The sequence below is a fragment of the Vombatus ursinus genome, unplaced genomic scaffold (assembly GCF_900497805.2).
Source record: "Vombatus ursinus unplaced genomic scaffold, bare-nosed wombat genome assembly UNPS02014812.1, whole genome shotgun sequence".
In the NCBI taxonomy this organism is placed as follows: Eukaryota; Metazoa; Chordata; class Mammalia; order Diprotodontia; family Vombatidae; genus Vombatus; species Vombatus ursinus.
The window spans coordinates 12,590,629-12,662,717 of record NW_020954590.1 but is presented as its reverse complement, the minus strand read 5'-3'; the positions used below and the strand labels follow the sequence as shown (position 1 = coordinate 12,662,717).

The window sequence follows — 72,089 nt, the reverse complement described above, 5'->3', positions numbered from 1 at the left end:
TGGTGGAGTTGTGAACTGATCAAACCTTTCTGGAGAACAATTTTGAACTATGCCCAAAAGGCTATAAAACTATGCATACCCTTTGACCGAGCAATACCATTTCTAGGTCTGTATCCCAAAGAGATCATAAAAATGGGAAAATGATCCATATGTACATACATATTTATAGCAGCTCTTTTTGTGGTGTCCAAGAATTAGAAATTGAGGGGATGCCCATCAATTGGGGAATGGTTGAACAAGTTGTGGTATATGAATGTAATGGAATACTATTGTTCCATGAGAAATGATGGGCAGGCAGACATCATAAAAACCTGGAAAGACTTACATGAACTGGTGCCAAGTGAAGTGAGCAGAACCAGGAGAACATTGTACACAGTAACAACCACATTGTGCCATGACTGACTTTGATAGACTTGGCTCTTCTCAGCAATGCAAGGATCTAAGACAACTCCAAAAGACTCATGAAGGAAAATGCTAACCACATCCAGAAAAGGAATTAAGGAGTCTGAATGCAGATCGAAGCGTACTTTTTGCTCTCTCTCTCTTTTTGTTTCTTCCTTCTTGTGGTTTCTTCTCTTGGTTCTATTTCTTCTTTATAACATGACTAATGTGAAAATATGCTTAATATGAATGTATATATATAGCCTATATCAGATTGCAAGTCAACTTGGGGAGGGGGTAGGGGAGAGAGGGAAAGAAAATTTAGAACTCAAAATCTCATGGAAGTGAATGTTGAAAACTAAAAATAAATATATATATTTTTCAATCCTTTTTGAGTGCTCCTAGGAATTCTCTTTGGACCTAAGATCAATTCACATTTTTCTTTGAGGCTTTCAAGGTAGCATTTTTTCCCCCACTTTGTTGTCTTCTGAGTTTGTGTTTTGATCTTTCCTGTTTCTATAGTAACTTTCTATGGTCAGGCTCTTTTTGTTGGTTGCTCATTTTCCCAGCCTATTTCTTGATTTTTAACTTATTGGGTGAGAGAGGGCACTGTTCCAAACTATAGGTTTTTTTGTACAGCTATTTTCAGAGCTAGTTCTGGGGCATCTGTAAGTTCTCAGTTCTTCCAAAGTGGTATGCTCTAAGGAAAGGTGTGTTTACTACTCTGCTGTGCTCTGGTATGTGAGTGACCACAACTACTCTTTTCCACCCTAGAACTGTGACCAGGGTCCCTGCTCCCCTGTGGCCGCAAGCTCTGATGTGCTAGTGCTGCTCCTCACCCTGGGACTATGACCTAGGACTGTGACCTGAATCCATGTATAGGCAATGCAACAGCATGCAGTGCCAGCAAAGGGACCCCTGTAATCTCCTTATGACCAGTTGTCTGACCTCCTTACCAGCTGTGGACTGAGAGCTTCAGAAGCCTTCAGTTTCCCCCAACATAACCTGCTGAATAGTCTCACCCCATCCTTCTGTGTGTCCTGACACTCCAGAATTCATTTTTAAGGAGTTATTTAAAGTTGTTTGGAGGAGAATGTGGAAGAGCTCAGGTGAGTCCCTGCCTTTTCTCTGTCATCTTGACTCTGCCCCAGGGGCCACATATCTCAACCCCTTCTTTTTCAAAGAAGGCAAGGGAAGTGATTGGCCAAAGGTCACACAATAACAAAAGGAAGAAATGGGATTCAAACACAGGTCTTTAAACACTCAATCTAGTGTTCTTTCTGTAACAATACCTTGCCTCTCTAGCAATTAAATTTTTGGCTTGGATCTGAGACCGAGAAGAATGAATTTCAGGGAGAATCACAGAAACAATCACAATATTCATATTATACTCAAAATGTTCTCTAATATATCAATTGCATTTGAACAAATTCACATGTTAAAAATGAGCCTTCTAGCAGAATTGACTATATTAAGGAGATGTTCTTTTCATTATGGGGAGTTTGGGTCAGTAAAAGCAATTTCTTGGAAGCAATCCAGGTCACTCTCTTCTTTCTACTCAACTTTAGGCTCATCTCACTGCTTATCTTTACTGTCTGTCCCACATAGACTTACTATTGCATAAGTTTCATAGGGTATCCATCCAAATGCATATTGATATCTGGACAACAGACATTTTTATTCACTTGGTATTTTTGATGTGGAAATTCTGTTGAGTGATTTCAGATCTCTTCCAGAGCTCTCTGCAATATTCTAAAGCTCAATGTCTGGGGCTGGACTTGTTGTCAACAAGCCTGTAAGATAACCTTTTGTTCTACTGAATCAAATGCTTTTTCATAATCCACAAATAAGCGTTATGGGTTCTTACATTCTCCACAGCTTTCACTTGATTGTGAAATGTTAAAGATACAGTCCATTATTGAATATTGCTCATCAACGTCTTTTGGTTCTCTCCTTATACTTTCACTAAAGATGCCATAGATTGGTGTACAGTTGATTCTCATAAAGAGTTTGTATAGATGGGAGAGAAGGGATATAGGTTGGTAGCTGTGGATGTTTTCTTGATGACTTTTCAATAGTAACAAAGTTCCAGATGTTTTCTATGTCTTTGGTATCTTCTGCCCTTCTATTTACCTTGTATATTGGTCCTTTGATACCCTTGTAGTTCTACTGTTTCCAGCACAGATCTACTCTATATAAAATTATTCCAATCTTCGTTTACTTTAGTGCCAATTCTACCTCCTTTATAAGCACATCAGGGACCATGATGTCAGAGTCCAAGTATGGTAGTTCTACCATCCTTCATGGAGAAATCAGTTTGGGAAAATAATTTTTGCAAATCTTTTCCATTTTTCTTTAGTTTCTTGAATGCCCTAAGGATGATATTATTTGAATATATCACCATGCTTTCTTCAAACTGCTTCAACCCCTTTTTGCTTCTCTCTTTCTTCATTTTTGCTTGTAAGATTTTAGAAATAAATGTACTCTAACTGATTTTGCCTTTGACAGCCATCTCTCTTGCTTTGACGAGTTGTCAGATATTTTCTCACTAAGGTGCTTTTCTGGGCTCTTTTGGCCTTTTTGTTGTGGCAATTAGCTTACATTGGTTAATCTTTTGGATGGAATTATTATAGTCAGTGTTGATGTCCTTTCTATTCTCTTTTCAACTGTATGCCAGCTTTTCTCATTATTATTCTTTCTTGCTTTTCCTTTCCTTTTTTTCTTTCTTTCCCTTCTCCTTTTTCTTTTCCTTTACTACTTTCCTTTCCTACTACTAATCTAGCACTACCCATCTCTCATATGTTTCCCTGAACAGTGTAAGACTAGAAGCAAATGGAGGTGAAAGGACATTACTATGAAAGAGGGTCGCTTATTTCAGTATGATCTGCATTCTGACTCATGATAAACATGCCTGATGATAATCATCTTAATCAGCTTCCAAAATGAATTATCTTTGATAACATTAATAGTTTCATTACCATCAGAGCACTCCTGTAGGGAGTCCTGGGTGAGGAGTGTCTCATCTCTTTCATTATTTTGGAGCTCCCATTTTTACTTGGGATGGTTTGGATCATTTCCTTTTCAGGCAAAGCTCACTTGGGGCAGAGGATCCCAGAACTAGGATTCAAAACTTTTAAATTCACCTTCTGAATCTTTATTTTTTTTGTGGGGGAAGGAGTAAGAGTGAGGTTGGGGAATAGAAAAAATGCATATGGGAGAAGAAGGTAATAACTGTGAGTTCAAGTGGGACAAATAGAAAATGTTAATGACAATCTTGTACCTTTTTTTTCTCCAATTACATCCACTGCACAATTCTGTCTTATGATAATTCACATGTATAGAGAGCTTTACACATATGTAGTAAGTCTCATCAATATGTCTTCAGCATGCCTCAACCTCTTCCTCCCTCCTCTTTTTAATTTCTTTATATGTGTTGTCTTTCCTCATTAGACTCTAAGCTCCTTGAGGGCAGAAGTGTTTCTTTAGCCTTTTAGCACAGCGCCTGACACATAGTAGGTGCTTAATAAATGTTTATTGATTGATTCTGGCCTTAGACAAGTCTGTGCCACTAGGAAAGCTTACCTTTTTTGCTTTCTCCCCCTGCTTTTGATTCAGTTCAAACTAATAAGGATTAATTGTCAATTATAGGCCATGTAACTGGGGAAATGAAAACAATAATATTTTTATATAATACTTTAAAAGAATCTAGGTGAATTAATGGTTAGAGTGCTGAACCAGGAGTTAGGAAGACCTGAATTCAAATCTAGCCTCAGATACTTATTAGCTATATAACCATGGCCAAGTCACTTATCTTCCCTTCAGCCTCAGTTTCTCCATCTGTAAAATGGGAGTAATAATAGCACCTATCTCCCAGGGTTGTTGTGAAGATCAAATGAGATATTTATAAAGTGTTTTGCAAACCTTAGGGCTCCGAATAATGCTAGCTATAATAATAACTATTATTATTATTACAAAGTGACTTCACAACTCTATGAAATAGGGTAGACAAGTATTATTATCCCCATTTTATAGATAAAGAAGCTGAGACTTAGAGGGGCCAAGTGACATGCTTGAATGGTCACAGAACTTGTGTCTTCTGACTCTACTTTCAGGCCTCTTTCTGTACATTACTGGGCTTCCTCCACTCTCCCTGAGTTGCTAGGGCCTGTGTCCCAGTCATTGCTATAGAAACTTTCTCTCTAGTAGTTTTCAGTTGCTCTCACTTGGATTGATAGGACCTAATGAACTGCTCAGGGAAGTTAGGTGATGCAGTGGATAGAGTGCCAGGTCTGGAGTCAGGAAGACTTCAAATCTAGCCTCAGACACTTAAGTGTGACCCTGGGCAAGTTACTTAAGCTTGTTTGCCTCAGTTTCCTCATCTGCAAAATGAGCTGAAGAAGAAAATGGCAAACCACTCCAATATCTTTGCCAAGAAAACCCCAAATGGAATCGCAAAGAGTTGGACACAGTTGAATAACAACAACAAAAACCCACCCTAGAATAATATCTGATAATAGTCAAAAATATTGCCCAACTCTAGAGTGTTTGCATTTCATTAAGAGATAAGGGATTGAAAAGTCTTTAGAAGCCAAAGGAATGAATGTAGAATGTAGAATGCAGTGGAATTGCAGGCACTCTGACAGATGCATGGGGGAGATAGGATTGTGTGGGACTTTCCCAGAAGCCCTCATGTCATAAAGCATGGGTAATCACTCGTTCCACTTGTGCATAAAACAATTTATCTCTGTTCTAATCCTTAATGGAAACCTACAGGAATCTCAAACAGGGGCTAAGGGAAGGCACAAGAAGCTCTTTTAGTTCCAGAAGGGAAAAGATGGGGCCTTTCTGGTAAGGATAAAAGACTATCATCTAAAGACATCTCTAAGTACTAAACAATTTTTCTAGGATCCACCCAGCAAGTAAATTTGCCTCCATGCTGGGGTGGGGAGGGCCTTCCAGGTCCTCTTGCAACAATAAGCATTTAGGGAATAATTATGAACTGGTTTCTAAAGAGATCAAAAGTTCTCCCCTTACTTGTGCCAGCATAAATCCCATAAACTAGGTTGATGCTTACCAAGTTTTCATTTTATCAAGGGGAATAAGGTGACATCAATGAAAGCCCAGTGAATAGGGTGAATAACTATATAGTTCATTTGGATAGGAAAGTTGACAGCTTGTGCTGTTGGTTACAAGGGGCAGCATTTTTACTTCTATTCACTTGAACTCCTCCTCACCAAAACTGAGACCAATGTAGAGAGAATTTGGAGGAGTTGTGTGGTTTATGCGGAGGGGCGGAGCTATTTCCTCACTCATAGTAGATGGGGAAAGGAGGTATCTGGGCTCGATGCATGTATTGATTTACAAATGATGTTCACTCTCAACTCTTGACAATTCCCTGGCCCTTCACAAGTGAGATATATTGGTTTTGCAACAAAAGCCTGCAAGAGTCCTGTTTACAGGGGCCCTCAGAATAGGGAAAAACCACCTATACCTACCTCCTCCCTCCAGCATACCAACCTGATCTAATGTTTCCCTGTGACTCTCAAGATGAGGGCACACTCTTTTCTTCTGGTTTCTTTTTTCCCAGAATCCTCCAAAACCAAGTTTAAAAAGATGTTGCCACAATTCCAAAGGACTCATGCTGAAAAATGCTATCCACCTCCAGAGAGAAAACTGATGGACTCTAATTGCAAATTGAAGTATAAATTTTAAACTTTCTTTATTTTTCTTGCCTTTTTTGTACCATGGCTAATACAGAAATATGTTTTGCATGATTTCACATGTATAATTGATATCCTCATGCTTGTCTTTTCAATAGGCGGGAAATGGAATGGAAGGGAGGAAAATAATTTGGAACTCAGCATTTTTAAAAAAAATGTTAAAAACAATAAATCAGTTAAAAATAAAATAATAGAAAAATTTTGCCAAAATGGCAAATTGTAGCAGAATCCATTCTCAATTTTTGGAGTTTGATTTTTCCATGGAAATATTATCTCAGTAGGAGCAAAACCCACTATATCTCAGGTACTATTTTATTTATTTAGTTAGTTAGTTTTTGGTGAAGCAATTGGGGTTAAGTGACTTGCCCAGAGTCACACAGCTAGTGAGTGTTTTGTGTCTGAGGTCATATTTGAACTCAGGTGTTCCTGACTCCAGGGCCAGTGCTCTATCCACTGCGCCACCTAGCTGCCCCTCAGGTACTGTTTTAAACAAAAATGAAAAACAAAATAGTCCCTGTCCTCAATGAGTTTACATTTTACTGGAGGAAACAACACGTAAATATATTAGTATATACAAAATAAGCCATGCCTGATAATCTCCTACAGAATCAGTTTCCAGAAATTATTCTTGCTCTTCATACGTTCCTTCATTTTGACTCCTCAGTTTTATAAAAAGTCCAAGGTTTGTTTGGTTTATCTTTTCCTAAATTCTTTGGTGCCAGTTAATAAGTTGGGAATGGGAGTTGGGACAGGATAGAGGTGCATTTTTCTGAGTGTGAGTCATTTGTAAGGGGGTGGGGAAACTGTCTGCACTTGAAAGTGCTCTTGAATGAGGAGAAAGAGGACATTGCTCTTTCATTACATTGTGCCAGAAGACTTCTCAGAGATGGAATTTAGGGACTCCAGCAGCTACCTGGCCTGCCCATTTATCTTTCCTTTCCTAGGATGAGTTTGCATACATGTGGCTGAGGTTGCCCTTTATCTGTCCCATTAACAATACAAGTAAATTTTTATTTTTATTTTTTTAATTTCCTGTGATAACATTTAAATTAAGCTAAAATCAGTTCTTTCAAAAAAAAATTTAATTAATTAATTTATTTTTAGTTTTCAACATTCACTTCCACAAGCTTTTGAGTTTTAAATTTTCTCTCCCTCCCTCTCTACTTCCCTCCCCAAGATGGAGAACAGTCTGATGTAGGCTCTACATATACATCCCTGTTAAACATATTTTCACATTAGTCATGTTGTAAAGAAGAATTAGAATGAATAGGAGGAACCATGAGAAAGAAGAAACAAAATAAAACAGAAGAAAAAAAAGAGCAAATAGTATGCTTCGATCTGTATTGAGGCTCCACAGTTCTTTCTCTGAATGTGGACAGCATTTTCCATCATGAGACTCTTGGAGATGGCTTAGGTCCTTGCATTGCTGAGAAGAGCTAAGTCTATTAAAGTCAATCATCTCACAATGTGGCTGTTACTATGTACATTGTTCTGGTTCTGCTCACTTCACTCAGCATCAGTCCATACAAGTCTTTCCAGGTTTTTCTGAAGTCTGCTTTCTCATCATTTCTTATAGTACCATAGTATTCCATTACATTCATATACTGCAACTTGTTCAACCATTCTGCAATTGATGGGCATCTCCTCAATTTCCAATTCTTTGCCACCACAGGAAGAGCTGCTATTGAAATTAGTTCTACTCTGTACCATTAAAGTGACTGCTATTGTTCCTGCTATATTCCAGGACCTGAGTTTGACCCTGAGGACATAATAAAAGAAACAAAATCATTTTTGCCCTCAGGGAGAGTTACTATCTATCAAAGGGAAACAACATGTATATAAATAAGTAATTAATAGGTGGAGTAGTGGATGGCCCTGGAATCCAGAATCCTGAGATTGAATTTGAACCCAGACACTTACTAGCTGTGTGATCCTGGTTAAGTCACTTAACCCTGTTTGCTTCAGTTTCCTTATCTGTAAAATAAGCTGGAGAAGGCAATAGCAAACCACTCTAGTATCTTTGCCAAGGAAACCTCAAATGTAGTCACAAAGAGTTAGACATGAATGAAATGACTGAATAACAACAACAATATTATAATATAACATAACATAGTGTAACATAATGTAATGTAATATAATAATATTACTATATATAATATAGTTCTTATATATATTTATACATAACACATCTAAAGTAAATAATTGCTATATATGTATGCATATATATGCATACACATACGCATGCATATAGAATACAACATATATATATAATACAACATATATGCGCATGTATATATGTGTGATGTATGTGTATATACCTACCTACATATATACAACTATATGTATATATAACCAGTTTTACACATACGTGTGTGTGTATAAAACCAGTACTGGCCCAGGGAGCTGGGATATTACATATTCTTCCTCTCCACTAAGGGGTTCCTCTGGATCCACATTTACACAATGGTTTGAGACATGAGGGAGCCTGATTATCTGAAAAAGGATCAAGATCTTTTTCTTAAACTCTTTGGCTTTTTATAGCCCTACCCTAGCTCCCCAAGAGAAATAACTTATAAGTTAAGTTTTGACTCATGCCTAGGGTTTTCCCAAAAGGGAGAGTAGAAAGATATTCAACGTATAATGTAAATCAATAATTAGAAAATTGTTTATTTCCTCCACACAAAATAAATGCTTAATACATACAAGAGCTTCAAGTGTGCATTAAAGAAAACTTAAACAAGTAGGCAGTTACATAACTACTGATACACCCTCTTGGGAGATTGCTATTTGAAATATCAAAGCATGATGCAGTTTGTGGGACTGAATGTTCCATTTTATCTTGCCACTGCACTATCCAAAAATCTCTTTGTAGGCTTGGACTTCTGAAAGAGGAGTTAGGTTCCTTCTCCTGTCAGTGGCCATTCTTTCTGATGCAAAAACTCCCTCTTTTGCTAGTAAGCTCCAGTCAAAGGACTCAGAATCTCTTAACTTGATGAAATCACAAGACTCAAAATTTCTGTTTAGTCACCTATATTCAGGAAAAAATAAAGTAGAAGTGGCAGCCAAAGGCCCAAAATCTAGGCTCAGGCTTACCTGTGCCAACACTTGGGCCCCCTTATCATAAGTATCTTTCCCGTCTCAGTCCTAGGTCCTCTTCTCCTCTCCCTCTATACTATTTTACTCAGTAATCTCATTAGCTCCTAAGGGATCAATTATCTGTACACTAATGATTTCAGATTACTTTATTCAACCCTAACCTCTTTCCCGATTAATCTCCCATCACCATCACTGCCTACTGGACATCTCAAACTCGATGTTCCATAGACACAATCATAATTGCATTTATATGGCACTTACTGTGTACCAGACCCTGTGCTAAATGTCATCCTCATTTTACCTCACAACAACCCCCAGAGGTAGGTGCTATTATTAACCCCATTTTACAGTTGAGGGAAATGAGAAAAATAGAGGTTAAATGACTTGCCTACAGTCACACAGTAAGTGTCTGAAGTCAAATTTGAATTTAGATCTTCCTGACTCCTGGCCCAGCACTCTAACATGCCACCAAACTGCATCATTCAATATGTCTGAAACAAAATTCATTATCTTTCTCCCCAAACCCTTCCCTCTTCCTAACTTTTCTATCATCATTATAAAAAGAAAGAGGTGGGTGCTAAAGCACTGACATTCTCCTATCTACCCAGGCTTGTCAAATCCTCACTTCCCCTCACCCCACATATTCAATCTTTTGCCAAGTCTTGTAGTGTCTTCTACCTTTCCAACAGCTCTCTTCTCTGCCCTCTTTCTCTGTCCTGACTCTACCGCCACCCTGGTGCAGGGCCTCATTTCCTCACACATAGACTACTCTTATGGCCTGATGGTTGGTCTCTCCCTCAAGTTTCTCCCCTTTCCAATCCACTCTTCTCAGCTGTCAAATTAATCTTCCTAAATCTCACGTGTGGCCATGTCACCTCCCTATTTAATCAACTCTCTCGATTCCCTGTTATTTCTAGGATCAAATATAAAATCCTCTCTTTGGCTTTTATAACCCAGCCCTTTTTCGCCTTCCCACTGTTCTTATGCCTTTCTCCTCTCCACATACTCTGTGACGCAGGTATGCTGGCCTCCTTGCTCTCCTTCACACAAGACGCTGACTCCCAGCATTTTCACTACCTGGAACCCATGCCTTGAATTCTCTCTCTTCTCACCTCTGCCACCTGGCTTCCCTGATTTCCTTCAAGTCTCAGCTAAAATCCCACTTAATGCTAGCCTAGGTCTTCAAGTGTGGCCCTTTGACCGAATCCAAACTTCATAGAGCAAATCCTTTTATTAAGAAACTAGCAGTCAGTGTCTTCTCTCTGAAATCTCCAATTTATCCTGTATATATCGTGTTTGCATGTTGTCTGCCCTGTAGACTGTGAACTCTTAATATTTTTTAAAAATATTCCTTAGTGAGTAGCACAATGCCTGGCACAGAGTAGTCCCTTAATATATGAATATTGGCTTGACTGGTGCTTTAGCTGCCATGTGCACACAATTTGCCTTTTCCACTGGTGTGGGAGAAGGGCACCAGCCCAGTCTCTAGCCTCCTACAAAGAGGCTGGAGGGTCCTGCTACGCTCAGCAGAGGGGAGAAGAGTCCCACTTCATTTAAAAGATCTCTAAGTCATAGGCTCTTCCGGTTTAGTGGCTAAAAAGGGGATTGCTTTGTCATCTCAAAGCTCAATGTGCTTGTTGAGTCACAAATGTCCCTAAAGTTTCTAGGGTAGCACCTTCCTAGGTCCCCTCTTTCCTCGGCTTCCTGGGTTGGACCCTATAGATCCATTTCCATAATAATCTAACCCCAGCTGCATATACAAGAAACTTTTAGTATTCAAGATGCTAACCTAATTCAAGAAACAAGTCAAAGAAATTAAAATACTCTCACCACCCTCATTCCTGCCCCTCATTCCACCCCGCCCCAAAAGCAAGGTGGGTAGGGAGACCCCACCATTTATAATTGCCCTTCTCACCTTTCTACTTTGGAGTTGTCCAAACTGATGGCCAATTAAACTTTCACTTACTTGCCCACTCTGGTTTATTACTGTTAACCAGGTGTTTTCAATTAAAATACAACTACAGCTGGAAGGGGTGATTGGGCTCAGAGAAAAGAAATGCCCATAAGAAAAATGTGAAACAGAAGGAACAACTTGACTAGAATTGTTCATGAATTATTATGGGGCAGAAATATCAGCTTCTTTGTCTGCTTTTCCCTACCTGCCTTCCTCTTTCTGTCCCTTGTAAATACTCAGTGATCTCTAAATTCTGAGTTTTTGGTGTTTCTGTCTCCCTCCTCTGCTAAATTATAAGCTCCTTAAGGTCAGTGACCTTAGAGACCATCAAGTCTGACTCCCATATATTATTGTTGAGGAAACTGAGGCAAGTTAAGTGACTTGCCCAGGATTACATGGCTGGTAAGTGTTTGAGACAGCATTTATATAAAACTTTCAGGTCTGCAAATTGTTTTACAAATATCTCATGTGAGCTCCAAATCAAACCTGGAAAGTAGGTGCTACAATTATCCTTATATTACAGATGAGGAAACTGAAGCAAAAAGAGGTTAATTGACTTTTCCAGAATTATACAAGCTAGTAAGTGTCTGAGATAGGATTTGAACTCAGGTCTAGCCTGATTCCAGGTCTGGTGCCTTATTCCTTGAGCCACCTAGCTGCCTCTGTTGCTTCTTTGTGGTAGGTACCTCCATTCTCTAATATCTAGCAAATAGTAAGTGCTCAATAAATGTCTATTGAGTGGGTACTGATGAATGAAGGAAGCTCTTTGAATAAAACTTGTATTGACTGATGTTCTGGAAAACAACAGCTGCAAAACAGGTGAACTATAGATTCAGGGGTAATCAACCTCAGACCACCTCAAGGGAATGAGGTTTTATTCTCTAGAATCAGATCTGTTGGTGACTTGCAACTCTGCCTCCTAGGGAGGCTGTTTTCTCCAACACACCTGCAAGCAACTCCCTGGGCAAAGAAGAGAAGAGTTGGAAAGAAAAGCTACATTAAAGGGAAATAAATACTGGTTTTCAAAGACTTTGTTGTGGTTGGGTTAATCTCATAATTTGTTGTTGTTGTTCAGTTGTTTTCAGTTGCATCCAACTCTTTGTGACTCCATTTGGGGTTTTCTTGGAAAAGATACTGGAGTGGTTTGCCATATCCTTCTCCAGATCATTTTCTAGATGAAGAAACTGAGGCAAACAAGGTTAAGTGACTTGGCCCAGCATCACACAGCTAGTGTCTGAGGTCAAATTTGAACTCAAGTCTTCCTGACTCCAGGCCCAGTGCTGTATCCGCTGAGTCACCTAGCTGTCCCTTAATCTCATAATAGAGGAGTTTAATTCTAATCTTACTGTATTCAGCTGTAATAGTAATTATTTACTTGACTTACTTACCATAATTAAATCAGGTCTCAGGACTTCCTGGCTCCTCTGTGACAAAGAAATACAGTCTTTAGATTATGTCCAGTTGCTAATGTTCTCAATGAAGAAAAGCTACAAAACTGTGTTATGCTGGGAGAAAAAGAAAGAGGTGGGTGCTAAAGGTAATGTGAATATTGAGAGACAAAAAAGCTCCCCAAACTCTAACTTATAGATATAAGAGAGTAGAGCAGGACTGGCTGAATGATGAAATTAAACTGTTCTTGTCAGAAGTTGTAAGTAAAAAATTTTAAAATTAGAGTTATATTTTAAAAAAAGAAATATACAGTATTTATACAGCCAAAGGAGTGTTTTCTTCATGATGGTCACCTTGGGAGTTCATATGCTTATTCTTGTGATGCATCCCTCACTTAAAAATGTTTTGGATTACCTCTTTTAGATTTGCTTTTACAGCCACACAAGAAAACCAGACAATTTTTTTAAAATTAAGAACAGTGTTACCTGTCATACCCCCCAAGATGGGGAATGGGGGAAGAACATTTGATAGTTATGAAGTCTGACTTGGGATCATAAATGTAGCATTGGAAGGGACCTTAGAGGTCATCTAGTACTCTTTCATCAATTTGAGAGTTCTCTCCAATGATGAAGAGCATAATTCATCCTACATGACTTTTGTCTGTGTCCAACCAAAAGTTCTCCACTTGGCATCCACCCAACGTGGAAGCTTGGTCAGACATCAAAGGCACCAAGGTCATCCACTGCATCCCAGGTCATCACCAGTCATCTTGACTTTTCTTTTGCCACTGGACTTCTCCGACTCTGGAAGAAAGAATGAGGCTGATGACTTTGCTCAACTCTGCCTCACTTAAATTCAATTCATGTAAAAGTCAAGACATTACCATCATCCACTCTTCCATCCCAACAACATGATGTCATTGATCTTCTTTGAAAATGAAGGAGGGGGGGCAGCTAGGTGGCATAGTGGATAGAGCACCAGGCCTGGAGTCAGGAGGACCTGAGTTCAAATCCCGTCTCAGACACATAACACTTACTAGCTGTGTGACTCTGGGCAAGTCACTTAACCCCAATTGCCTCACCAAAAAAAATAAAATGAAGGAGGAATAACAACAACCTATGTGAATCCTTTCTGAGACCTGAGAAAGTCCTTTGTCCACAATGAAAGAGTCTAAGGGGCTTGTGTGATGTCAGGGGCCAGGTGAGATGATTCCAACTGTTGGCTAACAGTCTTCTTATTCTTTTTTTTGGAGGCAATCAGGGTTAGGTGACTTGCCCAAGGTCACATAGCTAATAAGTGTCTGAGGCCTGATTTGAACTCAGGTCCTCCTGACTCCAGGGCCTGTGCTCTATCCACTAACAGTTTTCATTCTACAGAGCAAAAAATATGCCCAGCTACAAAGCTGTTTCCTTAATTTCCTCATTTCTATCTGCTCCACCTGTCACCATAGCTCTGAGGCCTCTGTAAGGGCTTGCTAGGTTTGCAGCCTAGTTAGTGGTTCTGTCATTGCTGTCTGTAGCTGTACGTATAGGGAAGTCAGATAATATTATCACATGCCTGTGCAATGGGGCTATTAGCCAGTGATCGTATTAGGTAATCACCAGGGTTTGGGTGGGGCTGGGGGGAGAGTAAGAACAATCTGAAGAAAGGGGCTGGGGGTTTGAATCAAGACACACTTAAACGTAAACCAAAATCTAGGCTGGGTTAGTAATATGGGTTTCTCTGGAGAACCAAAGTCCAAGGGCAAGTAGAAAGCTGGGTTAAGGAACAGCATTTTAAGTAGGGAAATTCAGTGCCAGGCCAGTTGGCAAGATACAAAATGGGTGAAGTGACTGTTTTTCTGATGCAACCAGCTTTGCCAAAGCTTCTGCCGTCTTTGGTGATGGCTTAGATCTGTTCTTCTGTGTGCTGATGCACTGATGCAGTCACAGACCTAATCTGCCGTTCTGCCTCCTGACTCAGCCACACTAATAAGGCTGTGGGTGTGGATACTATTCAGTTCATCCTTCTGTCTTGTTCACTAGAGATAGCTCCGAATATTTTTTGTCTGTTTCTTTTTTTTCTTAAAAAATTTCCCTTATGAACATTCTTAATATAAAGAATAGATGGAGTTACCATACATAAGATATGCATAACAAGTAGCTCCTGAATGGGGATGTCTCCCACATGTAGGATTTAGAGGTTGCTCTGGTGGGCAGCATAAATAGGTAGATAAATGGGAAGCATAGGTTTGGCTCACCTTTGCCTCAAGGGATCATTTTTACTAGGTCTAGGGGTATATTTATGTTTATATTATTGATTTCTCTGTGCTCATGGCCTCTCTTGTTTATGGAAAGATAAACTTAGATGCTTAGATGTACTATCTCAATGTGCCTGCATTGTCACTGTGAATTCTGAATGGATTCACTGTCTCCTCTTCCTCTTTCCTCAGACTGCGACATTCCTGAAGCTTTTCAAACCTTTCCCCACATCTCCATCTATGTCAGCATTAATCATGTAAACATGTAACCTAGATTTCCAGCTAACCCTGGAGCATTTTGCACAAGACTCTCCTAATTGGTGGCATAAATGGTGATTCCACACTGTTACTGTATAAGGAGCAGAGTTGGAGTGAGAACTTTGAAGAGTACAGACATTCTTTATTCCTTCTTCAAGAGAGACATACATGATTCCAGACTCCCTTCAGGACCAACTCCAGAGAGGAGAAAGGGAAAGACTCTTTGGCAGACAGGTAGTGGAAGACACCCCCTCAGCATGTTCCCAATGTCTCCCTTACCTCTCTAGAGACTTCATGTAAATTTCCCCTTGGGTAATAACAAGATCTCTCTCTCTGTAGAACAAGAGCTTATCTTTCTCTAATCTAAAAAACTGGTTCTTTCTTCTATATTTCCTAATATTTTAATCTGTAAAACATCCCTGATTTCTGTTTGCTACCTGCTTGAATAAATGGAGTTACTCACTATTCACTACTTGTAATGGTCTTTTGTGTAACTAGCACAACTAGTGGGAAGGGGCCAAAATGGAACAGCTATAAACTTGGAATGCTCTCTCCCTTTAAGAGATAATGACCAGGAAAGCAGCTTGAGGGGCAGCTAGTTGGTACAATGGACAGAGCATGGCCTTGGAGTCAGGAGGACCTAAGTTCAAATCCAGCCTTAGACACTTACTAACTGTGTGACTTTGGACAAGTCACTTAACCCCAACTGCCTCAAAAAAAAAATGAAGTTAGGAAAGCAGCTTGAGCCTAAAAATAGTTCCCAAAATAGATATAATTCTAGTTTGATATCCCTTTCTTTCAGAGGAGAACAGAGTACTAACCTTATGGTTTTTTATCCCTATCTCCTCAATTCCCCCTTGGATAGAGTTGGGCAAGATTCAAGAAATATTTATTCTTGAGGCACCTGCCTATATATTTAGACATTCCATGTAGAAATACACATCTTACATAGGCAACACACATTACCTAAAGATTAGCAGACACCATGTTTTCTTTTTTATCTAGATATAGGAGTAAAATAATGGCAATGAACAGATAGTTAGGAATGGGGGAAATAGTTTGCTTGGATAGGAAGCAGTCAGTGAATTGATCTATGGCCCAAGTCAGCTTCTCCCTCTGAGCTAAACCCTCTCCCAAAAAGAGGCAAAATTGTCCAGCTTAATGAAAATGTGAGATTTGAACCAGGTCCTTTTTAACAGGTGAGGTTGGGGGGGTAGGTGGGGTGGGGTGTGAAGAAATGCATAACTCTCTCCAGCTGTACTGTAGTTTCACCAACGTACACTCATCAGTTCTTAGTCAAGAGGGGAAAGAACTTGCTCCCCGGTATCTAATTCCCATTATCTGCTTATTGGGTCTTGAAGTAAGGAGGAGAAAATCTGATACCTGAATTTGGTGCCCAGATTGACCCTACCTTCCTTAAACCCCACGTGGTGGTTAAAAGCAAGACAGACTGCTTATTCTGGTTTCTGGCTTGTCTTGTAGAATTCCTCCAAAAATACAAGCTCAGAAATGCAAGTTCAAAAATATTACCAATGGTGCTTGCTTGAGTCTTTTGTTTCTACAGCAGTACTTACAACTGGTACCATATCGGGGGGAAAAAACCCAAAAATTAAATAAAGAAAATAAAGAATAAAACTGTATGTAGAATCACCAACTCTGAACTTTTTAACCTGCTAAATTGAAAATTTATACACGTACTAACTTGGAGAAAATATCTCATTTATTTTGTGTTCCTTTCTGATCTCTTTTCCATCTCCGTATTTATCAGATTTTGTTATTATTTTACTTAATTTTAGTTATTGTCTATGTTCTGATTCTACTTCCTTTGCTCTGCATCAGATAATAGAATAATCAATTTAGAACTAGAATTCCTCTAATTCAATTCCTTCATTTTAAAGATGAGGAAACTGGAGTTCAGAAAAGCTAAGCAATTTTGGCATTTTCTGAGAGGTAAGAGGCAGAGTGCAGGTTTAGACTAAAAAAAATCTCCAACTACAAATCCAACTCTATTTGAGCATAGTCTGTCTTGCTAGTGAAGGATTCATGTATGTCTTTCCATAGTTCATTGTCTTCTTTATAGGTACAAATACTGTCCTTTTAAAAATTAAAGCAACATTCAGAGAAAGAAGGCTTCCTACTATTAAGAATATTAAAAAACAAAACAAAACAAAACATACCACAGGCTCTGAAAGCAATTCCAAAGGAGATATTCTGAAAAGATTTTGAGGATGACTACTTTGAAAAACAACAATCCTTGGGATGTAAACATGGACGGATGTTAAATGAGGAGAGGCTCATTTTCATTAGTCCAGTCATCAGGTGATGAATCCTTTGGCTAAGGCAATAGAAAATACAAAATGACCCTTAATCCAATGAAGCCCCCATATGATTCTGTAGTAAAGGGAAGCTGAGGATATTAAGAACCACAATTTTTAGACCATCCATGAACATTAACTTGAAGTCTTTGAGTGAGACACCATTGTCCAATGATCAGTTAGTCAACCTACTACCAGAAAAACAGAATCACATCAATATTGACATATTCACTATAAAGGAAACCAGATCAAGGGATATGAATAGGCAGTTTTCAGACGAAGAAATTAAGGTTATCTATAATCATATGAAAAAAATGCTCTAAATCATTCTTGATTTAAGAAATGCAAATTAAAACAACTCTGAGGTACCATATCATACCTATCAAATTGGCTAACATGGCAAAACAGGAAAATGATAAATGTTGGAGAAAATGTGGGAAAATTGGAACACTAAGGCACTGTTGGTGGAGTTGTGAACTAATCCAACCATTCTAGAGAGCAATTTGGAACTGGGCTATAAAAATCTGCATTTGATCCAATAATAGCACTACTAGGTCTGTATCCCAAAGAGATCATAAAAAATGGAAAAAGACCCACATGTACAAAAATTTTTATAGCAGCTCTTTTTGTGGTGGTAAAAAATTAGAAATTAAAGGGATGCCCATTAATTGCGGAATGACTGAACAAGTTGTGGTATATGAGTGTAATGGAACACTATTGTTCCATAAGAAATGATGAGCAGGTGGACTTCAGAAATACCTGGAAAGATTTACATGAACTGATGCTAAGTGAAGTGAGCAGAACCAGGAGAACATTGTACACAGTAACAACAAAATTGTGACATGACCAACTTTGATAGACTTAGCTCTTCTCAGTAATGCCATGATCTAAGACAATTCCAAAAGACTCATGATGGAAAATGCTATCTACATCCAGAGAAAGAACTATGGAGTCTGAATGCAGATAGAAGCATACTCTTTTCTCTCTCTCTCTGTTTTTTTTTGTTTTTTCTTTCTCGTGGTTCCTCACATTCATTCTAATTCTTCTTTACAACATGACTAATGTGAAAATATGTTTAATATGAATGTATATGTAGCCTATAGCAGATTGCATTGGATCTCCTCCATCAAGAAAACCTTTAGCAAGCATCCACCTCTCCTCATGACTTATGTGATGTTTACTGTCAGAGTCCCTATACTGAGTAACTTCTGTTTTTACATCTCTGTTCTCATGGCAAGAAAAAGCATCAATAAAATGCTGAAAAATACACTGGAAAAAGAAGAAATTTGGAAGATTGAACAAACAGAAATTTTGTTACTACTTTATTAACTTTAAGAGATACTTATAAAAATCCAAACTGTACTTAATAGTTCTTAATTTCTTAAACAATATTCTTTCTTGTTAATACTTTGAAATGTTTGTGTTCATTGATATATTAATATTATTGATGATAATTAACATTGTTATCATATTATTAAATTAGTAAGAAAGAAAAACAAGTTAATACAATCTTTTATTTTAATTCAGGGAAAGGCTTTTTTTTTAAAGAATAAAAACATTCAAAATTTTTTAAAATCTTATTGTTCATTCATTAAAGGTATGGAAATGTAAAGATCTGTAATACTGAAGACAAACCATCTACTTCACAATCTGGCTGATCTAGCTACTAGGAACTCTGAAAGGTTCAGGTTCCTAGAGTTGGTAAATATTTACCATTTTGTTTCCTTGCCAGCTAATTGTTCTACATGTTCTATCTCCTCGAAGGATCTGTTCATGTAATACTCTAGATTTATACCGTATTTTCCTCATAACTGCTCTGTGTGCTAAGTAGTACAAGTAACCTACTTTACAGATGAGGAAACTGAGGCTGAGAGTAGTGAGGTAATGATTGAGATCACATGACTAGTAAATGGTACAGCTGAAACTTAAATTTCTAGTTCAGAACTCTCTCCACTATGTTATACTGTTTCTTCTGGAAGAGAGGAAACCAGTGGTGATGCATGTGAGGTATTTTAGGAATTTTTCCTTCCAAAAACTGCATCCATGTAAATTATAATAGTAACAACAACAATAGTAACAACATAAACTGGAAAACAACATAGAAGGGGGGAAAAGGAAGTTCAGAAGGGAAGATGGAAATAAAGAGGATAATTTTATTACTACCTTGTTAAAGTTAATAGACTTTTTTATTTTTTATGGAAAACCAAATAATTGAAGATTATACTTTTGGGTACAATCTGTTCAATTTTTTTTATATTTGGATGTTTGTGTTTGATGATTGTTGTTAAGTTTATAATAATTAAATTTATCTTAAAATGTTTTAAAGACAAACAAGAAAAAGATGATAGAAAACAAGAAAAAAATCATTTAATGCTTTAACAAAATAAAGCCACACAGTTACAAAAGGAAAAAGAAAAGAAAGAAGACCCTTCTGGTTTGTGTAGCTTGAATCCTTCCTTGTTTCTCTTTGTCACTCTCATGAACACACCAGATTGACACACTGCTAACCATCATGAATCATTTTCCACTTTGGCAGATTGGACTTGTAAATCTCTTCAGTCTTTTCAGTTACTAACTTGAGTTTGCAGCAGCAACATCTCAATCTTCCCCCCTAAGAATATGTGTAGGTTTGTTCTTGGGTCATTTGAGGGCTTCTAACATTATAAGAGGGTGTTATAGTCAATCTTGCTTGGGGGTAGGGCTGAAAGGAAATGCTAGTTCACTATATGAAATTCAACTCCAAACCTCAAGATTTTAACTAGTTTTGATGTTCCCTTCTTACCTGTAGTTGGAAATAAACTCTGATGTGTATTTAGATCTCCTCTTAGATATTTATGAGTAAAGATGATTCAAGCACCATGGGAAAAGAGTCAAGCTCCTGGAACTGGAAACAGGGTTCTGTGTTCAGCAGTAGAAGTTAGGTAAAGGAGGTGATGGTTGAGCAGTCACTCAGATGATAAAGGATGGTTCCTTTCCTGCATAGCAGGGTGGGGTGGGGTGGGGAACCTGCAGCCTCGAGGCCACAAGCGGCCCTCTAGGTCCTCAAGTCCAAACTGAATCGAAGTTTGGATTCAGTCAAAGGGTTGCACTTGAGGACCTAGAGGGCTGCGTGTGGTTTCAAGGCTGTAGGATCCCCAGCCCTGTAAAGGGCTCAGTAACACCAGTAAAGAGGGAAGGGAGAGGTATCTGATAAGGTAGCTAAGGGCTTGGATGATAGTGTTAGCTGAACCTAATAAGATACAGCAGGGATAAATACGAAATTTTACACTTAAATTTAAATATCAGGTACACCAGTAAAAGTTGAGAAGAGGCAGAGCTAGGCAATAGTTCTTTTGAAAAACACCTGGAATTATGGTAGATTGACGCTTAATATGTCAATATTGTGATATGGTTAGCCTTAGGCTGTGTCATGAGAGGTGTTGAAGAGAAGCAAGAAACTGGGGGGAATATCTTTTCAGCAAGTTTCTCTGATAAAAGACTCATTTCTAAGATATATAGAGAGTAGATTCAAATTTGTAAGAATAGGAGCCATTTCCAAATTTATGAATGCTCAAGAGATATATTAATAGATAGTTTTCAGAGGAAGAAATCCAAACTATCAATAGCCATATAAAATGCTCTAAATCATTAATAATTAGAGAAATGCAAATTAAAACAATTCTGAGGTACTACTTTATGTTTGTTACATTAGCAAAATTGACAAAAAAAAAAAAGAAAATGACAAATGCTAGAGGAGATGTGGCAAAACAGATACATTAATGCATTGTTGGTAGAGTTGTGAACTTGTCTGGCCATTCTGGAAAGCAATCTGGAACTGCCTCCAAACCTAATAAACTATGCATATCCTTTAACTCAGCAATGCCACTATTGGATCTATACCCTAAAGAGATCAAAGGAAGAGGAAAAGGACCCATATGTACAGAAATATTTATAGCAGCTCTTTTCATGGTGGCAAAGAAATGGGAACTGAGGGAGTGCCCATCAATTAGAGAACTTCTGAACAAGTTATGATATATGAATAAGATGGGATACTATTGTGCTGTAAGAAAGGAAAAAAGATGGTTTCAGAGAAATCAGGGAAGATTTGTATGAACTGATGCAAAGTGAAGTGCACAGAACCAGGAAAACAATTTATGCCATAACAATGTAAAGACAACTTTTCAAGACTTAGGAACTCTCATTGACACAAGGACCAACAAAAATACCAGAGGACTCATAATGAAACATGCTACCTACCTCCTAATAAAGAGGTGATGGACTTAGAGTACAGATTGATGCATACATAGCCAATGTAGGAATTTGTTTTGCTTGACTGTACTTGTTCATAAAAAGTTTTCTTTTTCTTGTTTTTTAACGAGTGGGAGCAGGGAGAGAATTTGGAGCTGAAAAATAAAATAAAATTGAGAAAGAGAGAGAGAAAATGAGAGATGAGAGAGACAGACAGAGAGAGAGAGAGAGAGAGAGAGAGAGAGAGAGAGAGAGAGATTGTCCAGAAAGAGGAAGGTTCTTCTGCATTTGATTGGAGTACATCTGGAGTACAGTGTTCAGTTATGAATACCACATTTTAAGATGTATGTTGATAAGTTGGAGCACGTCTAGAGAAAAGCTACTAGGGTGATGAAGGATCTTGAAATAACTATACATGAAGATCTGTTGGTGGCAGTTATGTTTAGCTTGGAGAAGAAGAGACTTTTGGGAGACGTGATTGCTGTCTTAAAGTATAAGGAAGACTATGAGCTGGAGAAAGAAATAGCAAATCACTCCAAATAGGGCCACAAAGAGTCAGACATGACTGAAACAACTCAACAACAGCAACAGCAGCAGCAGCAGCAACAACAACAACAATAAAATGGAGTGGAAAAGAAATTAAACTTATTCTGCTTGGCCTAGGGGTCAAATTAGGAGTAATGGTGGAAATCCCAGGCAGATTTGGATGTCATATAAATCTAGCATAGATGCTAGTGGCAACTGCTGTTGGGATTCACAGGGACTTAAACCTGCTAGCCCTCCCTGTTCTGTACCCGGTCATGAAGTTGTTTTTTTTTCTTTTTGTTGAGGCAAAGTGACTTGCCTGGGGTCACACAGCTAGTAAGTGTCAAGTGTCTGAGGCTGGATTTGAACTCAGGTCCTCCTGGCTCCAAGGCTGGAGCTCTATCCACTGTACCATCTAGCTGCCCCTCCAGTCATGAAGTTTTTGCACCCAATTCTTATTAGGGACATAGCCTCCCCATTTCTCACATTAATTGGCCCTTCCTATTCCTATTCCTACTTTTGACTCTAGTCCAGGGTTTCCTCAAAAAGGAGTGAAGTAAAAAAAAGGGCTCCCAAACAAGAAGCTGGTGTGGAACGATCCTTTATTCCTATACAGAAAAGGGAAAGCCAAGCACAAAAGAAGCATAGCATGCAACACAGAATTATTAGAACAAAATTTATTAACATTTCTACTGACACAATCCATTGGGAGGCTACTATTCAAATCTCATTTGGACATGAAATAGCTTTTACAAGGTTGTTAATCAGCCTTTTCATATTGCACCTCTATGGAGCACAATTGGATCAAACACCAATTTCATTTTTCTCTTTTATGGTCTCCTCTCCAGTGCTAACTTTTCTCTGGGTACCAATCATTCATGAGCTGCATAGGTGTTCCTTCCTGGAATTGATCATGATTCCCCTTAACATCTTTTTTTTTTCTTTTTCACATTATTATCCAAATTTTTGTTGGTTTATTTTTAAGGGAAAACTTTATCCTCTCTGATTACTCTTCTATTGACTAGCGATGTAACATGGTCATCGAACGCGTTGTTGTCTGATCAATGATCATAATATCTATCACAGAGTCTGAAGGTATTTTTAGTGGCCATCTAGTATGAATTCCATAGGATCAAATTTTCATTATTTGGGGCAGAAGTCAAAATCTTCTATTCTAGAGACTTTCAGAGAAGAAATTTTATGACTCTGTCCCCCTCCCCGTTACCTTGTAATTACTTTGTATATACTTATGATGTATATACGTAAGTATATATTTTTACCCCTGATAGAATATAAGCTCCTTGAGGACAGGATTGTTTTCAATTTTGTCATTGTTGTCTCAGTACTCAGCATGGGGTTGGAACATTACAGATGGTTAATAAATGCTTGTTGATTAAAGGCAATCTATTATCATTAGGTTCTTCTTTATGTCTGACCTAAATCTCTTTTAAAAGAATTGCATTGGCTCAGATTCTTTAAGAGTCTAGCCAAATGCTCAGATTCTTAAAATACAGCCAATAGCTCTCAAATGTTCAGATTCCTTAAGAGTCTGGCCAATATGGCAAATCTTTAATAAACCTTGTCTTTGGCTGAAAAAAAATTAAAATTTTATTTTAATTTATTTCTAGGTCTTCATCCTCTCCCCACTCCTCTCCTCCCCTCCCCATTGAGAAAGCAAGAAAAACAAAATCACCTATCACAAATATATATAGTCAAACAAAACGAATTCCCAAATTGGCCACATCCAAAAAAATTTGTCTCAATCTGCATCATGAATCTAGGACTTACTATAGGAAAGTGGATAGTATGTTTCATCAAGAGTCTGATGTAAATTGCTTCATACTATGAAGTCTCTCATGGTACAGTTTGAAGAAATTTCTTCTTTTGAAAACTTAGTAAAAGGATAGTTACCACTTGGAGATTTGATAGAAGTAATGAAATTTGCTTTACTAAACTATGCAATTTAGCAGATTAATGACTATAGGAAACAGTTTCTGAGTAACCAAGCAAAAGTTATTCTAGAACTTATCTTCACAAGGAGACTTTTCTAGTAAGTAATTGATTTGAAGCCTTGCTTCACTGGTGCCCATGCAAAGTCAGTTTAATGAGGAGAAGGTCCCCATGCTGTTGAGTGGTCCCTTGTGGCCAATATATGAGAAGACCTGGATAAGAGTCAAGTGAGATGGGCTGGCATGGACAGATTGTGATTTTCCTCATTGGAGGAAACAGCCACATGGATGAGATCACAGACCCTTTGGAGTATGACAATTGATTGGGAAAAGTTTATGGAAATTCTCCCTTTAGATTTCTATTTAAATGGGACCTGTCATTTACTTAGCTCAGAAGATCTTTCCTTATCTAGGAAATGCATGTTGCAAGGATATTACTAGTCATAATGGTTAGTAGTTATAATAAAATAGTTTACATTTATGTAGTGATTTTATGGTTTACAAAGTCCTTTCCTCAGCACAACCCTGTGAGGTAGGTAAAATAAACATTGTTGTTGTTCAGTCATTTTTCAGCTCTATTTGACTCTTCATGACCCCATTTGGGGTTTTCTTTGCAAAGATACTGAAGTCTCCAGCTCATTTTACAGATGAAGAAACTGAGGCAAACAGTGTTAAGTGACTTGCCCAGAGTCACACAGCTAGGAAGTGTCTAAGGTCAGATTTGAACTCAGAAGAATGAGTCATCCTGATACTAAGATCAGTGCTCTACCCACTGCACCACCTAGCTGCCTCTGTCATTTTACACATGAGAAAAATAAGACTTAGAGAGGTTAAGTGATTTTTTTTTTAACCTAAGATCGCACAGTTGGTAATTATAAACAGCAGGACTAGATCTTTGCTTTTCTCAGTTTGAAGTCTAGGGAACTATCTATTACACCGTGAAAAAGTGCTATGTACCTAAGATGAGTATTACCAAATCCCCCAGAGAACACAAGAGCAAGTGAGGTGGAAGACAGCGTGCAATAGTCTATATACATATAGGGGATTCTAGGCAATTCATTCATATTTTAAGAATACTTTTATCAGTCTTGGGAAAGCTTAAAATTTTCCTATATTTTGTCAAGTTAAAAAGAAAATATAACTACTCAATATGGGAATTTTGTCAACTTTAAAATTAGGCAAAGTTTTTTGTTCCATTAGACACAGAAGTTCTTTGTTCTCCTCTCTCTGTCTTTTAAAAAATTTAAATAACAACACACTTTCTCACATATTAAGTCCTAGTGTTAAAAAAGAATCCAAAATCTTGGCTTCAAGTTTTTTTGCTTTTACTGAACACTTTGGTTGCACACTTTGCTAATACTTGACAAGATGTCCCTTTGCCATCTCCTGACTTTTGGCAAAAACCTTTACTTTTCTTGCCCTCAGTTTCTTCATCTATAAAATGAGGTCAGATTAGGGGATTGCCAAGGTCCCTTCTAGTTCTCACATCCTATTACTGTGGAGCTAAGTTAAAAGTCTCTGGGGCACTAGAATAAATCTCTGAACTCTGCTGCTAGTAGTTGTTGTGGGAAGATAAGGGGAGGAATTGTTATTGCTTGCCCATACTGGCACCAAGTGAGTGAATTATATCATTTGGTTTTTCCGGTCATGGGTTGACCTCGAGGCAGATGCACACCTGGCCCTCTTGTTGACAGGTTTTTCAGGATATTTGTTTCTTCCATAATCAAAGAGCAAACACATTTTAAAAAATTACCAACAACCTCTCCCAAAAGAAAGAAAGCCTGTCAGTTCTGTCCTCCCACCCCCTATAAAAGGATAGGATCTTTAGCATAGGATGGAAATAAGTACTTGAATATAGCACCCTGGTTTCTGCTTCTGACATTTTATCAGATTTCGTGTTTTTTGTCATGCCCTACTCTTCATGACCTCCTTTTTTGAGGGGTTTTCTTGGCAAAGATAGTGGAGTGGTTTGCCATTTCCTTCTCCAGCTCATTTTACAGATAAAGAAACTGAGGCAAACAGGGATAAGTGACTTGCCCAGGGTCACTCAACAGTAAGTGTCTGAGACTGGATTTGAATTCAGGAAAAAGAGTCTTCTTGACTCAAGGCTTGGCACTCTATCCACTGCTGCCCATTATCAGAATAGATTACATTTAATCTGGTATATGTTATCTTCAGAATCATTATTATTATCATCATCTTAAAAATCTAAATGCTTATTGATGATGTTGTTTTCAGAATGAACATATTTTCTGTTTGACAGCTGCTGTGTCTGTCATAGTCACATCCTTTCCCCAACCCTGTGGCTCAAACAAAATAGAGATGTCTGAAGAAAGAAATGTTTTTAGCTAAGTCTTCCTTAAAGTTAGCTCCTTCTTCTAAAGGGCAATATGCTCAGAAGAGAGTTGACCCTATGAATCCTCTCTTGGACTCTGTATCACAAAATCCCAGAATTCAAGAGTTGAAAAGGACTCAGTGTCATCTACAATCCATCTCAGTGTCCAGCTGGCATCCATCTCAGCGTCCATATGGAAAGGAATTCCCACTGTGATGTACTCAGGAAGTAGTTATCCAGCATGTCCTTGAAGGCCTCTAAGATGATAAAACCTATCACCTCTTGAGGCAAGCTGTTTCACTTCTAGATAGCTCAAATTCTTAGAATTTTTTTTCTGACATCCCAGCCTAAACTGAGCTCATTGCAGCTTCCAGCTAATGCTGTCAGCTCTACCCTTAGTTACCAAACAGAAGAAGTTCAATCTCTCCCCCAAATGACAGCCCTTCAAATGCTTGAAGACAGTTATCATGTCCTCAGTCTTCTTTTTGAGCCCATTTCCTTCAATTGATCCTCAGATGATACGGACTCAGGGCCCTTCCCCATCCTGGTTGCCCTCTTCTGGACATCCTGTAGCTTATCAATTTCCTGCTTAAACTGTAGCTCTGAGAACTGAGCACAGTGTGTCAAATGAGTCCAGTCATTCCCAGTGTAAAAGTCATTCTCCTTTTCAGAGAAAACAAACAAAATAAAAATTGGCCATTTCTGTCTTCCCTCTTTTGTTGGTTTTTGTCATCATTATTCCATCCTCCCAAACAAATAAAAAAAAAGGGTCCTATTCTTTTTTTGATTGCCCTCTTTCTCTAAGTGTTAGCAAAAACAACAGTAACCCCCAAACCCTTTGGATTGTCTTTAATTTCCTTCACCAGTCCCTCAGCTCATTCATTCTGAGTTTCAGTATTTTTCCAGGTCCTGGTCATACATAGTCATATTCTGTTACCTGGCCTTGCTTCCATTTTTTGTATTTTTCTTTTTAAAAATCTAAATGGGCCGGTGTGTTCTTTGGTCTTTTTGGACAAATCCCATTTTTTCTCCTCCTTGGAATTGTTTGCCTTTGTCTCTTCAGAACTCCTTTCTTGAGCGCTTCCCTTCCCTCCGGGGCTGGCCATCCCTGAATCAAGACAGAATTTGGGATGCTACTAACCTTTTATCTGAACTCTTTGAAATCTGTGCATGTTACATACATGCCGAGGTTTTCTTTTTTTCTTAATTGCAAACTCTAGGAAGGAGGGAGCATTTTCCACCTACATTTCCATCATTGCCTTTCCAGCAACCAGTTCTTCTCTACGAGTGAAAATCAAATCAGGAATAGAAATTCCATCTTTCGTTCTTAAAAACCTCCACTTAGTCTTGCCATTCCTCCAGGGTATCACCTTCAGGGGTGGGGAACCTGCAACCTTGAGGCCACATGTGGCCTTCTAGGTCCTTGGGTACAGCCTTTTGACTGAGTCCAAGTTTTACAAAACAAATCCCTTTATTAAGGGATCTCCTCCAACCTAGCTGCCATCATTTTGCCAAAATGCCTTCTAAATGATTATCAGCGAGCTTTTAATTGCTAAATACAATTACCTTTGTTCAATCTTCATCTTCCTGTACCTCTCTGCAGTTTTTGACACTACTGAACAACTTCTTCTAAGCACTTTTGTCTCCTTCTTGGCTTCTGTGATTCATTCACCACATACAATTAGTTGTCTCTGTATCCAGGTTTGTTCACTTCTCTCCTTTACATGGCCAACCTGGTTCACATTCTCATCACCTCTCACCTATCCTACTGCAGTGGCTTCCAAATGGGTCTCCCTGCCTCAAGTTTCTCTGGATGTGGATAGCATTTTCCATCATGAGTCTTTTGGAATTGACTTAGATCATTGCATTGCTCAGAAGAGCTAAGTCTATCAAGGTCTGTCACTGCACAATGTTGCTGTTACTGTGTACAATGTTCTCTTGGTTCTGCTCAGTTCACTCAGCATCAGGTTTTTTCTGAAATCTGCCTGCTCATAATTTCTTATGGAACAATAGTATTCCATTACATTCATATACCATAACTTGTTCAGCCATTCCCCAGTTTCCTCGATTCCAAGTTCTTTGCCACCACAAAAGAAGCTCCTGACTTCTTAAATGATCTCCCACTCACTGGAATCTCCTGAACAGCTTGTTTCTTCCCGGACACTCCTGTCCACCAGGCAGCTCTCCTTAGAAGTATTTCTTTGAAATATTTTCTAACTGACCCAAGTCCGGTCAGATGTTAGACATTTTTCTGTATTGAGAGCTAGGTCTTTGTCCCCTTCCATCCCCCAATCAAAGTCTTTTCTTCTTAATACTAAAACTTTACCAGTGTTGTTATATGGTTGTGAGTCATAGAACACTTCAGTCTTCAAAGAATTGAAAATGAATTATCAGAGGGCACTCCAATGGCTATCTATTTCTTCCAGGATCAAAGAGAAAACCCTTTGTTTCACATTCAAAGTCATTTACATCCTAGCCCCCTCTTACCTTTCCAGTCTTTTCATATCTTATTTTCCCCTCCAAGCTCCCCCATCCCACTCTGTGATTCAGTGACATGGGTCTCCTTGCTGTTCCTTGCACAAGACACTCCATCTCCAGACTCTGGGCATTTTCACTGGCTGTTCCCCATGCCCAAAGTACTCTCCCTCTTCATCTCTACTTTCTGGCTTTCCTGGCTTCCTTCAAGTCTCAGCTAATATCCTATTTCCTATTTTTTAAAAAAAGCCTTTCCTGATGTCCCTTAATGCTAGTAACTTCCCTCTATTGATTACCTTCGATTTATCCTGTGTATGTATTTATTCTCTGTCCATCCTCTGTATGTATGTTGTTTGTACATAGTTTTTCCACGTTGTCCACCTCATTACACTGTGAGTTCCATGAGAGCAGGGATTGTCTTTTGTCTTTCCTTGTATCCCCATGCTTAGCACGGTGCCTGGCAAATAGTAGGCACTTAATAAACGCTTATTGACCGACTGACTGACTGACTGGAGAGGCACATGGTTTGTGTGAATAGTTTGCAACATATTACAGATGAAGAAGTATGAGGAACTGGAATAAAGGATGACATGAAGAAATGTATGAGCAAAAAAGATGGACTGGTCATATGGTGAAAGCAGTAAGATAACAAAGGGATTCCTTTACCTACTCCACTGGTAATCAAGATGTCAAGAGAAATTGAAAAAGGCCCCCAATATGTTGTGAGTAAATCCACTGTAGTGAACTTTTGGAGACCTGTTTGCCTCAGAATATGTTGTGAGTAAATCCACTGTAGTGAACTTTTGGAGACCTGTTTGCCTCAGTTTCCTCATTTGTAAGATAATAGCACCTACCTCACAGGGTTGTTGTGAGGAGAAAATAAGATGATAATTGTAAAGTGCATAGCACAGTGCTGGTACATAGCAAGCACTGCATAAACGTTACTATTATTGTTGTTATTGACAATTGCACAGATCAGTCAGGCATGAATGAATTGTGATATGTGCTGTTGAAAGAGAATACATATACTGACGAGCTCATAGATCCATTTCATGCTTTGGTTCCTTAGGCCTAGGGTTGCAGGGATTTCCAAGTTCAGAAACAGATATAGAATTTATCACAGCTCTCTCATATTCAGGTTCCAAAATGGCTCTGTTATACAAGTCAGCATAAAGGTAGAACAGGGCATTGACTTACAATTTTCCCTGACTGTTCCTGGACTAACTCTGCGCATCAAAAGATCTGACAATGGTTATGTTTGTGAAGGATCCTAATGATTTCTAAACAGGTGGCCTCAAAACTGACCTAGGAGCAAAAGGGCTTGGGCTCATGACCATAGCAGTCCTGGTATCAGCTTCAACCTCTACCTTACCCTTCATTCCTCAATATTCCAGTCCAAGACCCAAATTACACTGTAACTCCCTGTTTTCTCAAAGAAAGATAGCCATCAATCCGGCTATCAATTTGAGCTAAGAGAGTTTGCAAAACCCTCTGCAAGACAGGCAAAAAAAAGAAAGATTAATTTATGTTGGTGATTGGAATGGAAAACTATACTGGAAAAGGAGAAGACTTTGGAAAAGTGAGGAAAAAAAGCTTTTCACCCACTCTGCACAGTGACCAGAGAATTAGGAATCATCACAAGATAATAATTACCCACAGCCTCCCAAACCTTTCTCCAAAGGAGGCCTCCCAAGTTTCATAGACTTCTGGAAGAAATAAATGACTTGGCTTTGTTCTTATTGCCGCAAGATACTTTCTTGTGATGTGATGATCAATTCACTGTCTGGAAACCAGCTACCCTGCCCCTGGTGCTCCAAACCAAGCCACATTCCACACAAGCTATGCATTTTAACATCTTCTGTAATGAGCAAATAATGACCAAACCACTCTGGCATTGAAGAACTGGGATCACAGGCAGGAGAGAGAGAAGAGAAAAGAAGAGAGGAGAGGGAAGGAGAAGAAAAAGAGAGAAACCCTTTTTTTTTGCTGCACTGTTTAATTTTGTCTCAAATGAAGAGAACTTTTCTAAAATTTTTGCTTACAAGTACCTGAACGATACTTTAACCTGGATCATTTTTTCATCTAGATCTCAAAAAAAGGAAATAGGGAGAGAAGAAAATAGAAAATAGGCAAGAATATTGAAATCCTGGGGAAAGGAAAGATCTGTTGAACCCAAGGAGGATGATATCTGGGTAGTATAAGCTTAAGGGTTTGCCAAAGCCTAATACTGTCTGTGACTCTCTCTCTCTCTCTACCTTCTTTCTTCCTCCCTCTTCCACCACGCTTTTTGGAAACAGGATAAATATTTGGTAAGTATATCTCCCCCCTCTGTGTCCTACCCTACTTATGTCCCTCTCACTTTCACCTTCTTTTTCATTTTGTTTTCCTTATCCTTAGAAAGGAAAGAACAGAAAGAAAAAGAAAGAGAAAGTGAAAGAAATAAAGAGAGAGAAAGAGAAAAGGAGAAAGAGAGAAAGAAAGAAAAAGAAAGAAAGAAAAGAAAAGAAAACAGATGGGGAAAATGAAAAGAGATCCATTCTGGAAGCATAAACAATAACTTTGAGGTTTCCAGCTGCAGCCAGGCAAAGACACTGAAGGGAAGGGGCTGGCCTGAGCCTCCTGGAGTCAAGAAGATGAATGACTTTTGTTGTGGTTTAGTTTGATTTTCTTTGTGCAGTGACTTGTGGGACAGAACCCTGGGGTTTGAAAATGCTTCCTTGGGGCAGCAGGTCTGTTTTATAATGATTTGTAAACATAGGAAGAGGACCATGAATGGGGGCAGGGTTGGCCTCCTCCCCCTGCTCCAGTCCCCAGCTTCCTGACCACCCTTGCAACCTGCTTTTTGCCCCCAGCCAACTACGCTTCCCAGAGGTTTTAAAAGTTGAAATACACCCCCGCAGTTCTTTGAGGGGTAAGGAGGGGTGTGAATGTGTTTCTAGGACGACTGCTCTTGTGGTGAGGTCAGTGTTTCCTGAGTTATTACCTTGCTTTACTTGGCCTGCGTGAGAGGCAAGGATGCCTTACAGGAGTGTGTTTGTGAAATGACAGATGTCTGTTAGTTACACCCAGAAAGGCAAATTTACGCCAAGATTCAGTTCATATAGGAGCGCTTCCACTCTGTAGTGAGCTTTTTTGTCCTTTTTTCCCCCCTGCTACCTGCCCTGTTTAATCAGGAAGGAGTGTGTTTTCCCAGTCTCTGCATCCCCTGCCTGGCACATGGTAAGTGTAGACCCACTGATTGGTGAGGCAAGGGAAGAGGGAGAGGCAGAAGCTGACGTGAGAAGGATTCTGTTTCCTTCTCTCTCGCAGCCTTCAGGGCAGAAGGAGGGTGGCTGGGACTGAGGGGAGGAGGGGCACAAGACTTGAGTTGCCCTCTTCTGGCTGTCACGCAGCTGAGCAGTGAGGGCCTGAGTCTCTGGGAAGGGAATGGCTCAAGAAGGCCAACAAAAAGTGTGCAGCCTGGGGTTGTGTGAGGCTAGTGTGGTCCTGCATGCCAACAAGCTCAGTAGGTTTTATCTGACAGCTAATTCTGCTGGTAGGGAGCTGCCCGGCTGGCAGCCAACCGCAACAACTGGCCCAGAGCGGGCGGGCTCCAGGAGAGGTTAGCGACTTTTGAATTCCCCACTCAATGGAAAGGAGGGGCCGCTTCCCCGCCACTCACTTCCTGGGCTGGCCTGGGGCAGGAAGGCAGCATGCAGGGCGTCTGGCCAACGGAATCTGTAACTTCTCTTGGACCTGGGTTCTACATTCCCACAGAGGGCGGGGAAGTTAGTCAGTAGTGTTGGAAACAAACCTGAGTAGCTGCGGTCTCCTGGCTCCTCGTTCCTTCCTCTCTGTCTCTTCTCTCCTCTTCCTCTTCTCACCTTTTCCCCAAAACCAGGGTTACTATTTTCAGCCACTGCCTGAGTCTCCAGCCCATACTCTTTTCCTGCCTTCATCCTTTCCTGGGTTATTTCTCTCCCAAGACCCTTTCCCAGAAGTGGGGTTTCTTTCAAATTCTATGATTACTCTAATCACCTGCATGGGTAGGCTTCCTGTCGGGATTTGGCTTTAGGACTAGGATTTTTGTAGCCTTTTTTTCATTTTTCTTCTCCCACACTCAGGTCCAGCCAATCTGGCCTAGTAGCTGTTTTGGGAATCCAAGCATTCCATCTCCTATCTCAGCACTCTCACACATGGGAGCTGCTCCCCCATGTCTAGAATCTACTCCCTTCTTAATCAATCAATAAGCATTTTTTAAAGTGCAAAAATGAAACAGTCCCTGCCTTCCAGGAGCTTATGGTCTGTTAGGAGAGACACCTACACACTATTAAAATACTTTTGTTTCCTTCAAGCTCAGCTCAGGTGTTACTTCCTCTTTTAAATTTTCCTGACTCCCTTAGTTATTAATTCTCTCTCTCCCTCATTAAATTATCCGATATTTACTTATTCTTATATATGCTGAATGGTTTCAGTAGAATGTAAACTCCTTCAAGGCAGAGGCTGCTTATTTCTTAGAATGTAATCCTCTAGTAAAGTGCTTTTCACTTTGCAGGTGCTTAATAAACATTTGCTTAATTTAATTAAATTGACTTGAGTCTCCTGTCTCCTGTTTTGAGCAGGTCTGGTTGTACACAGTTTTCTGCCTACTTGATGTAATTGGAAGGGTCCAGAAAGCTCTTCTGGCCCAAAATATTTTCTCCATAGTCTGACACATTCCAGAAATTCCCACCAGGAGAGTAATTTCTTTGGGTAAGACACCTTAAGGACCATGTTAAAAATGAAAATACTAGCTTACAAGGGTTAAGGATCAAATCTATTGGGACCTATTTAATAGATTATTATGGCTTAGTTTATCAGGTTAACTAGCCCAGATAAAATGAGCGTTAGTCAACAGAACAAGCATTTATTTAGTGCCTATTACATGCACTAAGTAATGTACTTAAGTTCTGGGGATACAAATAAAAAGCAAAAATAGCTCCAGAGGAGACTACATATACATATATACATACATGCACACACACACACACTTCAGAGGAGAAATCACAAGTAGCTGAGGAGCGGGAAAACAACAAGGCAACACTAGTGAGAACAGCTTAACTCTCAGTAGGGAAATAAGATCTTAGTAGTTGGCTCAAAAGAAAGCTTAAGCATTCAGCAGAGAATTCAGGAATCTGCCTTCTGTCATCTGACGTAATACAGATGAGCTCCAGGGAAAGATGGCACCCATCATGGAAGCCATTTGGAGAAAAGATGAAATCAAATGTTAGCAAAAGCTTGAGTTAGCCTTACCTGGCTAATGAATTTACTTCAGACAAACTGGAGAGAAAATCACAGGTTGGTAGAACTAGAAAGGAGCTTCAACATCTTCTAAACCGATCCTCTCACTTGAACCTAAGAGTAGAGGTGATTTGCCCAAGTTTACACAACTCATTAGTGGCAGAGCTAGAATAGGACACCATGGCTCTGGATTCTTTTGACTTGAAGTCCAATTGCTCTTGTTCAGGAGCTTGTAATGTGAAGCAAAAAGCTCTTTGCCCATATATTCTAGAAACTCCATATATATATAAGATTATCATAGCACTTTAATTGTAATGTCTCTGTAGGTGACATATGATACTTTTCTCCTAAAGCAAAGGTCTCTAATCTACTTTTTTTTTTAATATGGTTATCCCCAGATTTGACATTTTACCTTCCTCTTCTGTGCATTTGTACTGGCAGCCCCCCCACCTCCCCCTTCATGCCTATATACTTCATTCTCATGAGAGCCCAAACTGGCAAGGGGCCACTGGGCCTCTGCTCCAGAGTGCTGATGTTGGGGAGGGGCCATTTCCTTCTCCTGGTGGTAGGTGGCTTGGGACTGGTCAAAGACCACTGTGAGGAGAAAGCCTCCCTATATCAGCCCTTGGAGGGAGGATGGGTACTTTGCTTGGTCCCAGACTACTCACCATTCCTGATGGGAATCTTTCCTAATAACTGTACTGGCTCTACTGCACTTGCCCAGGGTGGGTCTGGCCTGGGGATTCATGCCACGTGAGATGCTTGGAATCAGCAGTCTTGTCTGTATATTCTGTCTTCAGGGCATCTTGGGGTCTCCACCTCCCCATCCTCACTTCCCAACTACATTTCTGCCAGATGCTGCAATGCTCAGTTATGACTTATGTCCTCATCTCCACCTTTCAGGATTTTCCTCTCCTTTCAAGGATCAGCTTAGGTGTCATCTCTGTGAAACTTTCTTTTATCACCCAATCTGAAAGTGATCTTTCTACTCAAATTGTTCCAAAGCACTTTGAGTGTGTTAGAAGGTGAGTGAGAGTTCTGTCTTTCCTTTTGCCTACCCTACACCCTACCCAGAGAAAAGGAAGGGGGCAGAGCTGTAGAGGAGGAAGGAAGAAAGGGAGGGAGAAGAAGGGAAGCTCACAGGACATGCAGAGCCAACAACATATGGAAGTATTGAGTCACACAGCTTGGAGTATGAGCAAAGGTGACAATAATTATGAATCTTGTTCTCTATTGGAGGCAGCTTTTGACTACTGGTGTTCCTGTTCAACCTTTTCTCTATCCCCTTTCCAAAGAGGTACACATTGAGAGGTTTTCTTTCCTGTGGGAAATGGGGATATTGAGTATCATGGCCTGGCAACTCCACTGGGAAAATTGAGGTCCCTCAACTGGGGAATAGTTGCCTTTAACAGTCCCTATTCTAAATGAGATTCTTCCTCACTGAGTAATTTGGTATGTTTGCTGAGCCCCTGGTTCATCATTAAAAGCTATAGCCCATGACACAGTGCAAGTCAGCTTCCTTCTTCAGTTTACAGCATATTCTTTATTTTTCTTAGACTGCCTACTTTCAGCCTTGATCCGTAAGGACCATTTTTCCTCTTAGTATTTCCAGTACCTGACCCAATGCCTTGTATGTAATAGGTTCTTGATGAAAAGTGCTGGATGTGGAAATGGAGGACCTGAGTTTGAATCCCAGCTTTGCCACTTATTTCCTGGTTTGCCTTGGGAAGTCAGTTAGCCTCTCTGGACCTCATTTTTCTCATCTGTAAAATTAGGGAATTTGAACTCGATGACCTCAAAAGATCCTTTCCAGATCAAATCTATTATCCTGTAACATTATGTTTATAGAATGAATGAATGGATGGATGGATGGATGGATGAATGAATGAATCTGGACTTGTTCCAAATCCAAAGTGCCAAAAAATAAGTGATTCTCAGGATTAATGACTAGTCCTCAGAATGAGTTCTGTCCTTCAGTCTATTTGTAAAGCAGTGATGCATTCACTACAAAGCCCCTGTAAATTCTTATAATTGTAGATTAAATTTATCTGAGTTCAATGTTCAACTTGAATATTGAACAAAATTGTAGTTCTTAGGAGAAGCCATGCTTCTTGTCTGTGTAGATTCTTTCCTGTTTCCCCCCATGCCCCCAAATTGAAAACATAGACATCTTGTCACATTATTTATTCTCAACTTGTCCTTTCATCTGAAACAGCTTTTCCTACCCCCTGCCCATCTGCAAATTCTACAAGGGATTTGTGGGCTGGGAAAGAAATGAGGATTTGCTTCAAAGAGCCCTCATGTAAGAACTGAGGTATTTTATTGGACTTGATCCTAACAGAGGCTATTTTCTTTCCCTACAAGTCCTGGAAATTCTGATTCCTCTGGCATGAGAAAACACCAGCTTTGGTCATTCTGAATGGAGACACCACCCAGACCAACCAACCTGGAAGTTGGCCTTGTCTTTAGCAAGTGGCTGGGGCATTATTCACACAGGAAGTTTCAGATGGGACTGAGTGTGAAATGGGAATCAGAGCTGGCATCACTCATCCCCAGTTACAGAGACCTAGCCAGACAGTTGAATGGTCAATGTGTTCTGAGACTTTTCCTACTGGCTGAGGGGTTTAGAGATGTAGCACAAATCTGAAAGAAGAGGAAAGCTGTTGTGTTATGCCAGGGCTGAAGCACTTCCTGGGCAGAGTTGGTAATATTAAAACCAGACAATGGAAAGAATGTTTTGAATCCTTTGATTCATTTTAACTTAGGGAGAGGTGCGGTGGCAGCACCAAATTCACATTTGTTTTCCTTCTGTGGGATGAGCAGGAAAAAAAATTTGTTATTTGTCCAAAAAGAATCACACATTCCTCTGCATTTCCTATTGCTTTTATTCATGTCACACACAAAACATACCTACTACTTCTATTTGAATGAGTGAGGCAAAATATGCACCACATGAGAACAGCGCTCTATTGGCATTACATAAATAAATATTAAATAAGTTACATTTTGTATAATTCCCCATGTACAGGTACTGAAATTTGTTATAAATTAAATAAATTAATTAAAACAAAAAATAGATAACATCTCAAATATTGATTGGTAGATTGGATACCGTTCCCTAGTCTCATTCTAACCTTTCAGCACCCAAATCTTAGATAGCTTAAACGTGCCCTTATTTAGAACACAAAGTAGACCTTCATCACAGCACTTAAGGCCCAAGCCTAAAAATTATATTTGGGATACATGGGCAGGTCATCAACAATTTAAATTTGATGGGTTAGACCATAAGTCATGGAAGCACGGCTCTGTTTACTCCTCATGCCTTGACAAGTTAGGTTGGTTCACTCTACTTTTAGACTTCTGGTTCATCTGGTAATTTAGGGACAAATTAACATTGAAGGCTGGGAACAGTGAATAGTCATGTATTAGCTATTTCCTTGTAGTAGTGTGGGCCTTAAGAAATGAACCCAAGTCCCATGTTGTAACCAGGACATGGATATCAGCAGAATGTAAACTCCTTTAAAGGCAACAATTGTTCTGTTTTTGTCTTTTATTTCAGGCACCCAGGCTTTCTTGTGTTCTGAACTTTCTAGTGCAGAGCACATAGCGGCAAGCTATGCAACCTGAGAATACTTAGCAAATATTGGGGGAAAAAGACAATGATGATGTCTATAAGATTGCCAAGGAGAAAAGGAAATATTATTCCACATACATGATCATTTACCTCATGTGCATAAACTTAGACCCAAGTCCTGTGAGACCGATTCTTTCACAAGTTCGTAGATACAGAGCTGGAAGAGACCTTAGAGGACATTTAGTTCAACCCTTCCCCTCCCTCCCATTTTATAGATGACGAAACTGATGGTAAGTGACTTTTTCATGGTCACACAGGTAATTTAAGTGGTTGGACTGGGATTCAACCTCAAGTCCTCTGATTCCAAGTAAAGTGCTCTTTTCACTGAACCATATTTAAAGGGTTTGTCCTTCTCTTTCCCATTCAGTTGTGAAAATTCCCCTCAAAGCAGCTGCTAAAGGAAAAAGGAGGGAGTATTTGCTGGAAATAATTTAATCTCCCCCGGGTTTACATCTTCAATTTCCCTATCACCAAATTTTACAGTGTTTGATTAGCTCATTTGTACAAAAGTTTTCTGAGAGGTAGGTCAGAGTTGGTGGCCCTAGTATGTAGGTGAAGGAAGTATGAAGATTGAGTCACACTGAATGAGCAGTGTTCTTGGGGTGCAGGGCTAACTAGACCATGCTGTTTCCTGTGTGAGTACAGCATGATTCGCCAAAGGTCCTTCCAGCTGTAAACCTATGATCTCAGAAAGATTTTATATGACAGGGAGGACCTGAATAGTAATACCTATCTTACCAGAATAAGCTACCCAGGTAGTTTTCTTTTATGCCCTTGGTAGTCATACTTTAAGTACATTTGACTGGGATTTTTTTTTAATAGTTTGGTATTATGTGATGTGGCAACGGTCAAAACCGTGTGTCCATTTTATACAGTAAGACACATTTTGACTAATGGCCCAAACAAGACTTTGGGACTTAAGGTGTAAACCAAAACAATGGCAGCAGAGAAAGTTGTGTAAAAGAAAGAAAATATTAAGTCACCCTCTAAACTTGATCAAAAAGGGTATGATAAGAAAAACAGAGGTCATCTTAAGCTTAAAGCAGAATGCTTTTTTTTTAAAGATCATTCTTTCAATTTTCACCAGCAAAGAAAGACCTTCTAATGGGTTATTGGTAATCTCTTTTGCCAAATATAAAAAGCTGGTTTTCTCTATCATACGGCAGAGGTTCATTCAAAAGTGATTTATTTTCTTTGGTCAAAGATTAGTTTTAAAGACTGAAGAAATATATGTGCATGTAAATACATATGTAGGCATGTTTTAAACAAACACATGCCAGAAAGCATTTAAAAAAATATTTCAGGATTTTTTTGGGGGTGGTGGGGGTGGTGTGTGGTTTAAACAAGTCTTCCTGGCTGCTGGGAAGAGGGTCTTATATCTGCAATTACATTCATCTATAGCTAAGCAGGTTTTCACCTAGTCATATCAATGTAAACTAAGGGCTATTGCCCCAAAGGAGAAAGAAGAGAGAAGCGGGCCTAAGAGAAAAATGGTTGGATATTCTCCTAAAAATTTGGAGGAGACAGTTTAGAGCTGGTGTTCTTAAGCTTTTTTGTGCCATGGTCCCCTTTGACAGTCTGGTAAAGCTTACGGACTCCTTCTCAGTAATGTTTTAAACACATACCATAAAATACATAGGATTATGAAGGAACCAGTGATATTGAAAGATAGTTATCAAAATATTAAAAAAAAATTCAGGGAACTCGGCTTAAGAATCCCTATTTTAGAGTGATCATTATAGATGCATCAGTTTTAGTTGCTTAAACTAGAAATCTTTGATCAGGTCCTTCTTAATCACTTTATCTTCCTCCAAGTTCTTATTTGTTTCCAAAAGGGAAATCATGATGTAGTAACTTATGCTGAAGAAGTTTTAAGTGTTTGCAAAAATGATCTCACTTGTTCTTGCAACATACTCTGAAATACTGAGGGAGCAGGCATTATTTCCCCCATTTTGCAGGAGGGGAAAAGAGGCACACACACACACACACACACACACACACACACACACACACACAAAGTCAATGATAGGACCAAGGTCATATATACAATTAGGTTGTAGAGCTTAGGCAAAGACAGATTCTTCATTCCTTATCATGATATCATGGAAAGAATATTGGAGATTGGGTTCGAGTTCTACTAGGTAACTAAATTGCTGTTTGATCATAGGCAAGTAAGTCTCTTAAATAATCTCTGTGCCTAGTTTTCCCATTTGTAAAATAGGGATAATAAGACTTACCCTACTAGCCTAATAGGAATTAGGAGAGAATGAAATGAAATAACATATGAAAATGGTTTGAAAAATTAAAAGCACTATACAAATGTAAGGTATAATTTTTTCTGACTAGGCTATGATGCTTTTGAATATATTGATTTTCAGCACTTACTTCTTAGTCATTTCTTCACAATGTCTTGCATGTAAAAGTGCTAACAATCCACATATGCCATGGTGGCCAAAGTCCCGACAGAAATATCTTGATGACAAACTGAAGCTGATTTGGAGTTAGTAAAGGATGATCCTTTAGTGCTTTATCATACCAGATATGAATACTCATTAAAAAGAAATGAATAAACAAGTGAATGGGGCAAGATGCATAGAAAAGACCATTGTGCTCACTGGTGACTCAATATCCCTTCCTTATAATGATATCAGAGTCAGGAACAGTGCAACAGATTACTAAGGGAAGTTGAAGACTCGTAGTTTTTAGATGTAGAGGGACCTTAGAGCTCAATCATTTAATCCTGGGGTTCTTAACCTATTTTATCGTTATTTATTTTGTGTCAAGGACCCTTTTGTCAACTGGTAAAACCTATGGGCACCTTCCCAGAATATTGTTTTTAAATGCAAGAAGTAAAAATTTTTTTGTTGAGTTGTTTTTCAATTGTCTGACTCTTTGTGACCCCATTTGGGGTTTTCTTGGCAAAGATACTAGAGTGGTTTGTCATTTCCTCCTCCAGCTCATTTTATAGATAAGGAAACTAAGGCAAACTGAGGCAAACAGTAAGAGACTTGCCCTCAGTTGACACTCTATCCACTGTGCCACCTAACTGCCCATAAAGCAAAATACATAGAATGATAAAGGAAACCAATTATATTGAAATATAGTTATCAAAATATATGTATTTGTTTTAAAAAGGTCAAAGACCCTAGGCTAAGAACTCTTGATTTAACCCAAACCCCTTATTGTATAGATGAGAAACTACAGAAGAAGAGACCTCCTATGAAGGTCTTTAAAAATAGGAAAGAGAAGTTTGCATCAGGCAGAGTTGTGCTGGAAAACAGGTGGATGGAATGCACATCAACTCAAGATCCCTTTCAGGCTTGTGACTGCTTCTAAGAAGAGATGGTTATATCTTGTCTTGGGGGAAAATCCTTTTCCTCCATTTCAAGGGAGGCAGATTTGTGAAAAGGGAGGAATAATGGTATGTTCTGTATTACCCACTAGGAGAGTAGGGTGTGACTCAACACCTTTTATTATTGTGTTATTAGAGGATCTTAGTATTTGGAGCTGGAAAGGACCATTGCCACTGCAAAAGCAATCTGAAGTTTGGAGAACTCAGCAGCTCCAGGAGGAAAGGTCACCTTTCAGTCGGCCTCAAAGGCGCAGTTTGTGGCTCCCAAATACTCTGACTTCTTCTTGTGCTTCATCCACATTTTCCGGAGGATGTTGGGGGTGCCACAGCTAGTTCTGCCTGTCAGCGGTACCGAGGCTTCTGCTCCCTGGGGAAAGGCTGGATCATCTTCAGGCATCTTCCTGGCCAGTCGTGTAGGTCTAAAGAGAGGGGTGGAGGAGGGAACAGAAATAATTTCTACTCTTTGCCTCATTGCAATGATATTGAGTCTCTTTCCTTTTGCATCTGGTATGCCCCTTTCCTGGGAGGGAGGAGAAGAAACTCTTCCGCCCCTGTCCTCAGGCTGATGCCAGCAGGAAGGGAGGTGGCTAGATTATTCCCATGGAGCAGGCTTGTGTTGAAAAACCTTCAGTCCTTCCTATTGTCTTAGCCTGGCATTTAGAAGCCTCTACAATCTGACTGCAACCTACCTCTCCAGCCTTTATTATAAGCTGGACTTATAACTGTTATTCAGTCTTCTTGTTTTCCCCCTGTAGTGTATCAGAGTATGTATGCATGCAGGCCTCCTTACAGAGTTATTTATTTTTGTCTCCTCCATTTCAATGTGAGCTCATGGAAGGCAGGGACCATTGCTTTTTTTTTTTTTTTTTTTGGTCTTTCTTTGTATCTCCAGTGCTTGGTACTGTGCCTGACAAAAGTGCTTGGATTTTTTTTTTTAATCAAAATGTGTTTTTTGAGTACTATGTGGGATATCAAAGAAGAAAATATTGTGCCCCTATCTGTAAAGAGTCTATAACAGTCCCTTCACCCCCTCCCCACAATAACTGTAACTATATAAATGAAGACCACTTGAAATTTCAGCAAAACTCAGGAGAAATGGATGACTTTAATTTTAATTAAAAAATTAATTAATTAAAAATGAAAATTAATGTTAACTTATCAGATCATAGATTTAGAGTTAGATGGGGTTTCACAGGCTATCTAGCCAGTCCTGGCCCTCCTGGCAGAAGTACTTGTTGACATGATGGACTGAATGCACTCCCACCTTACTCAACCTGTTCAAATCCTCATTTTCTTCCAGGCTCCATTTAGGTGTCTCTTCCTTCAAAAAAAACCTTCTCTGATGCCCTGAGGTGATAGTGACCTTTCTAGGGTCAATTTTTCCTTGAATTTGCCTTTGCCCCTATCATACAGTACCTTCAATCAATAATCAATCAACCATTATTTATTAAGTACCTGCTATGTATGGAAAACAGATAGAAAGAATGAAACAATTCTTATTCACATGGTGCTACCTTGTATCATGTTTATTTATTGCACATCATATTCCCCTCCACCCACTGCAAACTGTGAGGGTACTTGAGAATCCCTAGTTCCTAGTACAACGGCTTGCAAATGGTTTTGTTGGTCAGTTGTGTCTGACTCTTCGTGACCCAATTTTGGGTTTTCTTGGCAAAGGTAGTAGAGTGGTTTACCATTTCCTTCTCCAGCTCATTTTACAAGGTGAAGAAACTGAGGCTAGTGAGGTTACACAGGTGGTATCTGAGGCTAGATTTGAACTCAGGAAGATGAGTCTTCTTGACTCCAAGCCTGAACTCTATTCACTCTGCAACTACAAGCAAGTGGTAGATGTTTACTAAATGCTTGTTGAATGGAACTGCATGGGGTAGGGTCAGGTGCTTCAAGGTCTCAAGCCCTACTTCTATCCTGTTCACACTGGATGATGGTTGACCCAATAGAAGCAAAAAGATACAATATAGCCTGGTTCCCATTCTTTACAGAGTGAGGAGGGCTTCTTTTCCTTCCTTATCTATACCTGCTCTGACTGAGAGGTGGGGATTTTTAAAAGTTCCCTGGGGAAGCTAGGGGGGGAAAAGGTCCAATTTTTTTTTTTTCTTCTCAGTGTCTGGTGTCATGGAACTAATGAAAATGTATATGTATTAGAACCAGGGGTATAGACTGTTTTCAAATGCAGTGATTTTCATTTGTCTGCTTGTCTACCAGTAGAAATCAACTATGACTATTGGCATGCAAAGTAATACGCAACTCAGGGCCATACTTTGGGGAAAGTCTCTTAACATAAGACTGGGGACCCAGCTACTGTGATTCTTTTGGCTTCACCCTCAGGTGTTGGCTAAAGTCTGAAGTCTGTTTTTAAATCTTTCTAACAAATTCTTCTAGTTGGCCAAGTAGTTTTTGTTCACACTGATCTCATCAGTTTTTTTTTTTTTAACTCTTATATAGCATTTATTTTCTGACTCACTCATTTTGGCATTTAATTGTATCAGTCTTAGATTCATGGTTGCAACTGTTTCTTTTACTAGATTGAAAACTCCTTGCAGGTAGGCCCTCTTTCATAGATGTAATTCAGTTTGACAGACATTTACTGCCTGATAGTGTAAGGCACTATGCTAGGCACTGGGAATAGAAAGATTCACAATGGATCAGTCCCAGCTCCCAAGTTTAATTTCTACTGCTAGATACTATATGTATATTATATTATATACTATATTACAGATATACTCATTTGTAGAGAGAGCAAATGCAAACAATTGGGGTGAAGGGGACGGACTAATTAAGGAGGTGGCCCTGGTATTGTCTTGATGGAAGAGGAGGCTTATGGGAGGTGGAGGTGAGAAGGGCCTGAGAGATGGCCCTTGTGCATGCATGTTGCACAAAGATGAGAGCTGGTTGTTCAATTTGGCTGGAATGTAGAGTGTGTAAATGGGAGTGATGTAGACTTCTTTTCTAACCCATCTTGGTATTTATCATAGTACTACTGAGCACATACTAGTGTTTTAACTTGACCTAAATCAACTTGATTTGAATTAAAGACTTTTGTTTAGCATCTTCTACCCTTAATTCACAAGGTAATTTTGATACCAATACTTTCATTTGGGGCTCTACAGGGAACATAGTCTGTATTTATTCACGTAGTTATTTGCAGTTGTCTTCCCTTTGAGAACATGAGTTCCTTGAAGGCAGAGACTATTTTTTTGCCTTTTTTTTTTTTTTTTTTGGTATCTCCAGCCTTTAGTTCAGGGCCTGGCGCCCAGAAAACGCTTAATACATGCTTGTTGATTGGCTTTGAAAAAATTCCACAAAAAATAAAACCAAATTGATATTCATTTCCGAAGAGTCTGAGCTCTAAAATAAGCACCCAAGTTAATGGAATTATTTCCATCAAAAAGTACTTCAGACCAATCCTCAAGAAATAACTGATGAGGCAGCTCTAGAGAGAGGAAGTTCACTGCCCTCATTTGGAGGTGATTTGTGATGGGCGAAGTTTTTGAGTAGCTGGATGACCTCTGACCTAGTCCACCTGCTACTCCTTTGCCTCCTTTCAGACAGGCATTTGCCAGGAAGCCTCAAAAACTCAGAGAACTTACTCTTTTGTCAGAGTGCGATCACTTTCTTCTGCTGCTGCAATTTCACTGGCAGGAGGCTGTTTCACGGTAATCCTGGGCACTGGTAGTGAGGTCTGGGATATCTGTGCCATGCAGAAGGATGAAAGAAAAGTGTCAGGATATGGCTATATACTCATGTTTCTAATAGCATTGATTGAACTTACTGAAAGGGAGACTTTGTAAATTGAATTTTAAAAAGTGCAGAGAAAAAGCAGCAGAGAGACAAGTGATCATTCAATGACAGAAGAGTTTTGGCACTTGGAGTCATCTTCAACTATTATTTCTCCTTCATCCCTATTATTTGAATTTATCATCAGGTACTATTAATTCTTCGTTTGAAATGACTGCTAGGAAAAAAAAAAGGCCTGCTAGGTATACCTTCTTTACCAAACCACAACAATGACCAGGTCAAGGCCTTTGCCACCTCTTGTCTGAACTGGAATAACAGCTTCTCTGACTCCAGTTTTTGAAGCAATAGCAACTCATATTTGTATGTATCTAAGGATTTGCAAAGTGCTTGCTTCTGAAAACCCTGTGACGGGAGGAGTGCAAGTACTATTATCTCTATTTTTGTTGCTATTGTTATTTTCGTGACCCAATTTGGAGTTTTCTTGGCAGAGATACTGGAGTGGTTTGCCATTTCCTTCTCCAGCTCATTTTGCAGATGAGGAAACTGAGGCAAACAGGGTTAAGTGATTCGCTCAGGGTCACACAGCTAGTAATTGTCTTGAGGCCAGATTTCAACTCAAAAAGCTGAATCTTCCTGACTCCAGTCCCAGCACTCTATCCCCTGTGCCACCTTGCTGCATCTCCATTTTATAGAGAAGGCAGAGGAGATTAACTGACTTGCTTGGGGCCACATAGCAAGATAAGCATCAAGGTGAAAATTCAAATTCAGATCTTCTGATTCCAAAGCCAATGCTTTTCCCACTAACAACAACAAGCATTTATATAGCATTTACTATGGGCCAGGTACAGTGGTTAGTGTTTTACAAATATTATCTTATTTGATTCTCACAACAACCCTGTGAGGTAGATCCTATTATTATTCCCATTTTATAGTGGAGAAAACTGAGGCAAACAGAGGTTGTCACTTGCCCCAGGACCCATAGCTAGTAACTGTCTGAGGCTGGATTTGAACTAAGGTTTTCCTGACTCTTCATCCACTATAACATCATGCTGCCATAGTGATCATATAGTTTACAGGGATAGAACATATGTTGGGGTTGGTAATCATTCCACTTCTTCCTTTCTGAGGTCACCATCTTTGATTTCTGTTCTGTCTTCCACTTTCCAATTATCGCCATCATCACTACCTGACCCCCTCTCCACCATACACCATATCTCAGCTGCCGCTGTCACCCTTCTGAGGACAATGTCTAGGCTTGAGGCTGAGTGCTACAGTTCTTAAGCCTCCCTGATTATTGTGGTTGCTTTCCTGCCTTCCCTTGATTTTCAAAGTGAGAGTCCAGAACCAACTCATATGCTGTATGAACTTGGGCAGATCACATAACCTCTTTTTAACATAGTCTCTTCATTTGTCTGCCTGGGGTGATGACACTCAACCAACCTACCTGATAGACAGTTGTTGAGGATCAAATGAAATAATAGGTTGGAAAATTGGCTTGGTTCCTTCTTTCTTTCTTCCTTCCTTCCTTCCTTCCTTCCTTCCTTCCTTTCTTCCTCTCTCTCTCTCCCTTTCTATTTTTTTTTTTTTTTGAGGTGGAGTGGAGTGGGTAGGGAAGGAATTGGGAGGTTGAGCACAAAGTTAAAGCAGGAAGAAGGTTGAAAAAAGTCCTAATACTGAGAATCTGCTACTAATACATTGTATGACTGGCTCACTCACTTCCTTTCTCTGGGCCTCAGTTTCCTTATTTATTAAATGAGAAAATTAGATTAGATAGCCTCTATGTTCACTTCTAACCCTAACATTTCTGAGCATCTTTGTAGCTTATGTTGAGGTTTTTCAAGATCTCTTCACACCTCTGAGCTCATGTCATCTTAAACTGCAAGCTTTACTCCAATCAATCAACATTTATTAAGTGCCTACTATGTTCCAGGCACTATGCAAAGTGCTGGGAATACAAAAGAGGCAAAAGATAACCCCTGCCCTCTAGGAGCTTACAATTTAATAGAGGGGACAACATGCAAACAAATATATACAAAGCAAGCTATACACAGGATAAATAGGAAATAATTAAAAGAGGGAAAAGGCATTAAGAGGAGTTGGGGAAAGCTTCCTGTAGAGGGTGGGATTTTAGTTGGAACTTAAGGGAAGCCGGGGAAATCAGTATTCAGAACAGAGGAGGGAGAGCATTCCAGGTATGGGAGATAGCCAGAGAAAACACCCAAAGCTTACAGATAGTGTCTTATTCATGGAACACCCAGGAGGCCATGTTACTGGATCAAAGAGTACACGTTGGGGAGTAAGGTGTAAGAAGACTGGAAAGGTAGAAGGGGGCTAGATTATGGATGTCTCTGAATGCCAAGTGGAGAATCCAAGGCAGGCAGGCTGCATGAGAGATAATAACATCTAAAAGATGAAAGAGGGGATGTAGAATTTATTCAGATACAAAGGAGTCCTTGGCAGAAATTTAAAAAAAGGAATACTTATCCGAAGTGCTTAGGCTGAGGGGTATTTTGTTTTCTTATGAAAATCTTATCACTCCTTCAAATGTAACTGGTAATTAACCAGCTATTCTCCAAATGATTTAGTGAAGGACTTATAGTAGGCATTGGACAAATGCTTGTTGATTGATTGACTTGGCAAACTGAAGGACTGCTCCTCTTCCCCACTCCAGGCCACCTAGTGTGAGCTAGTGACAAAAGAGGGAACAAAAACATCCCCTGTCTCTATTCGTGACCAAGTTGGCACCATTCCCTACTATATTAGACCAGTTGCATTAGAACTGAATTGTCTTAAAAGAGAGTTGTTAGTGATATGTAATTATCCCTTGCCAAAAGTGGTTATATGGTAAGGTTAAAAACCAAATGGTTTTAAAAGCAGAAAAGTTTTCAACAGTGAGATGCCTTTCTATCATTCTCAGGTCTAAAACAAAGGATACTCGGTGTCCCTGTTCATGGCACATAGGAGGACAGGCATAGCACAGCAGGTATAGTTAGCTTAATTTATCTTACTTACCAGAGATTTTCCATATGCTCGATTCCCACACAGAATTAATGGTTTGGGTTCAGAAATTCCCACTGCAGAGCAGAACAGAAATAGCATTATCATTCAATGGTACCATGTGTCCTGCCTCTCCCTATTTCTGTGTATGATTCTCGTAGCCAATACTCAACGTAAAGGTAGTTGAGGAGTTTGTGCTAGGTGCTGAAATCAGAAGGCAGGGTGAGGATCTCCAGGAAGGTAAGTGAAAATTTTTTGAATGTCAAGTAAGATAATAACCTTTTCTCTTAGCACTTTTTAAATGGAGAAATGAAAAAAAAATCAACCCCAAGCCCCTGTAATTTACACCTAGGGGTCTAGCATCATGGGAATTTTCCTGATTTGCTTTAGAGAAGTGGAAATTGCCTAACTCTGTCAGATAGTTCAATCTTACCAACCTTAGAAGTATATCATAGTGTCAGTGAAATAATGAGTTGTAAGGGACTTCAGAGACTGCCTATAATAATAATAATAGTAGTCACATATTTTTATATAGCACTTTAAGTTTAGCAAAGTGCTTTCCTCATAATTACCCCATGAAGAAGGTAGACTAATTGAATCCCTGATCAAAGCATGTCAATAACATCCTGACCAGTAATCATCCATCCAATTCCTGATGATATCTAGCAATGGGGCATTTCACTACCAAGAGATCAATGGATCAATGATCACAGGGTCTCTGTGTATTCTTTCTTTGAATAAGAAGGACCCTTTCTTGTGTCAGAGTTACTCCTTTGGAGGAGGAATAGAAGAGTCCTGTGTGTATGTTAGGTGAATCCTCACGTTATAGGTGTCCTCTACGTCCTGACTTACCAGGCCTTCCAAGATCAAAGAACATCCTATAAAAAAAAAAAGCAAAAAACGATCCATGGTCTTTCAAAAACAGATGTATCTACTGAGAGAATCTTGGTAATATTCAAGCATGATTATGTCCTAGAACAGTGATTCTCAGAGTGTGGCCCAGGGATTGAGACCCTTTTAGGGAGTCCATGAGGTCAAAATTATTTTCATAATAATATGAAGACATTTTAATTTCTAATATACTAAAAATGTATAGATATAACCCACTTAAACAAAAGCTATTTTGGGAGGGGTCCTCAATAATCTTTAAGAATGTAGATGGGTAGAGGCAGCTAGGTGGTGCAGTGGACAGAGCTACAGCCTTGGAGTCAGGAGGACCTGAGTTCAAATCTGGCCTAAGACACTTGACACTTACTAACTGTGTGATCCTGGGCAAGTCACTAAACCCTGATTGCCTTAAAAAGCAAAACCAAAAAAAAGAGTGTAGATGGGTCCTGAGACCAAAAAGTTTGAGAACCACTGTTTTAGCATATTCTAGTGTGATTTCCAATTCTCAATACCATCTCTGCCAACCATTGCCTTTTGGAATATGGTGATAGAACCAGTCAACGAAAAGAGAGGTATGGCAATTCAAGAGACTGGTAATGATAGCTGTGGATATCTTCTGATCCTTTTTTACTCAGATTGAAACATAGATCAGACCAGAGAGGGGACAGAATTTTAAAATGTATTTTAATTGAATGATTTGAAAAAGTTAATTTTTGATGATGAGTGCTTATTAAGCTCCTTGAGGTAAGGACTGCTTTCCTTTTTTTTTTTTTTTAATCTTTACATTCTCAGAGCCTGGGGTAGCTAGGTGGTACAGTAGATTGAGTGCCAGGCCTGCAGTCAGGAAGATTCATCTTCCTGGGTTCCAATATGGCCTTACACATTTAATAGCTGTGTGACCCTAGGCAAGTCACTTAACCCTGTTTTCCCCGGTTTCCTCATCTGGTAAATGAGTTGGAAAAGGAAATGGTAAACCTCTCCAGTATCTTGGCTGGGAAAACCCTGAATAGGGTCACAAAGAATTGGAAATAACTGAAAAATGACTTAACAACAACAAATTCCTGGAGCCTGATAGTGTCTTGCCCATTGTAGGGACCTAATAAAAGTTTGTTGAATGTGGTATCCCTTTTGCATCAAACTCCTAGTGCTTCCCACTTATTCTCAAAACATCTTAGTAAAGTAGGTCACAGGATCATAGGGTTTAGAGGGCCCCTAATGGTTAATTCATACCTCTTCTTCCAGATTAGGAAATTGAGGCCCAAAGGACAAAATGTTACATAGCCTATAAATAGCAGAGCCAGGATTCAAATGTAGGTCTCTGCCTATAAATCTAGTGCTCATTCCATTATACTCCATACCAGATAGCTTAGCTGGAGTAGATGAAATGTTACTGGATGAAGTCAGTTGCCATTTTTAGAAATCCAAAAAAATTTTTTACTGATTCAAGAAGGACAGTAGATCCCCTTCCTTTCATGCTGGACAAAACTGAAAATTCAGGAGCCTTCTCCTTTAGCTCATAATTAAAAAAAAGAAAAAGGATGCTTAGATCCGAGTGCCTGTAAAACTTCATCTAATTTATATCTGCATCAACGTGGACCCTCTTCATAATGGGAGACTGAATACTTGGACTCATTTTTAGATGAGTCATCTTTTGGAGGGAAACAGGGAAGAATATGTTGGCTTGGAAAATCTTCTTCGTGTAAGCATATCCTCTTTTCTTTTCTCCCTTTTCCACATACGGCAAGGCTGGCATCTTCTGTCAGATTGAGGATCCTGGCGAATGAGATACCTCCAATTGCTCCAAATCAGACAGATAAGTAGACTTCCCTAATCTGTGCCAGTATCGGAACTGCTGGGATGATCTAAGTCAGACTCCCAATCCTCATTGCCCCCCATATGATGGGCAGATGCTCAGGGCTTAACACCTATTTAGACCTCTTGGAATATGAAGATAGTTCCACACAGTTACAGATTCTCAGAAGGGTAACAGGGCTTACTTACCATGTCTGCCAGTGTTTTTGGCCGGGGGCTGTCCTTGTGGCCCATTCTGGAGGCGGCCAAACCTCCTTTCTTCGCTTTCTCGGCAAAGGACCTGGGGTCGTTCATTCCTGTGGGGCAGAAGCTCCAGAGGCCCATGGATGTGATAATCAGTCACTGCTACCACCTACAGGGGAGAAAAAGAACTGACTCTGAAGAGTTACGGTCATCTCTTTGCATACCTCCAACCACCCTGGGGAGGCCTTTATGCAGAAGGTCAAAGGGTTTTTTTTTTTTTAATTGATAAGTTTTGCCTTTTTCCTGAATCTGGTTAAAGCTTTTTGTTGTTGTTCAGTTGTATCCAACTCTTTGTGACCCTGCTGACCATACTGTCCATGTCCATGGGGTTTTCTTGGCAAGATATTGGAGTAATTTGCCATTTCCTCCTCCAGTGGATTAAGGCTAACAGAGGTTAAGTGACTTGCCCAGCAAGTGTCTGAGGCTAGATTTGAACTCAAGTCTTCCTGACTCCAGGCCCAGTTTTCTATCCACTGAACCACCTACCTGCCTCCTCTGGTTAAAGCTAGGAGACTTAAAAATGCCTAGAAGTTTAATATTTTTTTAAAAATTGGGGAAAACTTTCCTTTGCCTTAATGTTGACTAAAAATATTCACAGGATCTCAGAGTGGGAAGAAACCTCAACGATCTTCTAGTCCAGGGGTGGGGAACCTTCATGGAGTTTGGATTCAAAGGGCCATACTTGAGGACCTAGAGGGCCACATGTGGTTCCCTGTTCTAGACCAACTCTTACATACTCACTACCTCTTTTCTATTCCCCTCTTGGACAATTTTTTTTTCATTTATTACAATGAAACTTGACTTTCTGAAAATTTTACCCATTGGTCTTAGTTTTGAACTCTGAGGATAAGAAGTCCTTTTTATATACTGTTATTAAACTATTTCGGTGCAACTCTTGGTCCCTTCTGAAATCTCTTCTCTACCTTAAATATCCCTAAATGCTTTGAATAATCTTCATATGGCATGAATTTGAATCCATAAGGGTTCTCCTTACTATTTTCTTATTTTGTTAGTTTGTTTTTTTCTGAAAAGAAACACCTTTACTCTGAAAATGACAGGGAAAAAAATTACTAACAGGGAAGTGCTACCTAAAATAAGTAAGGAGATAAGAGAATATCTAGGTGACCTTCATGGCTTCAGGTCATATGGCCCAGATGAACTACATCTTCCATTCTTGATAGGACTGGCAGATGTGATTGCTGAATAACTACTAGCAGCATATGAACCAGAAAGATGCCACACAATTTGTTGTTGTTGTTCAGTCATGTCTAACCCTTCATGATCCCACTTAGGGTTTTCTTGGCAAAGATGCTGGAGTGGCTTGCCATTCCTTCTCCAGCTCATTTTACAGATGAGGAAACTGAGGCAAACAGGGTTCAGTGATTTGCCCAGAGTCACACAGCTAGTAAGTGTCTGAGGCTGGATTTGAACTCAGGAAGATGAGTCTTCCTGATTCCAAGCCCAGGGCTCTATCTATTGGGTCACTACAGAGATGGGCAAATGTCATCATGACTTTCAAAAGAGGGAAAAGAAAAGAGTTTGCAAGCTATAGGCCAAGGAGCTTGATTTCAGTTCCTGGGAAAATTCTTGAAAGGACCATTATAGAGGTGGTTGTAGTCCACTCAGAAAAGGAAATCTGAGTGATTACAAAGAGGCTACATGGAACCATTAAGAACAGGTCATGCCAGACTAACCTCATTGCATTTTGAGGGGAGGATTATTAAACTAGTAGATGAGGGGAAAGCTGTGGGTATAGTTTACCTAGATTTTAGCAAATATTTTGATAAAATATCTCATACTGTTCTCTTGAAGAAGATGGAGAGATAGGTATTAGGCAAACAACACCATCGGATGGATTCAAAACTGGTTGAATAGCTGGAGTCAAAGAGTAATTATTAAAGCCTTAGTGTCTATGGGGCAGGAGGTTTTGAAAGGAGTACCTCATGGAGCTGTGCTTGGTCCTGTGCCATTTAACGTTTTTATCAAGACCTTGGATAAAGGCACAGATAGTATGCTCATCAAATTTGCAAGTGGCACAAAATTGAAGGGATAACTAATTATGGATGACAGAGACAGAATTCGAAAGGTGTTGAAAGGCCAGGGTGTTGGGCTTAATCTAATACAATAGAATTCAATAGAGATAAATGGAAATTGTTATACTTAGGTACAAAAAAAATCAACACCACAATTATAGCATAGGGAAGGTATGAATAGACAGAAGTTGTCCTGAAGAAGATCTGGGGATTTTAGTGGACTACAAGCTCAAGAGGAGTTGTCAGTGTAATGTGGGGGCCCAAAAAGCTAGTTCAGCCCAAGGGGTTTAGCTTCCAGTAATAGTTTAGAGAGCTACATTTTAAGCAGCACATTGATAGAATGCTGTGTCTAGACGAGGGCAACGAGGAGTGCCAAGGGCCTTGACAAGTTCATGATGTATGAAGATCAGTTGGAGAAACTGGGCACGTTTAGCTTGGTCAAAGATGAGACTTGAGAGGACCTGATATCTGTGATCACATATTTGAAGGGCTGTCTTGTGGAGGAAGGAGGAAACTTGTTCTCTTTGGCCCAAGGGGTCAGAAGTTGTTGTTTGTCCTTCATTCTCCAAGAGGGCCATGACATTAGGGAGGTGATGCCATGACATGCAAGTGAATTTAAGTGAGGGAAGGCTGTGCAAAGTCACCAGCTTCACTTTCTCCTCCAGAGCCATCTGGGTCCAGTGGCAAGGTATAGATCAGAATGACTGGAGATGGTCCTGGATGTAGTGGGAGACCGTGGCCTTTTTAAGCTAAGCTCTTTAACAGGTCTCAAGTTTGTCTGAGGCAATGCCATTCAGTGATTAAGGCTAGGTAAGAAATGAGGTGAAGAATGGCCTCTTTACCTAGTCAAAAAAGAAGAAAAATCACTCTGGGAGGGGAAGACCTTCAGGGTTTTTGGCCAAAACAGAAACAATTGCTTTTTACTAGCCCTTGTGATAAGAAATGACAAGAATGCATACATTCCTGGGGAAAGCAAAAGTTCTGTCTTAGTCCAATGGGCCAGGGTCTTAGGAGTCTGAGCTGTGAGACAAAGCATCTACCACAGAAGTTATGTTTTCTGAAAGACAAACTATATTCAAGTAAAACCTAAAACCAGTCTTGTTAAGATCTGAGTCTCCTAGATTGTGATCATTCTGTCTTGGTCATGATTCCCAAGTAATGATTCTCAAGGCATGTTTGGTACCTGCAAACATGTTTCCATTGCTAGAATTCCAGAGCCACTGTTACAGCCTCCCAGGGATTACCTAGTAGAAACAATGGTTGGAAGTTGCAGGGAGGCCAATTTAGTCTGGATTTTAGGGAAAACTTACTAATAATTAGAGATGTCCAAAAGCGGAATGGTTTGTCTCAAGAGATTATGAATCTCTTTTCCTTGGAGGTCTTCAAGCAAAAGTTGAACAACAGCTTGTTGGGGATGTTATGGTGGAGCTTCCTTTCAAGTATGGGTTAGACTAAATGGTCACTGGGGTCCCATTCCACTCTCCAATTCTATGATTCTTCCTGTAAGTGTGTTCCAGAAAGCTTATGTCCCTCCCAATATGTGGTGCCCAGAACGGAGCATCATACTCTAGATGGAATTTGATCAGAACAAACTGGTGTAGAACCATCACCCCATCATGAATCATTTATTCATTCAGGAATAATGTTTACATATTTGTTTCTCCTTTCCATGTTTTGGGTTGAAGTGTCTCGAAAGTATTCACTCTATAGCTATGGAAAAGAGGCTCTAATAAGTCATTTTGACTATTACAAACACCAAAATTAACTACAAAGGACCTATGAAGGAAGATGCTATCTGCATCCAGAAAAAGAACTGATAGAATTGATCCCAGAAAAAGGTTATGTAGAATGATTTTACACACACACACACACACACTTGTGTGCCTGATGGTAGCCATCTCTAGGGCAGGGAGAGGGAAGGAAAAAAAAGGAAAAAAAGGAAAAAAAATAAATTTACATGATAACTTTATTATATATTTAAAAGGAGTAGCAAATTGTACACAATAGACTTGCAGTTTCATGTGCATTTTTTCCTATTATACTATGTTATTGAAATGTTTATTTTATTCCATAAATTAAAAATAAAATGAATACAATTTAAAAAAAGAAAAAAAAAAGGGAGGAGGCTCCAAAGTCTCCCTTGTGGCCACAAGTACCTTCCTCACTCCTATTAATTATTCTAGAGAATTATTCAAATGGAAGTGAGTGAGACAAAGTTTAACTTGGTCTTATGGTGGGTAACTGAGCTTTAGTCCAATCCTCAGCATGTTAGAGCATGGTTTATGGCTAACTTCTCTTGGAGACAGTCATACAGCAGGTATTTTTTATTTTTCATATCTCATCTGTTTGCTGCATCTGAGAGCAGTTCCAAATCTTCTGAGATCCAGATTCTTACCCCACCCATAGAGTAAAAGGGAACAGAATCTATTTCAGCATTTGTGATCTCTTTGGTAAATTTTACCATCAATATATCATTGTTTGGGGAGTTGATTTATAACTACTTTGGTTTATCTAGGTCAGGAAATGAACCATGCCATGGCCCAGTTTAGGTTTCTGACTCAGTTCCAGCCATTTAGAGCATTTGGATCTCACTATTTGTATTAGAAGAAAGTCATTTTTCTTTCCTGGATGTAATAGAAAGTCCAATGTTCATAGAATTCTGCAGTGAACCAGGGAAATGTCAGACCTTAATCCAGGTTGAGTGGCACCACTAATCCACTCTCTGAGATAAATTGCTCATTTTGTGGCTGCAAGCCTCTGCAGTGGGTGGTCCTGCACACAGCACTCCCAGCTCAGAGCCCTGCATAGCCCCCTTTCTCTCAACTCTTGCTCTGCCAGATCTGGCCCATATATTGGAGCTCCTGGCATGATTAAAGGCAGTCTTTTTTTTGGCGAAGCAATTGTGGTTAAGTGACTTGCCCAGGGTCACACAGCTAGTAAGTGTCAAGTGTCTGGTCTGAGATCGGATTTGAACTCAGGTCCTCCTGACTCCAGGGCCAGTGCTCTATCCACTGCACCACCTAGCTGCCCCAATTAAAGGCAGTCCTAAAGCCAAGATGTGAACAGAGACACAATAGGTGCTGGGCATTCAGGGCAAAATTTTCAATGAAGTCAATTAACTTCGTTAGCTTAACCATGAACAAAAGAAACAGATACTCCTTTATAAACCGGTAAGTAAGAAAAAGAATTGAAATAACTTTTATTTAGAGAGATATTTTCCCAACTTAAAATACTTTAATAGGTAATCTAAGTTTATTTTCCTAACATTCCTAGGAGGTAGTGAAAGGGAGAAAATACCCATTTTGCAGATGGAAAAATTGAGACAGTCCCAGTTCCGTTGCTTACTAGCTGTATGATCGTAGATAAGTTGCTTAATCTCCTAGACCCTCATTTTATTTCATCTGTCATAGCACTTTCACTGTCTGAATCACAGGGTGCTTTGAGACTCAAATAAGATAATAGATGTAAAAACATGAAATAAAGTTCTTGGTGAACTGTGAGCTAGCTTAATTTAATCAATGTGGTCATATTATTAAAAGAACACTGGGCTTGGAGTTGAGATGAATTATCATAATATAACTAACAATTACATAGCACTTTAGGTTTACAAAGTATTTTACATATATTATTTCATTTGATCCTTACAAAAAAACCCAGTGAAGTAGGGGCTATTATTTTAATTATCCCCATTTTACAGATGAGCACAGTGAGGCTAAAGAGCCTTAAGGGACTTGCCTCAAGTCACACAGCCAGTAAATATCTGAGGCAGGGTTCAGACTCAAGTTTCTCTGGCTCTCCAGTCCTGGGATCTGTGTGATGTGCCACCAGCCGTGTGAAGGCTGTGCCCGTGTTCGTGAAGTAATGGAGTTAGGGCTGGCGCTCAGAATTTCTGGAGTTTTGTTTTTTTCAAATATCTTTTGGCTTCCCCAGCACCCTTTTTGATGCATTTCTCAAGTGATACTGGAGCCAAATCTAATCCTTTAACATCTGAAAAAAATGAAGTTTTTTTTCCCCACCTATGATGGGCTAGGTTAAGAGACTGGCTGCCCTCTTACTAGGTCATCTGCATGAATGTGAAGTACTCAGCCACGCAGTGGCATACTTGAGGCTTGCCAGGCCAGGGAGTGTGCCTGGTTGCTCTCCAGGTTATCTGCTATTTTGCTTCCTTGTGAAATTAAACCTGTGTATCTAGGGATACTAAAACAATTTAGAAAGAATAAAGGTTTCCTGTCTGTATTTCAGAGAGAGAAGGAAAGAAAAACACATCACTTTAGCCTTCCCTCCCTCTCCTTTTTCTCTCCTGACCCAAACACCTTAACCTAGCTATGGTGCTCAAAGCCATACAATATCTTGGGGCTATTCCATGGGGCCCCCACAGTAGAGTACATTAAACCCACACCAGGAAATGGACCGCTGAAAGGTTTGATTGTGTGGCTCTTTGCTCCTGAAAGACTGGTTTATTTTCTAGTTTCACCAGTACAGCTTGTTCCTGCTGCTGGCTTCAAACCTGAACACGGCCACCCTGATCTTTCTTAGCAGTAGGGGTGGAGAGGAGGCAAGGGGCTAAGGACCCCATTTCTTTAATATGCAAGTTCCTTGAGTTAACAAATGGTCTCCTTCCTGAACATAGAGCAATAGAAGCTAAAGACTTTGACAAATACCAAAACGCCAGTGTATAATGTAATTAGATAGCTTGGATTTGTATGGGAGGGGGTCCTTTGGTTCCTCAGTTTCCATTTGGTTGTCAGTCCAGGAAGTCAGTGAAAAACAAAAAACAAAAAACAAGCAGACTCGGAAATCACGTGTATAAGGAGGATGTGCGGAGTATAAAATGTGGGGTTCTTGTGAATTAAAATCAGAAGAAAGTGTGGCTGGTAATCACAGGTCTCAGAATGAGTCCTAAGTGGGAGAGCTATGAAAAAAAGGGATAGAAAAAACGTGGAAAGAGAATTCTAAACAAGTTAAAAATTTGGCAGGAAAGTCTATCATATAAAAAAGAGAAGCATCTGGCTATATTGCAGCTTGAAGGTTTTAGAGTAGACATAAGAGTTGGGTTTCTGAATAGAAGGGTTGGTCAACATGGAATATTAGTGACAGTAGTTTTGGAATCTCTCACGGAGTCTTTAAAATAGGGATAGAGTGTCATCTGTTTGGAATGACTTAAATAGGGTCTTGCCTAAAGACAGAAGAATGGATTAAATTAGTGTTTGCCCTTCTATGGACTTCAAGATCCAGCCTTATTGCAACTCAATTGAATTCAACAAACATTTTTAAAGCTCCTACTATGTGTGAATCATTGTGTTGGGGATACAAATAAAATTAAAAACAGTCCCCATCCAAAAGGAATTTACATTTTCCTGAGTGATGTGCTTGTCTGTGAATTTTTATGCATACAAGGTATCATTAAATTATTTTTTACTTTGAGACTTAATTATTGGATATGAGAGAAATGATTATTTATCTCTCATATTAATAGTCAATTATTAAAATTGGGGATACCTCAGTATTCCCCCCCCCCCCATTTCCTTGTCCAATCTCTCAAGGACAAGGCTGATGGAAGATAGGATTGACACTGTCCTTATTCTGGGTATTGATACTCCACCCAACTAGCTCAGGCTTAGAGTGGGGATAGAGATTCTTTGTCTAGATAGCCCAATGCTGAGGGTGGTCTGAGTATAAGGATAGTGATATGATGTCACTCTCAGTCCCTCACTGGAGGGAGCTCATGTCTCTTTGTAAAGTTCACCTCTCACTAATTGTTAACCAACCAGAGTCAATAGACCCCCTCAAGACACTCTTCTTCCAATTTAATAAAATGATGAAGTTGCCCAGAAATTATGTCTCTCAAACTTTTTAAAGGCCACAGATGGATTGGTGATTTCACTGAAAGGGGTATTCCCTGTATGGTGCAGACCATAGCCTAACTACACTTTCTTATACTGAGTGAGTCTAGTCTGTGGCCTGTAAATCTACCCCAGAGGATCCTCCCAGTGACCACAGGGCCTTTATATCTTGGCATTGCAGAGATATCAATGGAAGTATGGCCAGCCATCTCTTTTTACAGTCATAAATTTCTCTGATGCTATCATTTACATTGATTTTCCTACTCAATTATTTCTTGGTAATATATCATAACTTTCTCATACCCACCAGGCACCTCTGCAAAGTCCTTTGAGTGAGCCATGGCTTTATTTCTAAAGGCATTTATGCTATCTCATGCTTTGTAATCCCACAGTATCATCAGAAGAATATTGATCTTAAAAATAAGTCTTTGTCTCAGGGAGTAGATTGGGGTTATTAAAAGTACTGTATGACTTCCCCTATTTAATTATAAGAGCAGTCTATTGTCTATCCATAGTATTTGACCAAGACAGGTGTACTCGTGGGTTCTATGGGTTGTCCATACAACTTATATCACCAAGGCATTCTGCAACCATTTGTTTAGATCATAGATCTCATCTAAGAAGCTCTGAAATGTCCTGGAACTTGAAACAATCAGCTTAATGTCATCTTCAAACAAGAATAATTGAAGGGGCAGCTAGGTAGCACAATGGATAGAGCACTGGTCCTGGAGTCAGGAGGACTTGAGTTCAGACCAGACACTTGACACTTTCCATGTGACACTAGACAAGTCACTTAACCCCAATGGCCTTGCCAAAAGAACAACTGAAGGATTTCACCAATTACAGGGAATTTCTCTTCCCTTTGGATTCAGTGCTGCATGTCCTCCATGACTTTGGCAAGTCTACATATTTTATGCCTCATTTGATATTAATAATCCTAGGGTCACAAAACAATGTTGTTTCTGTTGTTATACTATTCAAAGAATCTTATATTATGTTAATATATTCATGAGAGACATCTTTTTAGAGGAGAACGTTTAAGGTATCATTTTGTTCTATTGAATGAGTGAATGTGTGTTTGTACAGTCAACAAACAATTGTATCTTGTAGCCTCTGCACTTCTCAGCCAGTCCTTCAATTGTAAAGGTGTGGTTTGCCATAGAATATTATGAGAAAATCTGCCTATTCACCTTTCATTCAGTCAAGAAACATTTATTAAGTGCTTACTATAAGCCAGGCACTATTCTAAGCATTGGGGATACAAAGAAAGGCAATAACATGGTCCCTACATTAATGTATCTAGAAGCTGTACTACTTCTATGTTTATGCACTCTGAAATTCCATGATCTAATCACAATTTATTATTATATTTTAAACCAGTGTTGCATTTGGGTATCATATCTTTCCTTCTGGCATGAAGAGTAAGTTTTTGCTGGGTGAGACAGTTTTTAGGAACTTTTGGTCTCCCTGTTGTGGTGATTGATTTATATGAGTTAAATTTCCTTACGAAATAGTGATAATTGGTGTCGACACCTATTCTTTTACTCGTTTCCTATTTTCCATCATCAACAGCTAATATAATTGTTAGGTTGGAGTTGTCTTAGTCATAAATCATATCTTCCCATTTTTATTCCTTATTTTAATCTGATATTAGTTTTATATTTCTTCTAATGAAATGAATACTCAGTCAGCTGACTTAGGATTGACTCCCACACCAGGGAGCAGTTATTTCCCATTCATTAGAATATAATTAATTTCATTTTTTTGTATCTTATTCAGTGCTAACTACTTCCAAATTTTCCAGCTTTCTTTCTGAAGAATGTATTCATGATATTCAATCAATGAACATTTATTAAGAGCTTACTATTTTAGACACTGTGATTAACACTTGTGATACAAGTAAGTGGCAAAAACAGTCCTTGTCCTCAAGAAACCCTTATTCAACTCAATTTTTTTTTTAGGTTCTGAACTATTTATTTTAAGTAATTTTCTCCTATCCTTGCTGTTGCACTGAAGTTCCTGAGTATTAAAGTATATGTTGACTGAATTTTCAGGATCTTATTGGGCCATTCCTAAAACTTTTATATCTCTTCATCCTTCATGACACATATTGGAGCATGAGCTGCAATTATCTTCACAACAGTCTTTTTACAAATCTTTTTCTCGAAAATCCAATATTAGATAACCAAACATCCCATGGTATGACATTTCTTGTTGCCCTTCACGTACAATAAACCCAACTCTACTAACCCCTTTATTTGCCTCTCCAAGGAGAATGAGCCATCCTTCCATTTAGATACAATTTCCTTTTAGTCTACTAGTTTCATTTATAGAAGTCAAGATTGGTATGATTTAGTTTCTCAACTAGTACGGCCACTCTTTAAACACTAGGCAAGATCTTACATGTAATACATCAATGGCTAAGCTGGTATTTGCATGTGTTTTAAAACTTACGTGATTATGAGTATCATCTGCCCCCTTTTCTACCACAGAGCCATTGTCACTGCACAAATGGCCCCAGAGTGAGGGCCATGTGGTACTTCTATTTGTTTCCTGTGTTGCCATACTAGCTTATTGATGAGGAGACTCTCTGTATTTAGCTAGGTTTGTTCTCAGAAATGAGCCATAGTCTTTAATTTACCACACTTGAAATTTTTCCGCATGGTAAGACTTGTCAGAGCTCATACTTTACTGGTGTACCTTCAAAAACCAAGGGTCACAACAACTAGGTGGCGCAGTGGATAGAGCTCTGACCTTGAGTCAGGAGGACCTGAATTCAAATTCGACCTCAGACACATGATACTTACTAGCTGTGTGACCCTGGGCAAGTCACTTAACCCCAAATGCCTCACCAAAAAGCAAAATAAATAAATAAATAAAGAACCAAAGGTCATTTCCACATCACACTAAATCACTGAAGTAGGATGTATGGTAGCATGAAATAACTAAATATAATAAACAAACATCTGTTCTGTAGACTGAGCAAGTAATATGCCTTGCATATGTGTTCTTATTTTTTAAATGTATGTAGATATAGTTGTGATGAATAAAATAAAACTAACTTAATTTGTCAGCATTTCTAATATAATAAGAGTTTCTTATGCCTAATTAATGGATAGTGCTACTGTCAGGTAGGATGCTGGAAAATGTTTTAGTGTTAAAAAGGGGTCTTCATACTCAAAAATATTGAGTGTCACTGGGTTAAATGACTTCTTAGGTTCTTTTCAACCATCTGATTGAGAGATCAAAACTAAAATGTAAGGACTATGGAAGACCTATTGGAGCAAGGCCAACATGTTTTCTAAACATAGAAATGACCTCTAACAGTTCTGATGATAACAGCTTTTAATTATGAAGTAGTTTCTTTTTAATGATACTATAGGATAGGTACCCAAAGTATTAATATCCCACATCTCATAAGTGAAGAAACTGAAGGCTGTGGAGGAAAGTGACTTGGTCAGGTACATAAAGATATGTATCTATCTAAGTATTAGACATCAGGCTGGAACCCAGATTTTCTGACTCTAATTCCAGGGAATTTTCCTGTTTGCTTTCTCTAAGTATCCGAATTTAGGAAATGAAGTTAGAGATAAGAAATGTCACCCACAAAGGCCAATAGGCCTTGTCTAAGGGAAAACTGAGGGAAGATTGAATATCAAGATACAAATGCTTTTCTTTGTCAATAGTCAGTTAATAAGTATTTATTAAATACCCACCATGTGTCTGGCATTGTGCTAAAAACTGGGGATAAAAATAAGACACAAGACAGTTCTTGCATTCAAGGAGCTCCCAGTCTGACAGGGTAGACAACATGAAAACTATGTACAAACAAAACATACAGGAAATAGTGCGTTTTAATTATACAGTTGTCCCAAAAGTTTTAGTTACTAAAGCTTAAAACTGCACTAAGACTTTTGGGACACTCTGTATATTCTTCTTTAAAAAGCAAATATTTTAAGGAAGGGAGAATTGTACATCTTAGTCACATTAAGAGTGTTTTCATATTCTGAACCTTTTTTAGTTACTTAGAAGATGTTATGATTTAGTGCTTTGCATTTTGTAAAAAGTGATTTATTATAGACTTAATACTAAATTACTTAATGCTAAACAACACACCTACTTAAATTTGTTTTATAACAGCTTACATTTAATTAATATTGATGGATATTTTATCCTAATTTTTCAGTCATTCCCTCTTAGAATCTCTAGTGTTTTACATTTTAAAAGCTATTTACAATCATCCTTCTAGTCTTTGAAAGCAAATTGGCATAGTTTTGTGGACAGAGACACAGAAATAGAGAAGGGAATCTTTTGCTTAAGGTAACGATAATGTGGGTGATTCCTTATTCCTAACTTTCTTTCTGCAGTCATGAATTACCTTTGGTTAGTTCAAACCCAGAATAATGGAAAACTTTTTGATGAAAGGCAAAGGTCTTCTGTAACATTTCCTCAGACAGTAAATCACCCACAATTCAACCTTTTCCCTCACCATTAGTGATTTTTTATCACTTCCCTTGTGACTTTTTGAATGCCAGGAATATAATTCTTTTAAAGTGTGGCCTTTAAAAAAAACAAGAAACAAACAAAGTGTGGCCTTTAGTTTTTCAAGAAAGATCAGGAAAATTTGATCCCTTGCTGTGCAACCAAGAACCCTTCAGTAAATGAAAACCCAATCTCATTCCCAAGATACACTTTTTTTTTTAAATGGAAAGAAATCAAGTACAAGAGAATAAAAGATGAAATTTTCTTACGCTTTTGGTCAAAAGATGTTGTGAGATTTTGACTTTTCTTCTGGCTGGACTGGACACTGAAAAGTGAGTTAAAGAAAACTCATTAGAGAGAACATAGGATTATAGCATCTAGTGATCTTGAATACCTTTTTCTTTGGAATTTTTATTGAATTCCTGGTGTTGGAAGTGGGGAGAGAGGGAAAAAAAGATCTGGGAAAGTGAAGGCAGGGAAAGGCAATGTGATATGTTAGTTTATTGAGGAAAGCTTTGAAGGTGAAAAAAAAGTTTCCATTTTGTTGGCAATGGTGTAGACCGTAACTATAGAACAGACACTATTGGTAGTGAAAATGCATTTAATTGATGTCATGACTAGGTAACATGGTGTAGTTAGGCCAGGACAGAGTACAGGACTGGTTTTTGGAAGATGGAAATGGAGAGGAATTGCAACAGAATAAAAATCAGCAACAACCATAACTACAGTCTTGACCCGGGCACTTTGGAGTAATGCCAACTAATATGGTCGGAGGGTAAAATTCAATTTTGCTGATTCTGGGAATCTCTTGAACTCTTTCTGTTAAAATATTTCATTGTGAACAGAGCTGCGCCCCTTCTATATCTAGGTTTTCTTGAACCTGCCAGGCCATCCTGGCATCGTTTTGACAAAAAAACACAAATATGTTAGGAAAGCTAGCATATTTGTTCACTTTGGCGTCATAGGATCTTAGACTGGTGCAATGGGGGTATTGATCATAGGCTCCAGATCAGCTGAGGTGTCTTTATCCCACTTGATTAAATTATCCTTCTGTGAGATGTGCCTTAACACTTTCTTGCCCGTGTTACCTGCACTTTATATCCTATAATTCACTAAACGGACCGGGGGAAGAGAGAGGGAACTCAAAAATTAGGGGTCCCCTTATGAAGTCTCTCATTATATTTAGACCTGGATAGGATCTTAGAGGTCAACTAATCCAAGCCCCTCATTTGATAGAAGAGGAAATCCAGAGAGTTTAAGCAACTTGACCAGTCTCCCTATAACAGAACGGGAAGGCAAACCTAGATCATCTGAGCCAGATCCAGAAATCTTTCCAGTGCTCCATTCCCCTCAATGTTAGGCTATTGAGGATACCGGGATCTGCTAAAACTGTGCCAGTGTCTCTTAATAATAACTAGCATTCAGAGAGGGCTTTAAGGTTTACAAATCACTTTGTATATGTAAACTCATTCAATCCTCAAAACCTGTATGAGGTGGGTGACATATATCTCCATTTTACAGATGAGGAACTTGAGACTCGGAGAGGTTAAATGACTTCATAGCTGGTAAGTGTCTGAGGGAGGATTGAAACTCAGGTCTTTCTGATTCCAACTCATGTACTCTATGCACTTAGCCACCTAGGTGCTTCTTCTTTCTCCTCCAGAGGAAGCAAGGGACAAGGAGGAGAAGTGATAGTGGTCAAAAAGACGTAACAACCCCCTAGTTTCCTTTGGAAGCTCAGACTATTCTAGCATTCAACCCATCCCCATTAAATTTTTTATTTTAATTTTTTAGTTTTGAAAGGCTTGTCCCTAAGGGAATCACTTCAAATGCTGTTGTCCAGCTTGCCTTGAAATAACCTGACCATGTCTCACCTCAGGAAATAAGCATTTCAACTTTTGTTTCCTGACAGAACTACAGCTTTCTTTTTTTTTTGTTGGCTTTGAGTTCGTGTCTGTAAGTTTTCCCTCCTTATGATCCTGTCAGGGAGCCTATCATATAGACTAACCTGCCTTGACCTAGGCAGGAATTCAAAGCACATAACAGCATAAACATTGGTTTTTCCAGCCACCTTTTCTGGGAGGGAAGAAGGGGTTTAAGATCAATTTTTGAAGAGGAGGAGAAAGAGAGGTCAAGTGACTTGCTGGGGGTGTTAGAGCCACTAGACCAGGGCCCTCTGGGCCGCTAATGAGCCTCCATGGTTAGGTCAGAATTTGAAGGTATAATATTTAATATGGCTGCCTTGTTCTGCTGCTGAAGAAGGGAGGGTCATGTCAGCTAGTTGCTGGGCCTAATCATCCAGCTGATAATCAGTTTCAGGGTTGCAAAGGGAATGGTAACTACGCTTTCTGAACTTCAAACTGGGACACATAGTCAACTGCGCCTTATTGCCGAAGTCGATTTTCCTACAGGTGCACACAGAACATGTTGGGCGCCAAGTCTTCGCAGCTGAAGTCAAGGGAGTTCCTCATCACCACCAGTGCAGTCCAGCCTGGGCCACAAAGCTGTGCCATTTGCATAGGAGACTTCAGAGAGCAGCTAATCTCAAGCCCTTTCTCATCTACACTTTACAATAGAGGGAAGGAAATAAGGCTCAGAGGGATCATAGTGAATCAGATATTTGACTTGAGAATTAAGAAGTTTTGTTGTTATTCAGTCACTTTAGTCAGGTCCAACTCTTTGTGGCCCTATTTGGGGTTTTCTTGGCAAAGATACTGGGGTGGTTTGCCATTTCCTTCTCCAGCTCACTTTACAGATGAGGAAACTGAGGCAAACAAGGTTAAGTGACTTGTCCAGGGTTGCACAGCAAGTAAGTATTTGAGGCCAGATCTGAACTCAGGAAGATGAGTCTTTCTGACTCCCATCATTGTTATCTACTGTGCCACCTAGCGGCTTCAGGGTCCTCAAATACTCCCTCAGTCACTTAACTAGCTGGATGAGCCTGGAGAAGCCACTTACCTTTCTGGGCCTTACTTTTGCCATCTGGAAAATGAGGGGATTGGGTTCAACACTCTACAGTCCCCTCTAATGCTAAATCTTATGCTCCTATGAAGTGAATTGCCCAAGTTCATACAGGAAGGACAGAACCCAGATTTGAACTCAGGTCTTCAGACTGAAATCCAATACTCTTTTTACTACATTTTACTATAGGTATGCATAAAAAGAGCTAATATGAATATGTTTTTGTGGAGGAATTGAAATGATTCTGTGATTCTGCCTGTAATTCTCTACCTTTTGTGACTTTTCAAAAAAATTATGCTGAAATAACTAATTCAGTTACTATTTATTTTATTTTTACTAATATTTTATTTTCCCCCAAATACGTGTAAAAACATTATTTTGAAGTTTTGAGTTCCAGATTCTACCCCTCCCTCTCCTCCCCCCTCCACAAGACCATAAGCAATCTGTTATAAGTTGTATCTGTGCAATCATGTAAAATATTCCCATATTAGTCATTTTGTGCAAGAAGACTTAAACAATAAAAAAAGAAAGAAAGGAAAAAAAAGAAAGGAAGGAAGAGAGTGAAAAATAATATACTTCAGTCTGTATTCAGACATCAGTTCTTTCTCTGGAGGCAGATAGAATTTTTCATCATGAGCCCTTCGGGATGGTCTTGGATCATTGTATTGCTGAGAATAGCTATCAGTTACTGTTCATTGAAACATTAGAACTTCTAGGATATGGGGCAATGGAATAGAATATTTGTGTTTTTTTTAATAGAATATTGAAAATGGGGACTGTTCAGGAGAATCTAGGGCATATAATTTCTGTAACCCTTTTATACAAACAAGGTCATGTAGCCTCCAGCTGCCACCAGCAAGGCCAACAGCATATTCAACTTTATTCCTGACCCAGCACAGCAAAGTTACCGGTATTGTGAACTCCAGGGGTAGCATTTCTTCCTGAAAATGGGTATAATCCATCTCAATTCTTCCTAATTGGTAAATAGGCTTCCTTCCCATGGGCTGTGTTACAGCTCATTGGGATTCAGATAGAGGTACTTTACTATGCCTTTAAACCCAAATCTCTCTGACTCTCACTGATTGGCCAATAATGGGCTCCAGCCCAGGCCTCACTTAGTCATTGTTTGGGTATTGACGGCTCAAAGTGAGTGTAAATAGCAATTGTTTCTGTTCAGGCCAGAATCTCTAAGCGTCTTCTTTATGAAGGCAAACCAGACCAAATGTTGCCTAAATTCTCACCTAGCCTTTTCTTACTGAATGGACATTGCCTCAGACAAACTGAGATTTGGGAAAGGCCTTAGCTTAAAAAGGCTGAAGTCCTCCACTGCATCCTGGGCCATCGCAGGCCGTCCTGACCTATGTCTTGCCACTGGATTCTGATGACCCTGGAGGAAAGAGTGAGGCTGATGACTTTGCACAGCTCTGCCTCACTTAAATCCAATTCACTTGCAAGTCAAGACATCACCCTATGATGGTTCTTTTAGAGAACCAAGGATGAACAACAATCTTTCGCTCTGGTTAGACCAGCCTCCTCACAGTTTCAGAAACAGGGCAGTCTCACTCCTGCTTTTGGGACTTCTCTCATATTATTCTCCCAGATTAGAATGACATTTCTTGGGTCATGGGATTATAGATTTGGAGCTCTAAGGGACATGGAGGTCTTCTAGTCCAACTGCAGCTCAGAACTCCCCAGAACACAAGTCCAACCTCTTTACTTTATAGATTAGGAAACTGAAAGGTTAAGTAACCTCTAACTTCTCTATCCTTCATCAAGTCCCATTCTTCTCTGAAACCTATTTCGTAAGTTTGTACTGTAACCTAGCCTTTACTTATTGGCTTTTGATATTGGCGTAATGGATAGAGTGCTGGATTCAGAATCAGGAAGACCTGAATTCAAATCCTGCTTCACATACTTATTGGCTCTGTGTCCTTGGACAAGACATTTAACTTCTCTAGACCTCAGTTTCCTCATCTATAAAATGAGGATAATAAAAGCACCTACTTTATAGAGTTGTGAGAATGACATGAAATAACATGTGTGAAATGCTTAAAAGACCTGAAAATACTATGGGTGTTCAGTCTTATAAGTCATGTCTGACTCTCCGTGACCCCATTTGCCATTTTCTTGGCAAACATACTAGAGCGATTGGCCATTTCCTTCTCCGACTCATTTCATAGATGAGAAAATTGAGGCAAATAGAGTTAAGTGACTTGCTCAGGGTCACACAGCTAATAAGCGTCTGAGGTCACATTTGAACTCAGAAAGATGAGTTTTCTTGACTCCAGGTCCAGAGTTTTATCCCTTGTGCCAAGTTACCCCTAAAGGACTATATAAATGCTAGCTATTATTATTGTTTATTATATATTTCATGGGTATTAGTTGTATTGGTCCAGCTAGATGGTTAACTCCTTAAGGGCAGGGACAATTAATTTTTTATGTATCTGTTTGCCCCACAATGTTGAGCACATAATAGGCCCACAATAAAATAAATACTTATTGAATGATTGCTAAGGCAGTTTCAAATGGAGTACTGGAGAAGGAACTTCACCAAGGAGGCAAAACTGAAATTTCTTCAAAAACAAAGTTGAAATTCCTTCCTAGGAACTGATTAATTAAATTTGCAGTTATAAGTCTCCTTCTGCAGGGATAATACAGAAAAGCTGCCCCTTGCTGAAAGCTTAAAATATCTTTAATTCAGATGAAGGCAAAATAAGGTAGGGCTAACAGAGTAAATCAGAGAGGCATGCATAGGGCCACTTTAAATATAACTTGCTGTTGGGTTTAAGTGTCCAATTTTTCTTTTCTAGAGAATGTACTTGCCTTGCAGTGAATTGCCTCAGAATAAAAATGACTCACATTTACATAGAGGTTTACCATTTGCAAAGCACTTTCTCCACAGAAACCTGTGAAGCTGACATCCGCCTTGTGTGTTAAGGCTGTCAAAGCACCTTATATGCTTTATTTCATAGCCTTATGGGGCATATTTTAAGATCATAGATTTGAGCTGGGAGGAACCCCAAAGGTCATATAATCTGATTCCCTCATTTTACAGATGAAGAAAATGAAGTCCAGGAAGGTTGTGACCTTCCCAAGGTCACTCAGCTAAGAAGGAATAAAGCTGGAGTCAGACTCAGAGCTCTTCCCATTGTATGGCTATAGGTCATTCCACATATTACATTCTTGTAGATGAATGTATTGGGACTCAGACAAAGTAAGTGTTGGTCTCACAGCTAGTAAGTGTCAGAACCATGACTCAGGATCAGTTTGAACAAGATGAACTCTGGAGTTCTTTGCATTATACCACATTCAGTAGAGGTTCTTAATCAGGGTTAAGGTGAATTAAAAAAATATTTTGAACTGTATTTCAATATAATTGGTTGCCTTTGTAATCCTATGCATTTTGTGCATTTGAAAACATGATTCTGAGAAGCGTTGTATAGATTTCACCAGATGGACAAAGGGGTCTCTCACTCAAAAATTGGTTAAGAACTCCTGATCTAGAGCCATGCATTTAAGAAAATAGAAAGAGAATGATGTGTAATATCTATCAGGATCACTCACTCTTAGTTAAAAATATATTCATTTCCTTTAAATGTAAAAGGATCTTTTTAGATGGGGAGACCAGGATTCACTCAAGTGGGATTCAACCTCACTCAAGAATTGCAAAACAAGTCTTCAAGTCGAAAATGCAAATGGCAGTCTGATGGCTAGACTAGCCATCCTCCTTCTGAGTGATCTCACCCTCTAGCTCTGTTTTTCCTCTTCTTCTGGATTTAGCAATATACAGCGTGTCCCAAAAGACTTAGTGCAGTTTAAAGCCATTAAAGCTTCATTGTTACATAAAGTTACATTCCCTGGCACTACCTGCATTTTCAGACTGAGTCTCTGGCTTTCCCCCCAACAAGAAATGGCAATGTCAACTGTTTACAAGAGAGGAAGAAAGAATTGTCTGAATGGGAAGTCACACCAGCAAACAGACAGCTCAATTCATTTAAGCCACAGTGCCTTAGATCTAACAATGAAACCCAGAGCTACGCATGAGTGACTGGCTTGCACTCCAGTACCGGTAGGGAGAGAACGGAGGATGAAGGGAGAAAAAAGGGGGCTATTCCTTAAAGGAGGCAAAGGAATTGTCCAGTAATAAGACGATTTCTTTGAGTCAGCTGAGTGGTAGCACAAATCCTTCCTCTAGACACTGAACACAAGCAGAGTCCCCTGACAGCCCATAAAGATCCAGCCACTTTACAATTTGGCCACCCCTATCCTCCCTCCCTGGTTGTTTTGGGGTGGGCAACTCTGGGGCTCTCAGTATGAGCAATACACAGGTCAGCAGATTACCTGACCTCTTCTTTTGAAATATAAGCCATTGACTGGAGCATTTCCTCCTATGTTTCCCCTGTATGTTGTTGTGAAATTATATTTCTGAATCAGCCGCTTCTTGTTTCATTAACTCCTTAGCTCTTTGGGGAAAAAAATTGAAGATTCAGTAGGGCTGTCCTGGGGATTTCATCTTTATTTCTTTTTCCTAAAACAATGACTACCTTGGGGTTGCAGGGACTGAACAGTCCTCAGTGGTTTTCTAATGAATTGTTTCTCAGTAAGGAATCTGTGCACCTAAATGTTTCCTCCAGAAAACAAACAAACAAACAAACAAATAAAAAAAACCCAACAACAACAGAAACCCAACAATCAGATGTCACTGACCTGAGAATAAAGCAATAATCCAGCGTCTTATTTTCCTCATCCTTCCACTGTATTTAAGAAAAGACAAGAATGTACAAGGCCCTGTTGATGAGCTTAGCTTTTTTACTCACCTTTGGATGAAATCACAGTGGTGAAAACTTCTAAATTCTCATCGCTGCAGCTGTAAATCTGATGCATTTTCTTTCAGTCGTCTCTCCCTGAAGCGTGTCCTTTATCTGGCGACTGCTCCGAACTTCCTTCCAGTCAAGAGGTTTCCCTAATCCAATCTGCCTCTGTGATCATTGTCCAGGTCCACAAAAGACAGGCTGATGCTGTGATCTCATCTCATTCCAGATTCTTCACTGCAACATTTTCTACTCCCATCTGTCTTTTTATGAATTCTATTATTGCAAACATTTGCCTGAGCAGGGGAGGCTTCAGCCTCCTCCCAGGCTCAGATGGAACATTTTTATTGTACGATTTGTCTGCCGCAGTGAATTTGTGAGACTTTCATAAAGTGAGTGGGGATAAAGCGAAATAACCTAGCCTGTAGTATGTGTGTGGCAGGGGGGTGGGGGATGGGGTAGGAGGTGAGGGTTGCTTAGCTATGGAATTTCACCAGATAGGTATCATAATGTCCAGTACCAGCCATTGTCCCTTATTTTCTTAAGCTTAAGATTTTGCGAAGGTTTTCAGTTTTACCACTAAGGTTCCTTTGTTAGCTGGACTGAAAATTCAATAAATTTTCATGTTCACTTGACTTTTATTAAAAAAGTTTCTCTGTTAAACACAGGAATCATTTCTGTAAATTATGTTTTCATGCCTGTGCATTATAACAGTTCCATTTTCAGCAAGCTGGGCTTTTTTGGCATCCACGTGAATCCTCAAAGACTATGCTAGGGATATGATCCATTCTAGGGGGAAGTTGTAGGATAACTTGTTATACAGTTGAACACAGCACTTAGTACAGTGCTATAGTACATAGTAAGTGCTTAATAAATGTTTTTTGATTGACTCATTTATTGACTACATAAACATACTTTACCTGTACACACATTTTACACCAGGACTAGGAAATCTGTGATAGCATGATAAGTATTTGTTCACTTACATCATCATCATCATCTTCTTCATCATCATCATCATAACTAGCATTTATATACTGCTTTAAGGTTTGCAAAGTCTTTCACAAATATTATCTCATTTGATGCTCACAACAATCCTGTGAAGTTGGTGATATTATTATCCCCATTTTACAGAAGAGGAAACCGAAAGAACTG

General features: G+C 39.3%; 1 protein-coding gene across 1 annotated transcript; it reads right to left on the bottom strand.

The window, feature by feature from the left end:
* Positions 1-41,340: 41,340 nt before the first annotated feature.
* LOC114053774 (vexin-like) lies at positions 41,341-71,007 on the bottom strand. The gene is made up of 6 exons (XM_027876901.1): positions 70,941-71,007; positions 63,432-63,487; positions 50,751-50,913; positions 47,877-47,938; positions 44,717-44,817; positions 41,341-41,527 (listed from the first exon to the last, which is right to left on the bottom strand). Exons 1-6 carry the CDS (start codon positions 71,005-71,007, stop codon positions 41,341-41,343), a joined length of 636 nt encoding a protein of 211 aa, XP_027732702.1.
* Positions 71,008-72,089: the final 1,082 nt, after the last annotated feature.

Bases quoted from the DNA above. Each gene is read 5' to 3' on its own strand.
- LOC114053774 (XM_027876901.1), bottom strand. From the start codon at position 71,007: ATGCATCAGATTTACAGCTGCAGCGATGAGAATTTAGAAGTTTTCACC. The intron at 47,939-50,750 runs GTAAGTAAGCCC...TCTGCTCTGCAG, and splicing joins CAAAAACACTGGCAGACATG to TGGGAATTTCTGAACCCAAA. The intron at 44,818-47,876 runs GTAAGTAAGATA...TGCATGGCACAG, and splicing joins GAGCATATGGAAAATCTCTG to ATATCCCAGACCTCACTACC.